The sequence below is a fragment of the Carex rostrata genome, chromosome 29, assembly GCF_964058835.1.
Source record: "Carex rostrata chromosome 29, lpCarRost1.2, whole genome shotgun sequence".
Taxonomy (NCBI): domain Eukaryota; kingdom Viridiplantae; phylum Streptophyta; class Magnoliopsida; order Poales; family Cyperaceae; genus Carex; species Carex rostrata.
This window is the reverse complement of record NC_135946.1, coordinates 4285754-4357842: the sequence shown is the minus strand read 5'-3', so window position 1 is coordinate 4357842 and position 72089 is coordinate 4285754. Positions and strand designations below refer to the sequence as shown.

General features: G+C 33.8%; 1 protein-coding gene across 6 annotated transcripts; it reads right to left on the bottom strand.

Annotated features, from left to right (window-relative positions):
• Positions 1-30401: 30401 nt before the first annotated feature.
• On the bottom strand, positions 30402-68303 carry LOC144546214 (putative wall-associated receptor kinase-like 16). 6 transcript variants are annotated; one of them, XM_078294753.1, is made up of 4 exons: positions 67789-68303; positions 67458-67574; positions 59727-59759; positions 53721-55116 (listed from the first exon to the last, which is right to left on the bottom strand). In XM_078294753.1, the coding sequence occupies exons 1-4, from the start codon at positions 68276-68278 to the stop codon at positions 53939-53941; spliced, it is 1818 nt and encodes a 605-aa protein (XP_078150879.1). In that variant the 5' UTR covers positions 68279-68303; the 3' UTR covers positions 53721-53938. The 6 variants fall into 6 exon arrangements, with proteins under 6 accessions (XP_078150874.1, XP_078150875.1, XP_078150879.1 ...); XM_078294748.1 differs by lacking the exons at positions 53721-55116; positions 59727-59759; positions 67458-67574; positions 67789-68303 and adding exons at positions 30402-31810; positions 33711-33860; positions 60097-61356; XM_078294749.1 differs by lacking the exons at positions 53721-55116; positions 59727-59759; positions 67458-67574; positions 67789-68303 and adding exons at positions 30402-31810; positions 33711-33860; positions 34044-35106.
• Positions 68304-72089: the final 3786 nt, after the last annotated feature.

The following is a 72089-nucleotide window of genomic DNA, read 5'->3' as shown; positions in this document are numbered from 1 at the left end:
AACTGTCTATAAATTTGTTAATTTCAATTAATAATAGGGTTTTTCTTTTCACCAGCTTGTGTTGTTGTGTGTAGAAAATAAGTACAACTGTTTATTTTTAGTTTGTATGTCTTAACTAACAGAATTCCAGATAATTTTTCAATTCTGATATAACTAACACTACTACAAAAAGACTAATCACCAACGACTAATCACACATGGACCGAGGAATTGACATAAAAATAATGTGTAATGTTAAAAGGAGTGCACGTGAAAATAAGCTCCAACATACACACATGGCCAACTAAAATAAAATTTGTGTACGAAAAGTACCAACATTTATGCACGGTTTAAGCAACCGTGTACAATTTTAAACAATTGTACAAAGTTCTACACTACTACAGAAATGAGATCTCCTAACGTCCATTTTCAAATTGTTGAGACTGATCTTTATCTGAAGCCGATAGACTTAAGGTGTTGTCGCAAGTTAATAAATAAGTTGAATTATTGTTCTATCTGTCAGTGGTATTGTACCAATAGAAATTACTCAACATATTATAGCAGTATTGTTATCCTAACCGATAGAATATTCTAATCAGGGGCAGATCCAGGATTATCATCAGGGTAGGGCAAGAATTATGTACACCATTAGTTAATCGAGTTCACCATTAGAATTTTAATAAAGTAAATCTCATGATTAACCATACCCTTTCAATAAGAGAATAAGTATAGAAATAATAAAAGAAAATAAAGAGAAACAAAAAAAAAACAAAAAAAATGAAAAAAAAATGAAAATCAAATCAGAAAAAAAAATTCAGAGGAAATGGAGGTGTCCTTAAGGCACATAAATGAAGATGAATTAGAGAGAGAAGTGGAATTGATTTGTTCCACGGATTGGCTGCAATGAAGAAGAGGAAAGAAAGGGAATTTAATGCGCTGTCGTTCATTTATTCTGACCCCGAGCCCCACCCCTCTTATGCTACTTTCTCATTTAAACTCGGTTCAAATAATTTTTTTATAATAAGTTCTTTGGTTCATGTGTACCATGTGCGTTCAATATTAATTTTTTCCACAATCTCATCGTCTTCTTCCTAGGAAAATAGAGCGAAATTCAAAGAAAATCTAAGAATGGTTTCAAAATCCAGAGTAAATATTAGCTCTTACTAGCTCTCTCACTGCTTAACAGGGTAGGGCAAAGTTCTTTTTCGAGTGCGTATCCTCTGAGATATCTCAACTTTTGCGTGACCGACGTGTCCGGTGCCTATTCGGGGGTGATGTAGGGGGCCCGTATTATGTGTGCTTTGAGATTCGTGTATAACGCAACTAAACGGTTTGGATTTTCCATAAAGTCACGCAAAGTTTGAGATATCTCAGAGGATACAAATTCGTTCTTTTTCAGGGTAGGGCAAGAGTCAAATAACATATACCCGAAGATTCATTTTCCAATTTCAGGGTAGGGTATTTGCCTACCCCTAGGCCAATGTAGATCCGCCCCTTATTAGTTCATACATTAGTACCTATACAAGGCATGCCAATTTGTTCAGTTAATTGGTTGTGCTTTGAACAGTTAGAATGTAGAGAATTAATTTATTGCCACTTCAATAGAGGTCATTAATTTTCACACAGCTCAACTCTAATCAGATTAAACTTCTCTCATCTCTCTCTTCTTCCTCTTTATTTCTCTACTCTCTCTGTTAGGGTAAGTAGACGCTCTATTTCCCCTTGACTATTGCACATCTTTTCTTCTCTCTTCTAGCTTCACTTTGGACTTAGACAATGAAGTTTGAAAACATAAGCAATTTGTCCGACCCAATAGTTCTCATAATCTTAGAGCTGCTCGTGACCAAAAAGGTAATGTGGATGTACGTATTGTCTAAGAGGTCGAGCAACCTGTGGAGCTTTTTAATATTCCTCAATATCAGTGCGAGGGATTCTCAAACATAAGCTTTCATGGAGGGACTATTATACTCTAGAAGATTGAAAATGTTGAACTTTTGGAGTTCAATTTCAAGTGCGGTTTGTGCCTAGTATACACCTCATATCTTCTTTACTATTGCACATGGTGTTCTAATTTGCAATGCTTGACATTATTCTGACAACTTAATTACAATGTAAAAATTTACAAGAATTTTCACACTATCCTCGGTAATTGCGCCAAAAAACTTGATAGGTCAAACCATAGCTAAATATTTATTAAGGGAGGTTTCTGCTCATTACTTGCTCTGCTACAACCATCAGGCCCCCTCTATTGGTCTCCCACTTATTCTTTGGTGGGTCATTCCATTCAACCTCCTGCAAATATAAGGAGTCTGGAGATTCTAAATTTATTTTTGTTATTCTATTTGACAAGTGTGTGAGAGAATTTAAAAAAATATATATAATTCAAAAGAGATTCTCTAAAGAACTTTGCTATTCTGGAGAACTAATTTAATGACGTTGTCATACAAAATGAAGTCATGAATTCAGATTATGCACTTCAATTTTATAGTAAATTTAGATAATCATGGGGTGGTGATAATAATTTTTTCTTAGTCTCATTTACTATTTAATTACCCTGAACTCGACAATACTAATAAGAATGTGTTTAAATTAATTATTATTTAATTGTTTGTTTTCTTTTCTTTTGTTTTGGGAGGGTCTGATCTGAAACACTTTCTTTGAAAAGTTCAAACTGTTCGACATGATTTAAGATTCATTATAACACACGTGTCAAACTTCTTTCATTAAAAATTAAGAATGTCAATCCACTAGGGATAAAGATGACAAGCACTGATGATGATGCAATATGCGCATGCTTCAAGAAAAGGGGCGTAACTTTTGATCCGTCCGTCGGATCGGGCTGAAATTTTGACAGGAACTCCACAGTTCAAAACCGGATCTGAAACCAATCTATAGATTCGTTTCACCCAGTTCCGGGCTCAGATTCGCGATCCGAGCCTTTTTGGACCTTTCTTTATAATTTTAGCGTTTTTAGGGTCTTTTATGTATCTTTTATGAATTTTCTGTTTTTAGGGTTTGTATTTAAACAGACGTGATGTCTCTTGGCAGAAGTTAGTTTTTATGTATCAGTTTTATCAAAGAATTGAGAATCTGTGTGATCTCAGAACCAAATCTATCTTTCCATTATTTGTTCCAATTTCTTGATCGTTCGTGCATCAGTTGGTATCAGAGCCCAGATGGCGGATGCGAATCGTGGTCATGGTAGGGGTCGTGGCCGAGGTCGGAGAGAAGAAGAACCGCGCCACCGAGACCAGCGAGATCTAGAACTTGCAGCGATGGGAAGAAGAATTCGAGAGTTAGAGCGCCAACTCGCAGAGGCACGAGAAGCCTCTACTAACGAAGAAGAAGGAGAGGAGTCAGACACCATTGACTCTTCTGAAGCAGGCGACGAAGATGAGGGTTTTAACCTGTGGGGGAATCCAAATCAGGGGCGAAACCAGAGAATTCGGCCAGGGCCTGATCAGTCCTTTCAGAACCTTGGGGTGAAGATTGACATTCCAGAGTTCGAAGGTATAACTCAGCCGCATCCACGCATAACTCATGAATCCAAATCTTATGTCCGTTGCATCCATGAATCCAAATCTTATGTCCGTTGCAGCCATGCATCCATGAATCCAAATCTTATGTCTGTTGCCCAGCCATGCATCCACGCATAACTCAGAACTTTATAAAGTGGTCAACAGAGAATTTGTAATTGGCTTTAGTACATGAAGGAGCACATGTATAAACAGCAGATGCAGATTAAAATCAGACAAGCAAATTAATTCAATGTTTGCTTAACTTTATTACTTGGAACATATTATGATCAAATCTAGCAATTTTTGTTAAATTTTATTTAAAGGACCTTTCAAAAGAAACAAAAATATACAAATTGCACCATCAGCATGCCTAGTAATTAATTAATTATGGATATTTTACATGCAACACATCTCATTCTCATCTCCAAATCTAGTCATAATGATTACTATTTTTGTTTCATTCTTATCTCCCTAGTTTTGCCATTGGTATTTCTATATCATGCATTGCTGATATACCAAATAAATACGGTCCGTTCAATGACATGTTTCTCAACTCTGCATTCCAAAGCCTTGTCAACCAAGTTAACCTTCATATATTCACACAATATATGATTTCGTTTAGGATAAATATGTTTGTCTATTTTGTCAACAACGAGGAAAATTTGGAAAATGACATTATCGATCGAACAACATCATCTGATGCACGAACGATCAAGAAATTGGAACAAGTAATGGAAAGATAGATTTGGTTCTGAGATCACACAGATTCTCAATTCTTTGATAAAACTGATACATAAAAATTAACTTCTGCCAAGAGACATCACGTCTATTTAAATACAAACCCTAAAAACAGAAAATTCATAAAAGATACATAAAAGACCCTAAAAACGCTAAAATTATAAAGAAAGGTCCAAAAATCCATGAAGGAAGGCTCGGATCGCGAATCTGAGCCCGGAAATGGGTGAAACGAATCTATAGATTGGTTTTAGATCCAATTTTGGGCTGTGGAGTTCCTGTCAAAATTTCAGCCCAATCCGACGGACGGATCAAAAGTTACGCCCCTGTTCGTGAAGCATGCGCATATTGCATCATTCTCCCCTCCTAAGAAAAGATTCGTCCTCGAATCTGCCACTGCACCATCTACTTCCTCCACTTCAGATGTATCATTATCACTGTCAGTAATGTATGGGGACAAATCGGCCACATTAAAGGTCCCCGAGACATTATATTCACCCGGCAAATCAACCTTGTAAGCATTATCATTGATTCTTTCGAGCACTCAAAATGGTCCATCGGCCCGAGTTTGTAGCTTACCATATCTGCCAGTGGGAAAATGTGCCTTCCTCAGATGAATCCAAACCAGATCTCCTTTTATAAACACCACCTTCTTTCGGCGCCTGTCTACCCGTTCTTTGTACTTCTTGTTTGAATTCTCGATCTGAGTTCGAACCTGTGCGTGCACTTGCTTGATGTGTTCTGCATGTTCATCTGCATTGCCACTGAATTGTTTTTCAACAGGCAATGGTGTGAGCTCGATAAGAGTGATTGGATTGAATCCATACACAACCTCAAAGGGGCTTTTTCCTGTAGTTCGGCTCTGCGATCGGTTGTATGCGAATTCGGCTTGTGGTAAAGTGAGATCCCATTGGCGCGGACTGTCACCTACCAAGCTCCTCAATAGGTTTCCCAGACTTCGATTGACCACCTCCGTTTGCCCATCAGTTTGGGGGTGATGAGAAGAGCTAAACTGCAGTTGAGTGCCCAGCTTCCGCCAGAGAGTGCGCCAGAAATGACTTACAAACTTGACATCTCAATCCGAGGTGACGGTTTTGGGCACACCATGTAATCTGACAATTTCCTACAAAAACAAACGTGCTACCTGCGAAGCATCAAAAGTTTTGTTGCAAGCAATAAAATGCGCCATCTTTGAGAACCGACCCACCACCACCATAATAGAATCCTTGTTTCTCTGGGTTCTGGGTAACCCGAAAACAAAGTCGAGATTGACATCTTCCCATGGAGCCACTGGAACAGGTAGAGCTGATATCTCACGATATGTTTTGTGATTTTGTATAAAACATCAAAGCCTTGTTCTATGAAGTCAAGAATGCATGTCGGTAAATTTTTATGATTTTTGAAACTGTTTTGATATGTTAATCAGAGGTGTAAATTTGGACTCAGAAGCACTCTTTTAGAAGTTCGGGCAATTTTTGAGATCCGATATCTCACGATATGTTTTGTGATTTTGTATAAAACATCAGAGCCTTGTTCTATGAAGTCAAGAATGCATGTCGGTAAATTTTTATGATTTTTGAAACTGTTTTGATATGTTAATAATAGGTGCAAATTTGGGCTCAGAAGAACTCTTTTAGAAGTTCGGGCAATTTTTGAGAGCCGATCTCACGATATGTTTCGTGATTTTGTATGAACTTCAAAATCTTGTTCTATGAAGTCAAGAATGCATATCGGTAAATTTTCATGATTTTTTAAAGTGTTTTGATATGTTAATCAAAGGTGCAAACTTGGACTCAGAAGCACTACTTCAGGAGTTTGGGCAATTTTTGAGATCCGATATCTCACCATATGTTTTGTGATTTTGTATAAAGCATCAAAGCCTTGTTCTATGAAGTCAAGAATGTATGTCGGTAAATTTTTATGATTTTTGAAACTGTTTTGATATGTTAATTAGAGGTGCAAATTTGGGCTCAGAAGCACTCTTTTAGAAGTTCGGGCAATTTTTGAGATCCCATATCTCACGATATGTTTTGTGATTTTGTGTAAATCATCAAAGCCTTGTTCTATGAAGTCAAGAATGCATGTCGGTAAATTTTCATGATTTTTGAAACTGTTTTGATATGTTAATAATAGGTGCAAATTTGGGCTCAGAAGAACTCTTTTAGAAGTTCGGGCAATTTTTGAGAGCCGATCTCACGATATGTTTCGTGATTTTGTATGAACTTCAAAATCTTGTTCTATGAAGTCAAGAATGCATATCGGTAAATTTTCATGATTTTTTAAAGTGTTTTGATATGTTAATCAAAGGTGCAAATTTGGACTCAGAAGCACTACTTCAGGAGTTTGGGCAATTTTTGAGATCCGATATCTCACCATATGTTTTGTGATTTTGTATAAAGCATCAAAGCCTTGTTCTATGAAGTCAAGAATGCATGTCGGTAAATTTTTATGATTTTTGAAACTGTTTTGATATGTTAATCAGAGGTGCAAATTTGGGCTCAGAATCACTCTTTAAGAAATTCGGACAATTTTTGAGGTCCGATATCTCACGATATGTTTTGTGATTTTGTATAAAACATCAAAGCCTTGTTCTATGAAGTCAAGAATGCATGTCGGTAAATTTTTATGATTTTTGAAACTGTTTTGATATGTTAATTAGAGGTGCAAATTTGGGCTCAGAAGCACTCTTTTAGAAGTTCGGGCAATTTTTGAGAGACGATCTCACGATCTGTTTCGTGATTTTCTATGAACTTCACAATCTTGTTCTATGAAGTCAAGAATGCATATCGGTAAATTTTCATGATTTTTTAAAGTATTTTGATATGTTAATCAAAGGTGCAAATTTGGGCTCAGAAGCACTACTTCAGGAGTTTGGGTAATTTTTGAGATCCGATATCTCACGATATGTTTTGTGATTTTGTATAAAACATCAAAGCCTTGTTCTATGAATTCAAGAATGCATGTCGGTAAATTTTTATGATTTTTGAAACTGTTTTGATATGTTAATTAGAGGTGCAAATTTGGGCTCAGAAGCACTCTTTTAGAAGTTCGGGCAATTTTTGAGATCCCATATCTCACGATATGTTTTGTGATTTTGTGTAAATCATCAAAGCCTTGTTCTATGAAGTCAAGAATGCATGTCGGTAAATTTTCATGATTTTTGAAACTGTTTTGATATGTTAATAATAGGTGCAAATTTGGGCTCAGAAGAACTCTTTTAGAAGTTCGGGCAATTTTTGAGAGCCGATCTCACGATATGTTTCGTGATTTTGTATGAACTTCAAAATCTTGTTGTATGAAGTCAAGAATGCATATCGGTATATTTTCATGATTTTTTAAAGTGTTTTGATATGTTAATCAAAGGTGCAAACTTGGAATCAGAAGCACTACTTCAGGAGTTTGGGCAATTTTTGAGATCCGATATCTCACCATATGTTTTGTGATTTTGTATAAAGCATCAAAGCCTTGTTCTATGAAGTCAAGAATGTATGTCGGTAAATTTTTATGATTTTTGAAACTGTTTTGATATGTTAATCAGAGGTGCAAATTTGGGCTCAGAAGCACTCTTTTAGAAGTTCGGGCAATTTTTGAGAGCCGATCTCACGATCTGTTTCGTGATTTTCTATGAACTTCACAATCTTGTTCTATGAAGTCAAGAATGCATATCGGTAAATTTTCAAGATTTTTTAAAGTATTTTGATATGTTAATCAAAGGTGCAAATTTGGGCTCAGAAGCACTACTTCAGGAGTTTGGGCAATTTTTGAGATCCGATATCTCACGATATGTTTTGTGATTTTGTACAAAGCATCAAAGCCTTGTTCTATGAAGTCAAGAATGCATGTCGGTATATTTTTATGATTTTTGAAACTGTTTTGATATGTTAATTAGAGGTGCAAATTAGGGCTCAGAAGCACTCTTTTAGAAGTTCGGGAAATTTTTGAGATCCGATATCTCACGATATGTTTTGTGATTTTGTATAAAACATCAGAGCCTTGTTCTATGAAGTCAAGAATGCATGTCGGTAAATTTTTATGATTTTTGAAACTGTTTTGATATGTTAATCATAGGTGCAAATTTGGGCTCAGAAGAACTCTTTTAGAAGTTCGGGCAATTTTTGAGAGCCGATCTCACGAAATGTTTCGTGATTTTGTATGAACTTCAAAATCTTGTTCTATGAAGTCAAGAATGCACATCGGTAAATTTTCATGATTTTTTAAAGTGTTTTGATATGTTAATCAAAGGTGCAAACTTGGACTCAGAAGCACTACTTCAGGAGTTTGGGTAATTTTTGAGATCCGATATCTCACCATATGTTTTGTGATTTTGTATAAAGCATCAAAGCCTTGTTCTATGAAATCAAGAATGTATGTCGGTAAATTTTTATGATTTTTGAAACTGTTTTGATATGTTAATCGGAGGTGCAAATTTGGGCTCAGAAGCACCCTTTTAGAAGTTCGGACAATTTTTGAGGTCCGATATCTCACGATATGTTTTGTGATTTTGTATAAAACATCAAAGCCTTGTTCTATGAAGTCAAGAATGCATGTCGGTAAATTTTTATGATTTTTGAAACTGTTTTGATATGTTAATCAGAGGTGTAAATTTGGACTCAGAAGCACTCTTTTAGAAGTTCGGGCAATTTTTGAGATCCGATATCTCACGATATGTTTTGTGATTTTGTATAAAACATCAGAGCCTTGTTCTATGAAGTCAAGAATGCATGTCGGTAAATTTTTATGATTTTTGAAACTGTTTTGATATGTAAATAATAGGTGCAAATTTGGGCTCAGAAGAACTCTTTTAGAAGTTCGGGCAATTTTTGAGAGCCGATCTCACGATATGTTTCGTGATTTTGTATGAACTTCAAAATCTTGTTCTATGAAGTCAAGAATGCATATCGGTAAATTTTCATGATTTTTTAAAGTGTTTTGATATGTTAATCAAAGGTGCAAATTTGGACTCAGAAGCACTACTTCAGGAGTTTGGGCAATTTTTGAGATCCGATATCTCACGATATGTTTTGTGATTTTGTACAAAGCATCAAAGCCTTGTTCTATGAAGTCAAGAATGCATGTCGGTAAATTTTTATGATTTTTGAAACTGTTTTGATATGTTAACCATAGGTGCAAATTTGGGCTCAGAAGAACTCTTTTAGAAGTTCGGGCAATTTTTGAGAGCCGATCTCACGATCTGTTTCGTGATTTTGTATGAACTTCACAATCTTGTTCTATGAAGTCAAGAATGCATATCGGTAAATTTTCATGATTTTTCAAAGTATTTTGATATGTTAATCGGAGGTGCAAATTTGGGCTCAGAAGCACTACTTCAGGAGTTTGGGCAATTTTTGAGATCCGATATCTCACGATATGTGTTGTGATTTTGTATAAAACATCAAAGCCTTGTTCTATGAATTCAAGAATGCATGTCGGTAAATTTTTATGATTTTTGAAACTGTTTTGATATGTTAATTAGAGGTGCAAATTTGGGCTCAGAAGCACTCTTTTAGAAGTTCGGGCAATTTTTGAAATCCCAAATCTCACGATATGTTTTGTGATTTTGTGTAAATCATCAAAGCCTTGTTCTATGAAGTCAATAATGCATGTCGGTAAATTTTCATGATTTTTGAAACTGTTTTGATATGTTAATAATAGGTGCAAATTTGGGCTCAGAAGAACTCTTTTAGAAGTTCGGGCAATTTTTGAGAGCCGATCTCACGATATGTTTCGTGATTTTGTATGAACTTCAAAATCTTGTTGTATGAAGTCAAGAATGCATATCGGTATATTTTCATGATTTTTTAAAGTGTTTTGATATGTTAATCAAAGGTGCAAACTTGGAATCAGAAGCACTACTTCAGGAGTTTGGGCAATTTTTGAGATCCGATATCTCACCATATGTTTTGTGATTTTGTATAAAGCATCAAAGCCTTGTTCTATGAAGTCAAGAATGTATGTCGGTAAATTTTTATGATTTTTGAAACTGTTTTGATATGTTAATCAGAGGTGCAAATTTGGGCTCAGAAGCACTCTTTTAGAAGTTCGGGCAATTTTTGAGAGCCGATCTCACGATCTGTTTCGTGATTTTCTATGAACTTCACAATCTTGTTCTATGAAGTCAAGAATGCATATCGGTAAATTTTCAAGATTTTTTAAAGTATTTTGATATGTTAATCAAAGGTGCAAATTTGGGCTCAGAAGCACTACTTCAGGAGTTTGGGCAATTTTTGAGATCCGATATCTCACGATATGTTTTGTGATTTTGTACAAAGCATCAAAGCCTTGTTCTATGAAGTCAAGAATGCATGTCGGTATATTTTTATGATTTTTGAAACTGTTTTGATATGTTAATTAGAGGTGCAAATTAGGGCTCAGAAGCACTCTTTTAGAAGTTCGGGAAATTTTTGAGATCCGATATCTCACGATATGTTTTGTGATTTTGTATAAAACATCAGAGCCTTGTTCTATGAAGTCAAGAATGCATGTCGGTAAATTTTTATGATTTTTGAAACTGTTTTGATATGTTAATCATAGGTGCAAATTTGGGCTCAGAAGAACTCTTTTAGAAGTTCGGGCAATTTTTGAGAGCCGATCTCACGAAATGTTTCGTGATTTTGTATGAACTTCAAAATCTTGTTCTATGAAGTCAAGAATGCACATCGGTAAATTTTCATGATTTTTTAAAGTGTTTTGATATGTTAATCAAAGGTGCAAACTTGGACTCAGAAGCACTACTTCAGGAGTTTGGGCAATTTTTGAGATCCGATATCTCACCATATGTTTTGTGATTTTGTATAAAGCATCAAAGCCTTGTTCTATGAAATCAAGAATGTATGTCGGTAAATTTTTATGATTTTTGAAACTGTTTTGATATGTTAATCGGAGGTGCAAATTTGGGCTCAGAAGCACCCTTTTAGAAGTTCGGACAATTTTTGAGGTCCGATATCTCACGATATGTTTTGTGATTTTGTATAAAACATCAAAGCCTTGTTCTATGAAGTCAAGAATGCATGTCGGTAAATTTTTATGATTTTTGAAACTGTTTTGATATGTTAATCAGAGGTGTAAATTTGGACTCAGAAGCACTCTTTTAGAAGTTCGGGCAATTTTTGAGATCCGATATCTCACGATATGTTTTGTGATTTTGTATAAAACATCAGAGCCTTGTTCTATGAAGTCAAGAATGCATGTCGGTAAATTTTTATGATTTTTGAAACTGTTTTGATATGTAAATAATAGGTGCAAATTTGGGCTCAGAAGAACTCTTTTAGAAGTTCGGGCAATTTTTGAGAGCCGATCTCACGATATGTTTCGTGATTTTGTATGAACTTCAAAATCTTGTTCTATGAAGTCAAGAATGCATATCGGTAAATTTTCATGATTTTTTAAAGTGTTTTGATATGTTAATCAAAGGTGCAAATTTGGACTCAGAAGCACTACTTCAGGAGTTTGGGCAATTTTTGAGATCCGATATCTCACGATATGTTTTGTGATTTTGTACAAAGCATCAAAGCCTTGTTCTATGAAGTCAAGAATGCATGTCGGTAAATTTTTATGATTTTTGAAACTGTTTTGATATGTTAACCATAGGTGCAAATTTGGGCTCAGAAGAACTCTTTTAGAAGTTCGGGCAATTTTTGAGAGCCGATCTCACGATCTGTTTCGTGATTTTGTATGAACTTCACAATCTTGTTCTATGAAGTCAAGAATGCATATCGGTAAATTTTCATGATTTTTCAAAGTATTTTGATATGTTAATCGGAGGTGCAAATTTGGGCTCAGAAGCACTACTTCAGGAGTTTGGGCAATTTTTGAGATCCGATATCTCACGATATGTGTTGTGATTTTGTATAAAACATCAAAGCCTTGTTCTATGAATTCAAGAATGCATGTCGGTAAATTTTTATGATTTTTGAAACTGTTTTGATATGTTAATTAGAGGTGCAAATTTGGGCTCAGAAGCACTCTTTTAGAAGTTCGGGCAATTTTTGAAATCCCAAATCTCACGATATGTTTTGTGATTTTGTGTAAATCATCAAAGCCTTGTTCTATGAAGTCAATAATGCATGTCGGTAAATTTTCATGATTTTTGAAATTGTTTTGATATGTTAATAATAGGTGCAAATTTGGGCTCAGAAGAACTCTTTTAGAAGTTCGGGCAATTTTTGAGAGCCGATCTCACGATATGTTTCGTGATTTTGTATGAACTTCAAAATCTTGTTCTATGAAGTCAAGAATGCATATCGGTAAATTTTCATGATTTTTTAAAGTGTTTTGATATGTTAATCAATGGTGCAAACTTGGACTCAGAAGCACTACTTCAGGAGTTTGGGCAATTTTTGAGATCCGATATCTCACCATATGTTTTGTGATTTTGTATAAAGTATCAAAGCCTTGTTCTATGAAGTCAAGAATGCATGTCGGTAAATTTTTATGATTTTTGAAACTGTTTTGATATGTTAATCAGAGGTGCAAATTTGGGCTCAGAAGCACTCTTTAAGAAGTTCGGACAATTTTTGATGTCCGATATCTCACGATATGTTTTGTGATTTTGTATAAAACATTAAAGCCTTGTTCTATGAAGTCAAGAATGCATGTCGGTAAATTTTTATGATTTTTGAAACTGTTTTGATATGTTAATTAGAGGTGCAAATTTGGGCTCAGAAGCACTCTTTTAGAAGTTCGGGCAATTTTTGAGATCCGATATCTCACGATATGTTTTGTGATTTTGTATAAAACATCAAAGCCTTGTTCTATGAAGTCAAGAATGCATGTCGGTAAATTTTTATGATTTTTGAAACTGTTTTGATATGTTAATCATAGGTGCAAATTTGGGCTCAGAAGAACTCTTTTAGAAGTTCGGGCAATTTTTGAGAGACGATCTCACGATCTGTTTCGTGATTTTCTATGAACTTCACAATCTTGTTCTATGAAGTCAAGAATGCATATCGGTAAATTTTCATGATTTTTTAAAGTATTTTGATATGTCAATCAAAGGTGCAAATTTGGGCTCAGAAGCACTACTTCAGGAGTTTGGGCAATTTTTGAGATCCGATATGTCACGATATGTTTTGTGATTTTGTATAAAACATCAAAGCCTTGTTCTATGAATTCAAGAATGCATGTCGGTAAATTTTTATGATTTTTGAAACTGTTTTGATATGTTAATTAGAGGTGCAAATTTGGGCTCAGAAGCACTCTTTTAGAAGTTCGGGCAATTTTTGAGATCCCATATCTCACGATATGTTTTGTGATTTTGTGTAAATCATCAAAGCCTTGTTCTATGAAGTCAAGAATGCATGTCGGTAAATTTTCATGATTTTTGAAACTGTTTTGATATGTTAATAATAGGTGCAAATTTGGGCTCAGAAGAACTCTTTTAGAAGTTCGGGCAATTTTTGAGAGCCGATCTCACGATATGTTTCGTAATTTTGTATGAACTTCAAAATCTTGTTGTATGAAGTCAAGAATGCATATCGGTAAATTTTCATGATTTTTTAAAGTGTTTTGATATGTTAATCAAAGGTGCAAACTTGGACTCAGAAGCACTACTTCAGGAGTTTGGGCAATTTTTGAGATCCGATATCTCACCATATGTTTTGTGATTTTGTATAAAGCATCAAAGCCTTGTTCTATGAAGTCAAGAATGCATGTCGGTAAATTTTTATGATTTTTGAAACTGTTTTGATATGTTAATCAGAGGTGCAAATTTGGGCTCAGAAGCACTCTTTTAGAAGTTCGGACAATTTTTGAGGTCCGATATCTCACGATATGTTTTGTGATTTTGTATAAAACATCAAAGCCTTGTTCTATGAAGTCAAGAATGCATGTCGGTAAATTTTTATGATTTTTGAAACTGTTTTGATATGTTAATCAGAGGTGTAAATTTGGACTCAGAAGCACTCTTTTAGAAGTTCGGGCAATTTTTGAGATCCGATATCTCACGATCTGTTTCGTGATTTTGTATAAAACATCAGAGCCTTGTTCCATGAAGTCAAGAATGCATGTCGGTAAATTTTTATGATTTTTGAAACTGTTTTGATATGTTAATCATAGGTGCAAATTTGGGCTCAGAAGAACTCTTTTAGAAGTTCAGGCAATTTTTGAGAGCCGATCTCACGATCTGTTTCGTGATTTTCTATGAACTTCACAATCTTGTTCTATGAAGTGAAAAATGCATATCGGTAAATTTTCAAGATTTTTTAAAGTATTTTGATATGTTAATCAAAGGTGCAAATTTGGGCTCAGAAGCACTACTTCAGGAGTTTGGGCAATTTTTGAGATCCGATATCTCACGATATGTTTTGTGATTTTGTACAAAGCATCAAAGCCTTGTTCTATGAAGTCAAGAATGCATGTCGGTATATTTTTATGATTTTTGAAACTGTTTTGATATGTTAATTAGAGGTGCAAATTTGGGCTCAGAAGCACTCTTTTAGAAGTTCGGGAAATTTTTGAGGTCCGATATCTCCAGATATGTTTTGTGATTTTGTATAAAACATCAAAGCCTTGTTCTATGAAGTCAAGAATGCAAGGCGGTAAATTTTTATGATTTTTGAAACTGTTTTGATATGTTAATCAGAGGTGTAAATTTGGACTCAGAAGCACTCTTTTAGAAGTTCGGGCAATTTTTGAGATCCGATATCTCACGATATGTTTTGTGATTTTGTACGAACTTCACAATCTTGTTCTATGAATTCAAGAATGCATATCGGTAAATTTTCATAATTTTTTAAAGTGTTTTGATATGTTAATCAAAGGTGCAAATTTGGGCTCAGAAGCACTACTTCAGGAGTTTGGGCAATTTTTGAGATCCGATATCTGACGATATGTTTTTTGATTTTGTATAAAACATCAAAGCCTTGTTCTATGAATTCAAGAATGCATGTCGGTAAATTTTTATGATTTTTCAAACTGTTTTGATATGTTAATTAGAGGTGCAAATTTGGGCTCAGAAGCACTCTTTTAGAAGTTCGGGCAATTTTTGAGATCCCATATCTCACGATATGTTTTGTGATTTTGTGTAAATCATCAAAGCCTTGTTCTATGAAGTCAAGAATGCATGTCGGTAAATTTTCATGATTTTTGAAACTGTTTTGATATGTTAATAATAGGTGCAAATTTGGGCTCAGAAGAACTCTTTTAGAAGTTCGGGCAATTTTTGAGAGCCGATCTCACGATCTGTTTCGTGATTTTGTATGAACTTCAAAATCTTGTTCTATGAAGTCAAGAATGCATATCGGTAAATTTTCATGATTTTTTAAAGTGTTTTGCTATGTTAATCAAAGGTGCAAATTTGGGCTCAGAAGCACTACTTCAGGAGTTTGGGCAATTTTTGAGATCCGATATCTCACGATATGTTTTGTGATTTTGTATAAAACATCAAAGCCATGTTCTATGAATTCAAGAATGCATGTCGGTAAATTTTGATGATTTTTGAAACTGTTTTGATATGTTAATTAGAGGTGCAAATTTGGGCTCAGAAGCACTCTTTTAGAAGTTCGGGAAATTTTTGAGATCCCATATTTCACGATATGTTTTGTGATTTTGTGTAAATCATCAAAGCCTTGTTCTATGAAGTCAAGAATGCATGTCGGTAAATTTTCATGATTTTTGAAACTCTTTTGATATGTTAATAATAGGTGCAAATTTGGGCTCAGAAGAACTCTTTTAGAAGTTCGGGCAATTTTTGAGAGCCGATCTCACGATCTGTTTCGTGATTTTGTATGAACTTCAAAATCTTGTTCTATGAAGTCAAGAATGCATCTCGGTAAATTTTCATGATTTTTTAAAGTGTTTTGATATGTTAATCAAAGATGCAAATTTGGACTCAGAAGCACTACTTCAGGAGTTTGGGCAATTTGTGAGATCCGATATCTCACCATATGTTTTGTGATTTTGTACAAAGCATCAAAGCCTTGTTCTATGAAGTCAAGAATGCATGTCGGTATATTTTTATGATTTTTGAAACTGTTTTGATATGTTAATTAGAGGTGCAAATTTGGGCTCAGAAGCACTCTTTTAGAAGTTCGGGAAATTTTTTAGGTCCGATATCTCACGATATGTTTTGTGATTTTGTATAAAACATCAAAGCCTTGTTCTATGAAGTCAAGAATGCATGTCGGTAAATTTTTATGATTTTTGAAACTGTTTTGATATGTTAATCAGAGGTGTAAATTTGGACTCAGAAGCACTCTTTTAGAAGTTCGGGCAATTTTTGAGATCCGATATCTCACGATATGTTTTGTGATTTTGTATGAACTTCACAATTTTGTTCTATGAATTCAAGAATGCATATCGGTAAATTTTCATAATTTTTTAAAGTGTTTTGATATGTTAATCAAAGGTGCAAATTTGGGCTCAGAAGCACTACTTCAGGAGTTTGGACAATTTTTGAGATCCGATATCTCACGATATGTTTTGTGATTTTGTATAAAACATCAAAGCCTTGTTCTATGAATTCAAGAATGCATGTCGGTAAATTTTTATGATTTTTGAAACTGTTTTGATATGTTAATCAGAGGTGTAAATTTGGACTCAGAAGCACTCTTTTAGAAGTTCGGGCAATTTTTGAGATCCGATATCTCACGATATGTTTTGTGATTTTGTATAAAACATCAGAGCCTTGTTCTATGAAGTCAAGAATGCATGTCGGTAAATTTTTATGATTTTTGAAACTGTTTTGATATGTTAATCATAGGTGCAAATTTGGGCTCAGAAGAACTCTTTTAGAAGTTCAGGCAATTTTTGAGAGCCGATCTCACGATCTGTTTCGTGATTTTCTATGAACTTCACAATCTTGTTCTATGAAGTCAAGAATGCATATCGGTAAATTTTCAAGATTTTTTAAAGTATTTTGATATGTTAATCAAAGGGGCAAATTTGGGCTCAGAAGCACTACTTCAGGAGTTTGGGCAATTTTTGAGATCCGATATCTCACGATATGTTTTGTGATTTTGTACAAAGCATCAAAGCCTTGTTCTATGAAGTCAAGAATGCATGTCGGTATATTTTTATGATTTTTGAAACTGTTTTGATATGTTAATTAGAGGTGCAAATTTGGGCTCAGAAGCACTCTTTTAGAAGTTCGGGAAATTTTTGAGGTCCGATATCTCCAGATATGTTTTGTGATTTTGTATAAAACATCAAAGCCTTGTTCTATGAAGTCAAGAATGCAAGTCGGTAAATTTTTATGATTTTTGAAACTGTTTTGATATGTTAATCAGAGGTGTAAATTTGGACTCAGAAGCACTCTTTTAGAAGTTCGGGCAATTTTTGAGATCCGATATCTCACGATATGTTTTGTGATTTTGTACGAACTTCACAATCTTGTTCTATGAATTCAAGAATGCATATCGGTAAATTTTCATAATTTTTTAAAGTGTTTTGATATGTTAATCAAAGGTGCAAATTTGGGCTCAGAAGCACTACTTCAGGAGTTTGGGCAAATTTTGAGATCCGATATCTGACGATATGTTTTTTGATTTTGTATAAAACATCAAAGCCTTGTTCTATGAATTCAAGAATGCATGTCGGTAAATTTTTATGATTTTTGAAACTGTTTTGATATGTTAATTAGAGGTGCAAATTTGGGCTCAGAAGCACTCTTTTAGAAGTTCGGGCAATTTTTGAGATCCCATATCTCACGATATGTTTTGTGATTTTGTGTAAATCATCAAAGCCTTGTTCTATGAAGTCAAGAATGCATGTCGGTAAATTTTCATGATTTTTGAAACTGTTTTGATATGTTAATAATAGGTGCAAATTTGGGCTCAGAAGAACTCTTTTAGAAGTTCGGGCAATTTTTGAGAGCCGATCTCACGATATGTTTCGTAATTTTGTATGAACTTCAAAATCTTGTTGTATGAAGTCAAGAATGCATATCGGTAAATTTTCATGATTTTTTAAAGTGTTTTGATATGTTAATCAAAGGTGCAAACTTGGACTCAGAAGCACTACTTCAGGAGTTTGGGCAATTTTTGAGATCCGATATCTCACCATATGTTTTGTGATTTTGTATAAAGCATCAAAGCCTTGTTCTATGAAGTCAAGAATGCATGTCGGTAAATTTTTATGATTTTTGAAACTGTTTTGATATGTTAATCAGAGGTGCAAATTTGGGCTCAGAAGCACTCTTTTAGAAGTTCGGACAATTTTTGAGGTCCGATATCTCACGATATGTTTTGTGATTTTGTATAAAACATCAAAGCCTTGTTCTATGAAGTCAAGAATGCATGTCGGTAAATTTTTATGATTTTTGAAACTGTTTTGATATGTTAATCAGAGGTGTAAATTTGGACTCAGAAGAACTCTTTTAGAAGTTCAGGCAATTTTTGAGAGCCGATCTCACGATCTGTTTCGTGATTTTCTATGAACTTCACAATCTTGTTCTATGAAGTGAAAAATGCATATCGGTAAATTTTCAAGATTTTTTAAAGTATTTTGATATGTTAATCAAAGGTGCAAATTTGGGCTCAGAAGCACTACTTCAGGAGTTTGGGCAATTTTTGAGATCCGATATCTCACGATATGTTTTGTGATTTTGTACAAAGCATCAAAGCCTTGTTCTATGAAGTCAAGAATGCATGTCGGTATATTTTTATGATTTTTGAAACTGTTTTGATATGTTAATTAGAGGTGCAAATTTGGGCTCAGAAGCACTCTTTTAGAAGTTCGGGAAATTTTTGAGGTCCGATATCTCCAGATATGTTTTGTGATTTTGTATAAAACATCAAAGCCTTGTTCTATGAAGTCAAGAATGCAAGGCGGTAAATTTTTATGATTTTTGAAACTGTTTTGATATGTTAATCAGAGGTGTAAATTTGGACTCAGAAGCACTCTTTTAGAAGTTCGGGCAATTTTTGAGATCCGATATCTCACGATATGTTTTGTGATTTTGTACGAACTTCACAATCTTGTTCTATGAATTCAAGAATGCATATCGGTAAATTTTCATAATTTTTTAAAGTGTTTTGATATGTTAATCAAAGGTGCAAATTTGGGCTCAGAAGCACTACTTCAGGAGTTTGGGCAATTTTTGAGATCCGATATCTGACGATATGTTTTTTGATTTTGTATAAAACATCAAAGCCTTGTTCTATGAATTCAAGAATGCATGTCGGTAAATTTTTATGATTTTTCAAACTGTTTTGATATGTTAATTAGAGGTGCAAATTTGGGCTCAGAAGCACTCTTTTAGAAGTTCGGGCAATTTTTGAGATCCCATATCTCACGATATGTTTTGTGATTTTGTGTAAATCATCAAAGCCTTGTTCTATGAAGTCAAGAATGCATGTCGGTAAATTTTCATGATTTTTGAAACTGTTTTGATATGTTAATAATAGGTGCAAATTTGGGCTCAGAAGAACTCTTTTAGAAGTTCGGGCAATTTTTGAGAGCCGATCTCAAGATCTGTTTCGTGATTTTGTATGAACTTCAAAATCTTGTTCTATGAAGTCAAGAATGCATATCGGTAAATTTTCATGATTTTTTAAAGTGTTTTGCTATGTTAATCAAAGGTGCAAATTTGGGCTCAGAAGCACTACTTCAGGAGTTTGGGCAATTTTTGAGATCCGATATCTCACGATATGTTTTGTGATTTTGTATAAAACATCAAAGCCATGTTCTATGAATTCAAGAATGCATGTCGGTAAATTTTGATGATTTTTGAAACTGTTTTGATATGTTAATTAGAGGTGCAAATTTGGGCTCAGAAGCACTCTTTTAGAAGTTCGGGAAATTTTTGAGATCCCATATTTCACGATATGTTTTGTGATTTTGTGTAAATCATCAAAGCCTTGTTCTATGAAGTCAAGAATGCATGTCGGTAAATTTTCATGATTTTTGAAACTCTTTTGATATGTTAATAATAGGTGCAAATTTGGGCTCAGAAGAACTCTTTTAGAAGTTCGGGCAATTTTTGAGAGCCGATCTCACGATCTGTTTCGTGATTTTGTATGAACTTCAAAATCTTGTTCTATGAAGTCAAGAATGCATCTCGGTAAATTTTCATGATTTTTTAAAGTGTTTTGATATGTTAATCAAAGATGCAAATTTGGACTCAGAAGCACTACTTCAGGAGTTTGGGCAATTTGTGAGATCCGATATCTCACCATATGTTTTGTGATTTTGTACAAAGCATCAAAGCCTTGTTCTATGAAGTCAAGAATGCATGTCGGTATATTTTTATGATTTTTGAAACTGTTTTGATATGTTAATTAGAGGTGCAAATTTGGGCTCAGAAGCACTCTTTTAGAAGTTCGGGAAATTTTTTAGGTCCGATATCTCACGATATGTTTTGTGATTTTGTATAAAACATCAAAGCCTTGTTCTATGAAGTCAAGAATGCATGTCGGTAAATTTTTATGATTTTTGAAACTGTTTTGATATGTTAATCAGAGGTGTAAATTTGGACTCAGAAGCACTCTTTTAGAAGTTCGGGCAATTTTTGAGATCCGATATCTCACGATATGTTTTGTGATTTTGTATGAACTTCACAATTTTGTTCTATGAATTCAAGAATGCATATCGGTAAATTTTCATAATTTTTTAAAGTGTTTTGATATGTTAATCAAAGGTGCAAATTTGGGCTCAGAAGCACTACTTCAGGAGTTTGGACAATTTTTGAGATCCGATATCTCACGATATGTTTTGTGATTTTGTATAAAACATCAAAGCCTTGTTCTATGAATTCAAGAATGCATGTCGGTAAATTTTTATGATTTTTGAAACTGTTTTGATATGTTAATCAGAGGTGTAAATTTGGACTCAGAAGCACTCTTTTAGAAGTTCGGGCAATTTTTGAGATCCGATATCTCACGATATGTTTTGTGATTTTGTATAAAACATCAGAGCCTTGTTCTATGAAGTCAAGAATGCATGTCGGTAAATTTTTATGATTTTTGAAACTGTTTTGATATGTTAATCATAGGTGCAAATTTGGGCTCAGAAGAACTCTTTTAGAAGTTCAGGCAATTTTTGAGAGCCGATCTCACGATCTGTTTCGTGATTTTCTATGAACTTCACAATCTTGTTCTATGAAGTCAAGAATGCATATCGGTAAATTTTCAAGATTTTTTAAAGTATTTTGATATGTTAATCAAAGGGGCAAATTTGGGCTCAGAAGCACTACTTCAGGAGTTTGGGCAATTTTTGAGATCCGATATCTCACGATATGTTTTGTGATTTTGTACAAAGCATCAAAGCCTTGTTCTATGAAGTCAAGAATGCATGTCGGTATATTTTTATGATTTTTGAAACTGTTTTGATATGTTAATTAGAGGTGCAAATTTGGGCTCAGAAGCACTCTTTTAGAAGTTCGGGAAATTTTTGAGGTCCAATATCTCCAGATATGTTTTGTGATTTTGTATAAAACATCAAAGCCTTGTTCTATGAAGTCAAGAATGCAAGTCGGTAAATTTTTATGATTTTTGAAACTGTTTTGATATGTTAATCAGAGGTGTAAATTTGGACTCAGAAGCACTCTTTTAGAAGTTCGGGCAATTTTTGAGATCCGATATCTCACGATATGTTTTGTGATTTTGTACGAACTTCACAATCTTGTTCTATGAATTCAAGAATGCATATCGGTAAATTTTCATAATTTTTTAAAGTGTTTTGATATGTTAATCAAAGGTGCAAATTTGGGCTCAGAAGCACTACTTCAGGAGTTTGGGCAAATTTTGAGATCCGATATCTGACGATATGTTTTTTGATTTTGTATAAAACATCAAAGCCTTGTTCTATGAATTCAAGAATGCATGTCGGTAAATTTTTATGATTTTTCAAACTGTTTTGATATGTTAATTAGAGGTGCAAATTTGGGCTCAGAAGCACTCTTTTAGAAGTTCGGGCAATTTTTGAGATCCCATATCTCACGATATGTTTTGTGATTTTGTGTAAATCATCAAAGCCTTGTTCTATGAAGTCAAGAATGCATGTCGGTAAATTTTCATGATTTTTGAAACTGTTTTGATATGTTAATAATAGGTGCAAATTTGGGCTCAGAAGAACTCTTTTAGAAGTTCGGGCAATTTTTGAGAGCCGATCTCACGATCTGTTTCGTGATTTTGTATGAACTTCAAAATCTTGTTCTATGAAGTCAAGAATGCATATCGGTAAATTTTCATGATTTTTTAAAGTGTTTTGCTATGTTAATCAAAGGTGCAAATTTGGGCTCAGAAGCACTACTTCAGGAGTTTGGGCAATTTTTGAGATCCGATATCTCACGATATGTTTTGTGATTTTGTATAAAACATCAAAGCCTTGTTCTATGAATTCAAGAATGCATGTCGGTAAATTTTGATGATTTTTGAAACTGTTTTGATATGTTAATTAGAGGTGCAAATTTGGGCTCAGAAGCACTCTTTTAGAAGTTCGGGCAATTTTTGAGATCCCATATCTCACGATATGTTTTGTGATTTTGTGTAAATCATCAAAGCCTTGTTCTATGAAGTCAAGAATGCATGTCGGTAAATTTTCATGATTTTTGAAACTGTTTTGATATGTTAATAATAGGTGCAAATTTGGGCTCAGAAGAACTCTTTTAGAAGTTCGGGCAATTTTTGAGAGCCGATCTCACGATCTGTTTCGTGATTTTGTATGAACTTCAAAATCTTGTTCTATGAAGTCAAGAATGCATCTCGGTAAATTTTCATGATTTTTTAAAGTGTTTTGATATGTTAATCAAAGGTGCAAATTTGGACTCAGAAGCACTACTTCAGGAGTTTGGGCAATTTTTGAGATCCGATATCTCACCATATGTTTTGTGATTTTGTACAAAGCATCAAAGCCTTGTTCTATGAAGTCAAGAATGCATGTCGGTATATTTTTATGATTTTTGAAACTGTTTTGATATGTTAATTAGAGGTGCAAATTTGGGCTCAGAAGCACTCTTTTAGAAGTTCGGGAAATTTTTTAGGTCCGATATCTCACGATATGTTTTGTGATTTTGTATAAAACATCAAAGCCTTGTTCTATGAAGTCAAGAATGCATGTCGGTAAATTTTTATGATTTTTGAAACTGTTTTGATATGTTAATCAGAGGTGTAAATTTGGACTCAGAAGCACTCTTTTAGAAGTTCGGGCAATTTTTGAGATCCGATATCTCACGATATGTTTTGTGATTTTGTATGAACTTCACAATTTTGTTCTATGAATTCAAGAATGCATATCGGTAAATTTTCATAATTTTTTAAAGTGTTTTGATATGTTAATCAAAGGTGCAAATTTGGGCTCAGAAGCACTACTTCAGGAGTTTGGACAATTTTTGAGATCCGATATCTCACGATATGTTTTGTGATTTTGTATAAAACATCAAAGCCTTGTTCTATGAATTCAAGAATGCATGTCGGTAAATTTTTATGATTTTTGAAACTGTTTTGATATGTTAATCAGAGGTGCAAATTTGGGCTCAGAAGCACTCTTTTAGAAGTTCGGGCAATTTTTGAGATCCCATATCTCACGATATGTTTTGTGATTTTGTGTAAATCATCAAAGCCTTGTTCTATGAAGTCAAGAATGCATGTCGGTAAATTTTCATGATTTTTGAAACTGTTTTGATATGTTAATAATAGGTGCAAATTTGGGCTCAGAAGAACTCTTTTAGAAGTTCGGGCAATTTTTGAGAGCCGATCTCACGATATGTTTCGTGATTTTGTATGAACTTCAAAATCTTGTTCTATGAATTCAACAATGCATATCGGTAAATTTTCATGATTTTTAAAAATATTTTGATATGTTAATCAAAGGTGCAAATTTGGGCTCAGAAGCACTACTTCAGGAGTTTGGGCAATTTTTGAGATCCGATATCTCACCATATGTTTTGTGATTTTGTACAAAGCATCAAAGCCTTGTTCTATGAATTCAAGAATGCATGTCGGTAAATTTTTCTGATTTTTGAAACTGTTTTGATATGTTAATCAGAGGTGCAAATTTGGGCTCAGAAGCACTCTTTTAGAAGTTCGGGAAATTTCTGAGATCCGATCTCACGATCTGTTTCGTGATTTTGTATGAACTTCACAATTTTGTTTTATGAAGTCAAGAATGCATATCGGTAAATTTTCATGATTTTTTAAAGTGTTTTGATATGTTAATCAAAGGTGCAAATTTCGGCTCAGAAGCACTCTTTTAGAATTTCGGGCAATTTTTGAGATCCGATATTTCACGATATGTTTTGTGATTTTGTGTAAATCATCAAAGGCTTGTTCTATGAAGTCAAGAATCCATGTCGGTAAATTTTCATGATTTCTGAAACTGTTTTGATATGTTAATCATAGGTGCAAATTTTGGCTCAGAAGCACTCTTTTAGAAGTTCGGGCAATATTTGAGATCCAATATCTCACGATATGTTTTGTGATTTTGTATAAATCACCAAAGCCTTGTTCTATGAAGTCAAGAATGCATATCGGTAAATTTTCATGATTTTTTAAAGTGTTTTGATATGTTAATCAAAGGTGCAAATTTGGGCTCAGAAGCACTACTTCAGGAGTTTGGGTAATTTTTGAGATCCCATATCTCACGATATGTTTTGTGATTTTGTGTAAATCAACAAAGCATTGTTCTATGAAGTCAAGAATGCATGTCGGTAAATTTTCATGATTTTTGAAACTGTTTTGATATGTTAATCATAGGTGCAAATTTGGGCTGAGAAGAACTCTTTTAGAAGGTCGGCCAATTTTTGAGAGCCGATTTCACGATCTGTTTCGTGATTTTGTATGAACTTCACAATCTTGTTCTATGAAGTCAAGAATGCATATCGGTAAATTTTCATGATTTTTGAAAGTGTTTTGATATTTTAATCAAAGGTGCAAATTTCGACTCAGAAGCACTACTTCAGGAGTTTGGGCAATTTTTGAGATCCGATATCTCACGATATGTTTTGTGATTTTGTATAAAACATCAAAGCCTTGTTCTATGAAGTCAAGAATGCATGTCGGTAAATTTTTATGATTTTTGAAACTGTTTTGATATGTTAAGCAGAGGTGCAAATTTGGGCTCAGAAGCACTCTTTTAGAAGTTCGGGCAATTTTTGAGATCCGATATCCCACGATATGTTTTGTGATTTTGTATAAAACATCAAAGCCTTGTTCTATGAAGTCAAGAATGCATGTTGGTAAATTTTTATTATTTTTGAAACTGTTTTGATATGTTAATCATAGATGCAAATTTGGGCTCAGAAGAACTCTTTTAGATGTTCGGGCAATTTTTGAGAGCCGATCTCACGATATGTTTCGTGATTTTGTATGAACTTCACAATCTTGTTCTATGAAGTCAAGAATGCATATCGGTAAATTTTCATGATTTTTTAAAGTGTTTTGATATGTTAATCAAAGGTACAAATTTGGACTCAGAAGCACTACTTCAGGAGTTTGGGCAATTTTTGAGATGCGATATCTCACGATATGTTTTGTGATTTTGTATAAAACATCAAAGCCTTGTTCTATGAAGTCAAGAATGCATGTCGGTAAATTTTTAGAATTTTTGAAACTGTTTTGATATGTTAATCAGAGGTGCAAATTTGGGCTCAGAAGCACTCTTTTAGAAGTTCGGGCAATTTTTGAGATCCGACATCTCACGATATGTTTTGTGATTTTGTATAAAACATCAAAGTCTTGTTCTATGAAGTCAAGAATGCATATTGGTAAATTTTTATAATTTGTGAAACTGTTTTGATATGTTAATCATAGGTTCAAATTTGGGCTCAGAAGAACTCTTTTAGAAGTTCGGGCAATTTTTGAGAGCCGATCTCACGATCTGTTTCGTGATTTTGTATGAACTTCACAAGCCCAGTTCTATGAAGTCAAGAATGCATATCGGTAAATTTTCATGATTTTTTAAAGTGTTTTGATATGTTAATCAAAGGCGCAAATTTGGGCTCAGAAGCACTACTTCAGGAGTTTGGGCAATTTTTGAGATCCGATATCGCACGATATGTTTTGTGATTTTGTATAAAACATCAAAGTCTTGTTCTATGAAGTCAAAAATGCATGTCGGTAAATTTTTATGATTTTTGAAACTGTGTTGATATGTTAATCAGAGGTGCAAATTTTGGCTCAGAAGCACTCTTTTAGAAGTTCGGGTAATTTTTGAGATCCCATATCTCACGATATGTTTTGTGATTTTGTGTAAATCATCAAAGCCTTTTTCTATGAAGTCAAGAATGCATGTCGGTAAATTTTCATGATTTTTTAAACTGTTTTGATATGTTAATCATAGGTGCAAATTTGGGCTCAGAAGAACTCTTTTAGAAGTTCGGGCAATTTTTGAGAGCCGATCTCACGATCTGTTTCGTGATTTTGTATGAACTTCACAAGCCCTGTTCTATGAAGTCAAGAATGCATATCGGTAAATTTTCATGATTTTTTAAAGTGTTTTGATATGTTAATCAAAGGTGCAAATTTGGGCTCAGAAGCACTACTTCAGGAGTTTGGGCTATTTTTGAGATCCGATATGTCACGATATGTTTTGTGATTTTGTATAAAACATCAAAACCTTGTTCTATGAAGTCAAGAATGCATGTCGGTAAATTTTTATGATTTTTGAAACTGTTTTGATATGTTAATCAGAAGTGCAAATTTGGGCTCAGAAGCTCTCTTTTAGAAGTTCGGGCAATTTTTGAAATCCCATATCTCACGATATGTTTTGTGATTTTGTGTAAATCATCAAAGCCTTGTTCTATGAAGTCAAGAATGCATGTCGGTAAATTTTCATGATTTTTGAAACTGTTTTGATATGTTAATCATAGGTGCAAATTTGGGCTCAGAAGCACTCTTTTAGAAGTTCGGGCAATTTTTGAGATCCGATATCTCACGATATGTTTTGTGATTTTGTATAAAACATCAAAGCCTTGTTCTATGAAGTCAAGAATGCATGTTGGTAAATTTTCATAAATTTTGAAACTGTTTTGATATGTTAATCATAGGTGCAAATTTCGGCTCAGAAGCACTCTTTTAGAAGTTTGGGCAATTTTTGAGAGCCGATATCTCACGATCTGTTTCGTGATTTTGTATGAACTTCACAATCTTGTTCTCTGAAGTCAAGAATGCATATCGGTAAATTTTCATGATTTTTTAAAGTGTTTTGATATGTTAATCAAAGGTGCAAATTTGGACTCAGAAGCACTACTTCAGGAGTTTGGGCAATTTTTGAGATCCGATATCTCACGATATGTTTTGTGATTTTGTATAAAACATCAAAGCTTTGTTCTGTGAAGTCAAGAATGCATGTCGGTAAATTTTTAGAATTTTTGAAGGTGTTTTGATATGCTAATCAGAGGTGCAAATTTGGCTCCAAAGCATTCCTTCAGCAATTCGGGCAATATTTGAGAGCCGATATCTCACGATCTGTTTTGTGATTTTGTATGAACTTCACAATCTTGTTCTATGAAGTGAAGAATGCATATCGGTAAATTTTCATGATTTTTGAAATTGTTTTGATATGTTAATTAAAGGTGCAAATTTGGGGTCCGAAGCACTCCTTCAGCAGTTCGGGCAATTTTTGTGAGCCGATATCTCACGATCTGTTTTGTAATTTTGTATAAAACATCACAGTCTTGTTCTATGAAGTTAAGAATGCATGTCATTAAATTTTCATTATTTTTGAACGTGTTTTGGTATGTTAATCAGAGGTGCAAATTTGGGCTCGGAAGCAGTCATTCAGAAGTTCGGGTAATTTTTGAGAGCCGATATCTCACGATCTGTTTTGTGATTTCGTATGAACTTCACAATCTTGTTCTATGAAGTCAAGAATGCTTTGTTCTGTTGTGATGCACTGGGTTGTTACCAATTGCAATTGTTGACTGATTATCACAATAGAGTATTGTTGCACCTTTCTGCTCGCAATCTAACTCTTCCAATAAGCGCCTTAACCATACACCTTGGCATGCTGGTGATGTTACTGCATTGTACTCAGTTAGATGACCTGGATATATTTTATTAGTTATAAAAGTGAAGCATTTGGGCTGTTCAAAAGATTCAAAGCCATGGCAGAGACACAAACAGGAGCTAGGCTGAAAGCTCTAAGATCAGATCGTGGTGGTGAGTTTCAATCAAAAGAATTCAAGCAGTTTTGTGAGAAAGAAGGGGTGCTACAGCAGCTGACCACTCCATACACACCTTAGCAAAACGGTGTAGCTGAACGCAAGAACCGCACGGTAGTAGAACTAGCAAGAAGTATATATGCTGAAATCTAAAGGTATGCCCATAATGCCTTCTAACCAACTTAATTTCTGCAGATTTTCTAGAATCAATTTCTGAATTAATTTCAACAGTTTCTAGTTGCAAATGTTGTACCATTCATTTTGGGTCTCAAACTGGTTTTGAACTGATCTAATTTTATGGTGCTTATCCATGTAATTAATGATTATTACCGACTAAGGTCTTCTTTAAATTATGTCCATACTGCAAAAAAAGAAAACGCCTCTAGTGTTGTACCATGTGAGCTTGGTACGATACAGTTGCTCCTCATACTGTCTATGGGTTTGAAATTAGAAAAAAAAAAAAAGTTGCTTCCGTAAGAAAATCTCAGGTCAACCACCAAGCTGCTTTTTTTTTTAATTCTTCATCCAAACTTGACACTCCCCTCTCTCTCTATAATTTGTCTGAAGCAACTAACGATACCAACAGACACACGAAGGGTAGACACGGTATTTCACGGGATCTCTCTATGTCACCATGTACACGACATTGTCCATATAGCATTCAAGAAGTTGAATGCAGAGGTGGCCCCTGCTAGTTTTGATATATAGATTTTGATTAGTCAGATTGTTATATATCGATTTTGATTTGCCCAAGTTTCTAGTTGACCCTCATTTTTTTTTTCTCTATATTGTATCCGTTGAATTTTATTTCACAGTAAATGACATAGATTGGCTTTGAGGTTTATGGAAAACCAAAAGATAACATGTCTCATTTACATCTAATATCCATAGCACATGGCTATTTGTTTGCTAAGCACACAACATATGGTGGCATAGAATTTTATTTGACAGTAAATGACATAGATTGCTTTGGAATTTAATTGTTTGTGAGCACAAAATATATGGTGGTAATTACGATTTGATTCTGACAAGGTACAATACGATTTATGGTGTTGCCATTTCTGGTCCTAGAAAGCAAACCCTTCTACTCTGTTTCCACCCCCTTCAATAATTCACTTTTAAAAAATAACACTAGCTTGCTCAAGGATAAGTCTGTGCAAGGGTCACAAGCAAGTTAATTCTATGGATCATGATAAAATACAACGTAGAATTAATCCATATTAGGATAAATTTTATTTCCCCTAATATACCTTTGAATGCAACTACGATTGTACATGTAGAAGGAAGCTGACGGAACTATATAAACTGAACCAAGAAGAAATTCATAAATTAATAACTCATAAGAAGAATACCAAGAGAAAACATTTTGAACAACATAATACAATCTATAGTACTTAGAAATTATTGCCAAAATAAAATATACAACCAACAAAAATATGCCGTGCACACTCCACACAGGTGTATGCATCACAATTAGAGAAATGAACCATTTGTCATTGAAAACTGATCAATTGAAAAAGTAAAATGTGAACTTTAAATTTAAAAGAAGTTTTAATAGAAAAGAAAATAAATTGGATAAATTTGTGAGTTTTTAGAATTTAGAGGGATAAATACAATATTATAAATTCTAGAAGGGGGGATATGTAATTTTGAATTTTTTTGAGGGGCATATATGAAATCTCCCCTTGAATTTAGTTGACAGTCAATGACATAGATTGGCTTAGGGGTTTATGGAAAACCAAAAGAACATCTCATTTATATCCAATGACCATAACACAACGAAATTTGGTTGTTTGTTGAGCACACAAACATATGGTGGTAATTACCATCCGATAATGGGACAGTGCAATATGTGGTGTTGCCATTTCTGCTTCAAGATAGGAAACCCTTCTACTCCCTTGTCTCCTTCCCTTTCAATAATTCAACTAAAAGAAATAACAGCACTAGTCCACGCCAAGGGCCTTAAATTTGATATTCTTTTGTTCAAAGATAATTCTGTGTAGAGGTCACAATCAAGCACATTACATCATAATATCATATTAGCTTTAAAAATAGTCTATATTTGGATTTATTTTATTTCCAATTACATATCTTGGAACCAATTACAATTATACATTAGAAGAAAGCTGAAAGGATTATACAAACTGAAGCAAGAAGAAAACCATACATTAACACTAGGAAAAATATTAAGGGAAAGCATTTTGAATAACATAATACTATACAGGAAACCACAATGACTACATAAATATAAAAGTGATAGAAATGACAAATTATTGAGTAAATAAAATATACAACAGACATAAATAGGGCAAGAGATATGTATATGTCATTGTGAGGACAACACTTGGTAAAAAAATGAATGGTAATTAACGACCCATGGCAATGCTCTCCTCCGCCTCCTTATCTATAACGAAATAATTGCTCGTATCCTCAATCTCTATGTCATGTTGGGATTGTTCACTGAGCAGAGTCTCCATTTCTTCGGGATTGTACTCTTGTCTCCAAGGATGCTGCTTAAGCTTGCCTATCCGAAGAAGCTCTTCCGCTACTTCTTTCATCACAGGTCGCTCTTCTCGCTTCATACTTAAACATTTCTTAGCAAGTTCAGCAACTGCCCTGATTAAATCCATGTCATATTCATGTTTAATCTCATCATCTAGAAGCTCTTGCATTTTGTTCTCTCCCAAAGCAGAGAGGAAGCGTGACGAAAGATTCCTCTCTTCTTCTGGGGCACCAAAATCAACTACGGGCTTGCTGGTTAGAAGCTCCACAAGAACTACACCGAAGCTATATACATCACTTTTGTCTGTCAGTTGGCAAGATTGCATGTATTCTGGATCAAGGTACCCGCACGTTCCTTGGACAAGTGTGACGAATTGTGCTTCATCTGTCGGAGCTAGTATTGAGGCTCCAAAATCGGTCACCTTTGCCGTGTAATTTTGGTCCAAGAGAATATTTGCAGATTTCACATCTCCATGGAAAATAGGAGGAGATGCTGAAGTGTGCAAGTAGGCAAGTGCTTCAGCTGATTCATATGCAATCCTTATACGAGTAATGAGAGAAATGCGTGATCCTTGCTTTTTGTAATGGATATAATGATACAAAGTACCATTTGCGATGAACTCGTATACGAGCATAGGAACCTCGAGTTCTAGACAACAACCTAGTATTTTTACAATGTTCTTGTGGTTAATTTGTGAGAGAATAAGCATTTCTTTTCCAAATTCATTCTTTTTGCTCTCATCGACTATCTTACACTTTTTAATGGCAACTATTTGATCTCTTAGAGTTCCTCTGTAGACAGTGCCATGGCCCCCATGGCCAAGAATATTTGAACTGTCAAAATTGTTTGTTGCCTGGTCTAGTTGTTGCTTTGTGAAGATTGTAAAACTGTACCCTTGATTTGATTTAATACTTTCGAACAGAATCCATCCGCCATGTTGTTGAAAGTACTTCTCTTTTACTTTTGAAAGGTTTCTCCTCTCCAGGAGCACATATATGACAATCCCAAGAAGTAATACAGCAACCATACTAGCAGCAATTCCTGCAATATATTGGGCAAAAATGCTTTAACTTTCCGTATGAATATTTAAAAAAATATTGCTCCTAGTTACTAATTGTATATTTATATTAACTTCATTCTGATCAATGTCATACCTAGTGGTATATATGTTTTATCTTTTAGTTTTTAATTAAAGGCGACATGTTATGGAACCTCTGTATGTAATCTTTTGGATATGCCCCTAGACCTGGATCTCCCTCTCTCGTGTGTGCCTTCTCGCTCTCGTATGTAAGCTTTAACTTCTTAATATTGACAGTAAACATATGCATACTTATAAGAAGTCTGAATAAATGCCAACTCAATTGACCTTTACAACAATGAAAGAGAGAGAAACAACGATGTGATTATCCAATATTGGAATCTAAAGCACATACTGCTGCTCAATTATTCTTACCAAAATGATTGACTAGCAATTATATCAAGGTGAATTGAAGTTGGATATGTGCGTGTCAGCACATGCTTCTGCATGCAAGCCGCGGCCAAGGCAAAATATACAATTAGTATGCATATGTTTACTGTCAATATTAAGAAGTTAAAGCTTCACATATCTAATTAAGAATTTTATCCCTTAAAAAAGCTTTTATTGTATATTTTAGGTTATTTGAGAAAATAAAGTATTTTGCTGACGACAAATTTAATTGCTGTGTTCATTTTATAGGCTATTTACACAATTGTAAACAACCTCCAACTGATTTCATTAAAAACACCCTTTACTCAAGCATAAATTGGACAATAAAATTCAAGTCCTCAGTACTACTAAGGGTGTCAATGAATACGGTATATGGGTTGGTTGGAGAAATTTTTATTTCCGTATTCGTCTAAAATTAGCCTTATTTGTACTCTAATCTTATAAATAGATATATAATTGAACTCAGGATTATAACAATAATTATTGATCCTATTATTTAAAAATGGATAAATTATTAATTAAAATTAATATAATATATTGTACAATCTTTCTCTTAATAATAATAAATATTATAAAATTATAACTAAGAATAAAAAATATCATGTAAAATATATCTATCATTTAACAATAGGATAACATGATATACAAAATAGTTGCTACATGTATCCTTACCCAATAAGCAAATAAAATAAAATAAAATCTTAGCCGTTAATTTAATGAAATAGTCATTATAATACAATATGATAGAGAGGTATAAGAATTTCATTGGCACCCTACTAAAGGATACCAATTAGAAAGAGAGCTGAAAAAGTTAAAAGAAAATCTTTTTGCCAGTAAAGAATTCTTTAAAAATAAATGAAAGTACATAATGGATTAGGTAAATTAACGTGCTATGTTTCGACCAAACCCGATAGGTTTTGGGGCTGGTCAATGATTTACTTCCGGAACTTCTAATATTTGAACCTATATATGGTGGCTAATATATCTTTTGTCAATAAAAATATGTCTTGCCGTTTTCCTTTTTCTACGATCTTTTTTTTTTTTTTTAAGAAATGTAGTGCATTTACACTAAATTATGTTTTTTTTTTTTTATCCACGATATAATATGTTTGTTCTATTTTTTTCTTTCTCCATCGAACATGTTACATATATATATTTTTGATATACTTTTATTTAGATTACGCTGGTTAATTATATGAGTAAATTGTCTTTGTATTAGACTTTTATATGTGTTTGATATACTTTTATTGCGGGTTAACCAGATTCGGTATGGATAGATACGGTGTAGTTTCGACAAGTTCAGCTGATTTTATTGTTGTCAGATTTTGCTGTTCTAGGCAACACTTCGTTTCACCGAGCTTTATTATTCATTTTTTCCTAAAAAGTAAATCCTTGCTCTCCATTTCTACATTTGCAACAAGTAACAACATTCAAAACCATTAATACTATTATCCTGAAAAATTAACAACGTACCTACAAGAAGCGCGACATTGAGATCGCAATCTCTCGGATTGTTATGATTACTACGCCAACCTGAAGGACAAGAGCAACGATATCCTCCTTCAAAATTGTGACACTTTCCTGGCTTGGAGCATGCATTTTGGTATTCACATTCGTCGATATCTGCATGAATATAACACAATATCCATAAGCCTACATATTACTACAACAATATTTTTTGAATTCTTTTTATTTTCTCCTTCTATATAAGCTGGGCAGTTGATCATTGCAGCCACTGCAAATGATTAAAACAATATATATATAAAAATAAAAGAGAGCAAGAGAAGGAGAGAGAGAGAGAGAGACCTTGGCAGCCACCATGAAGGTAAGGATTGCCTTCATAACCATCGGAGCAGTTGCAGAGATAACCATGACCACTAATAGTCAAGCAAATGCTGTGATCGCTTCTGCATGCAAAGGTGGATTTGTTTTTCTGTGCCATGTCGCATGTCGTATTTCCTATGGCCCAGTTGACCACCATTCGCAGTGTTGGAAAGTAAGAGAGCGGACCTTGTTTCGAACTTGAACTCAGCCAGTCAGTAGTGATGTAAGTTGTGTCGAACTTGAACTGAGCCGCTTCCACCACCATACCATAGCTGCAACGACTGAAATGATACACATCTGAGTTGTTGTATCTTTCATCAAAGTGTGAATAGATGGAGTTTGTTTCTTTGGGGATAGCTGTCTGGCAACAGCCAATTCCAGAGATACAGGATCCATACTTATTCAAGGTATCTAGGCTATCACACGAAGAAAGGCACCCCACTGAGTAATTATAACCCAAGTCAAGGAGGAGATAGGCAAGTGTATTACACCCAATGACTGTAAATTTGTTCTTCTCGGTGTTGAACCAAAATGGCGATGTCGCATCAAAGAGAAATCCCCCAGTATTAACATCCTCTTTCTTTGTTGTGGTGTTATAGCACTGGGAAGATAGAAAGCTGCTTACACGTGCCTCGCCCAAGGACGGGCTTATATTCATAATCTGAAAATAACCAAGGTAAGGTGTAGGTGTACCATTATTGTAAGTTGCGTCGCAAGGGACATTGAATTCATCAGACAGGGAGCAATTGTTTCCAATTCCGAAAGGGTAAGGGATGGGAATTCCACCGCAGCTCTCTGGGCACCCAGGCAAAGTGAGGGTATTCTTCGCAGATTCAGTGGTTTTGAAGTGGAGAAGGAGAAGAAGTTGAGTAATTAGTATCATCACCACCCCAGTGGATAGGGTACCTCCTACTTGGAACTTGTTTCTTTTTGTGTTCTTCATCATATTCATAGATAGCCTTAATTACTTTTAATAAAATAGATGAACTGTTACTGCAGCTCGAGGCTCTTTATGTAGTAATATTCTTGTGAATTATTTTTAATTTTATACTGACATTTTCAAAACGATGACCTCTTCCAAATGTCGCGCTTAATTATAGAGTGAAAAAGCACTATCAAATTAAAGGCACAAAGCCAGCCAGCCATACATTCCTATACAACAATTTTGAATGAATCAATGGCTGCTTTTGTTCCTTTTTATAAATCCAAATTACTTTTAATGCCACTATTTTGTAATAATAATCGCAAAATAATCAGCCCCACCTTTTATCAATGTCCTATAGCTTATCTAGCTAGCAAGCATCTTAACCGTACCTAACGTTCTAGCATGCATCTTAACCATACCTATCGTTCTAGCACTCATCTTAACCGTGCCTAACGTTCTAGCACGCATCCTAAGTGTACCTAACGTTCTAGCACGCATCCTAAGTGTACCTAACGTTCTTTGCTCTCTCCTAACTTTTTTTTATTTTCCATCCTGTAATTTTGAGTTCTTTTGAGTTCGAATATGCTCACGTTGTCCATAATTATGTGCCGTGTTAGCAGATGTTATGTCCTTTTGAGTTCGAATATGCGCATGTTGTCCATAATATGTGTCCACAAACACAATATAGATATTATTAACACGGTACAGATTGACACCATGCGTTTAGCCGTGTCGAAATAGAGTCGTGCTGTGTTTTTTTTAAATCCTTCCGAAAATGTGTAAAATAATTAAAAAATGGAAAAATAGAAAATGTCCAAAAAAGAATAGGAGATAAAATCAAATTAATATTTTCCGCACTACTACAAAAACGCTAATCATACACGGTATATCATATACGGATAGGAGAAACTTGCATTAAATTTGTGTGTAAAGCAAGAAGGTGTTCATCCGAAAATAATTAAGCTCCAACATTGATACACAGTTAACTAAAATAGAACCATGTATAGTTGTGCAACATTCTTACATGGTTTTTTATTAAGCAACCGTGTTTGACTGGAAAAAATTGTATACAGTTGTGGTTAATTTAACCGTGTATAAATGAGCCCCAACAATTTAACCGTGTATGAAATATATCTAAGGAGACCTTTCGTATTATACTTCTACATAATTTAATTTGATAAAAATTTAAATATTAAAATCAAATACGGTTAAAACAAATAACCTGTGTATGATCACAAGTTCTACACAGTTTTCTAAACTAGCCGTGTACAAATGTCGATAGGTATGCTTGGTTTTTCATCCCTGTTTGTTTAGCCAAGAAATGTCTCTTTGACTTCCCTATAATCATGCACTTCCTTTAACTAACTAACCGTTTATGATTTTGTATGATCGTACACGGTTTAGTATTAAGAAACCATGTACAAATATTGGTTACTTTAGTACACGGTTGGGTTTTAAATGATTGTGTGGGTATGTATGAGCTTTTTTCGGGCAAACACCTCTTTCCATTAGACAATGTTAATATGTAAATTTTTGTCAACCATGTATGAGTTTTTTTTATTCATTGCAAAATTATAATTTAAGTGAATTGGATTATGTTTATTTGACTTTGGGTTAATTGTTTTTCAAGAAAATTGAATAGATATGATTAAGTTTTGAGTGAGTCGGATGGCTAATTGCAATTAGATTTTCCTCTGTGCTAAAATTTAGTTTGAGCGAGGTGTAGTTTGTATTTATCCTTGAAAGTAATCCTTACTCTCCATTTATATACTTGTAACAAGTAACAACATTCAAAACCTTATAAAAATATTTATTCTGAAAGGCACCCCCCTGAAGGATCAAAGACACAAAACCAAGCATCTACTTTGCCTCTGTGCTAAAAAACTCACAAAAAAAAACCTAAAACCCAAAGGCTGAAGCTTTCTTTATCTCCTCTCTAACTATTGCAAATTCCAGCAAAACACCTCCTCTGAGGTATGTAGCATCTGCCAAGTATAGATTTTGATAGGGAAAGCTTGAATGTAGCATTAATTGCTTTCTTTAATTTCATTTATTGTGATAGGAAAAACAGATGAACCTTCTCTCCCTTAGGGATGATTGAGATTGTACTGACCTTAGGTATTGCAAAAGATTCAATTTCCTTAGGAAGGTTATGTGTTTTTAAACCATTCCAAATCGATCATCTCATCAAAATGACGCGCTTAATTATAAAGTGAATTTTTTTTTTTTTATCAAAGCCAGCGAGCCATACATTCATATATCACTATTTTTAATGTCACGTGTTTGGAAAAAAAATAAAATAATCAGCCACACTTTTCATCAATGTTCACATTTTTTTTTTAATATCATAATTTTCATTATCAAACTATACTACAGCCCTCTCTAATTAACAACTAATTTTTGCTATTATCCGTATTTAGTGGAACTATGGAGCCTTTCAAATTTCTTACAGTAGATAATCTTTGTTAAAATTTCCCTTTCGAATTCAATATCAAAGAAGACATAATCTTTGAAAGATTTTGTTTCTCAATTGTCACTATAACAGCATTAATCTTAAGAAGGAAATAAATTGGACCAAGTCAACCTCCACCTTTATTTTATCACCTTGGGGTCAAAAAATTTCTGAAAAAATATTACTACAAAAAACACATTTACCATCGGTTGGTATAAGACACGAAGTGGCGTAGCCAGGATTTAAGTTAGGGGTAGGCAGAAATCAAGTTCATATTCCTTTTTTCTAAATAGATTCGGGTCCAAATCACCTCCATAAATTCCTTCCCATCTTCGCTCACAAATCATGACTCTACCTATCGAATTAGTTGTAATTTCCTTAATATACCACTTGTATTGTTATTAAAAATACTGGATATGAACTATCACTAGCCTAATGTATATAAGAAAATTAGTAATAAGAACTTGAAGTTTAGAATAACACAAATAAAAAAAAATATATATGAATGAACCATATCAATTGATTATAATCAAAATCAATAGGGATATACAAAATAATAATGATAATTTCTATCATGTTAATTATGTCAATTGGGTATCAATAATAATTAGGACTTAATCAATATGTGGGGTTTCTGCTCCGCCAAAATCGCCTTTTCTCCTCCCTCCACGTGCTACTTTTCTCCTCCGCAAAAATTGCCTCAGCTTCGCCTGTCTCTCTCTCTTTGCGTAGTCCGAGATTCTTTTTTTTCACAATCCAAAAGGAGAGGTTCGGACTCTAGTGGGTTTGGACTTAGAACTAGCAGGTTGGGACTTGAGATTTAGTCTGGTCGAGGGTGAAGGAATTAGTGTCCTAGAGCAAACATGAGGTTGCTTTTGATATTGATCATAGCATGGTTGACTTGTTCAATTTATTGCCTTGAGTTTGGTTGCGTGATAGTTCACAAGGTTGCAGACCTAAATTGTGAAATGCTATCATATGTAACAAACTCTAAATTATCCCTGATTTAGTAATTAGCAAGGATCTCTAATTACACGTGAGATCATTGTGAGGATTAAATTAGGATGATAGAATTTCACAGATCATAGTGACCAGGTTGTCAATTTAATCCCACGGATGCATGTAAGTATTTATATGGAATTGGATTGACCATACATGAACATTATCTAGATTCTGTGTTTATGTCATTAATGGTTCAGGTGGTATTGGTCTTATGTCTGAGATATTCGGTATTTCTTGCATGAGTAATGCACAGCAGTGGTTGGTGTCTAACGCTCTGTGTAACAAGGAGCTATAATGACATCTTTTCTATGTGTATGACCTGTGTAGAGAAGTTTGCTTATGTCAAGAAGATGAATACCCCTTATGCACTCATGGTGCATAAGTGATGATATCTAGTTGGGCCCCTTAAAATGTTTAATTCCATTGCCATAATGATGAGATTCTATAGGGTCACACCATATGAAAGATTGAAAAAAAATATATTAATAAAGCATATGTGATATGTATATAATATGTGCTATGTTAATTATAAGAAGTTATAATATATTTATACAAATTATATGTTATTAATATATGAACAATTTTATGACATGAAGATGTTATAAAATAATCCTAGTAATATTTAAAGTATGTATGACATATTTTAAATGACTTTTTACACATGAGAGATGCATATAAATTAATATAGAATATTAATTTATATGTTGGCCTTTTAATGTATGGGATTGTGGACTTAATTAACTATTAATATGATTAGTATTTTTAAGCCCAAATATATGATGGAGAGAATTAATTAGTGATGGCATGATTTAAGAAATATTTAAATATGCCATTAAATATAATCAATCTTATTATAGAGGAAAGAAATTTCTAGACAGACTTTTTAGGTAACGTTGAACTGGAATTTGAAATGGCAAATACTAATCATTCTAGACGTATGACCTATGTAATCTGTAACTGAGTGATTTGTGGGTCCTACTGGAAATCATAGAGATTTTTCTAATTAAAATGAGAAAAATCTTGGATACGGAGAAAAACAGGACATGATAACATAGCATGTCATTGAAAGCTCATTGAGTGCTCCATTGCTCTTTTGCTTCTCCGACATCATAAATCCGTGTATATATCATTATTTTTTGTCGACTTGTTTATATCCATGGTTCGAAAAATCGGCTGATTCCGAGTCAACTCGGAATTGTACAGGACCAGACTGAGTTTTCCCAGAGTCTAGTGCCTATGCAAGTTTCTAAGCAAAAATCGAATGAACAGTGCTTGACTCGGCCTATTTAACGATTTTTCGACTGAGTCAAGCCGAATTAAACCGAGTCAAGCCAAGTTACACTGAGTTTACTCCGAGTTGAGCCGATTCAAAGCAAAAATTTCCGATTCTCACTAACCTGGACTGTGCTGTGCCATTCGAGTTTCATAGGGGGGAGTCTCAATCACAGAAATTTCATTCGGGGGTCTCGAATCTCAATCGGCGCAGGTGTAGGAGAAGGAATCTCAATCAGTGCAGTCCCATTCGATTTGAGTGAAAGGTGGAGGAGAAGAAATGAGAAAGGGGAAGAAATGAGTGCGCAGGAAGGAGAAGAGATGAGTCGGCCCAGGAGTTTGGATTTGAGGAAAATTACAATCCGACCCTTCTTAATTTTACTATTTTTCAACTTTACATTTTTTTTTTTTAGTGAAAGGCCCTTAGGCATGTATTAATTTATCACAAAAAAACCCAAATTTTGGGAGGTTACATCTGAGCTATTACTGAAAGAATTGAGTAAAAAAACAGTGAGAAAGAAATATAGTACCGACCCCATGCATCAATTTGATTTAATTCATTTACAAAAAAGGATGGTTAAATCAAAGACAATTAGTAATGCGCTGCTAGTGTTCTTGCATGTGACACTACAATAATGTCTTTATTTTTTGGCTCTGTACAATAATATCTCCATTCGTATTTTAATATAGAGGACGATGAGATGATCCAGCCAGCTCAGCATAGCTTTTGGCAATAAAAGTGTGTTCTATTTGTAATGTTTGTAATAAATTATATAATTAGTAGATTATTTGAGTGTAATATTGTCTTAATTAACATAGTTTTTTTACAAATTATTTTTATCAATTTTTTCCTACTTTTTGGCTACAAAACGAGGCTTTTGCCAAAAAAAATCCGAGTTATCGATCCGATTCTTCCGATTCATCCAATTCTGATTCCACGGTCAAAAATCCGATTCTGATTCCGAGTTTCAGAACCATGTTGATATCATTTTGGAGGCCGTTATGACACTTGCCTGATGCGAAAGTATACATACGTGTAAGTTTCCTGAAGTGGATATAGAACCCTTGTTAATAACACATTACCATTTAACACATACGATAGAATGCTAGGATTAAGAAATGGAACACTTGAATTCAGGATTTCAGGCATGTTCAGCAGGAAAAAATATAATAAAAAATTTGGTTTCAAGATTGGCAATTATCAATAATTTACTTTATTCAAAGATCGACATGCATCCGCGGTTTTTTGTTGATTGTCATAAATTATTAACCGAACAGTCTGGTGGCTAACACTTAGTCAAATTTAAAGCTAGAGAAAGATCATACAATAATTCAGTAAACGTACCAATCAAGCTCTTAATGAAGAGAAAGCAGACCCAAACGGACAGGAAACATTCTGATAGGTAACAAATGTGACTTTTCTTTCTGTGGATTTTATGTTCACAAAATACTTAGTCAATTTTAAGTTTCCGATCCACAGCAAATCCGATAAATGATCCATTGCAAACCAAGGCGACCCTCCACTCCAACTCAGAAATAATTTTTCTTTTGTTTTTCTTTCTCATTCTATGAATATAATTTGCTATGCAACTGTATATTAATTTGCTTACACGCGAGTAATATTAATCAAAATTTCAATGTAAGAGAACTTTATTTTAGAAATCGTTGTTTTTCAGAAAATTATGAACCGTCAAAAACAACGATTTTCAACAATTCTAAAAAAAATGTGAGCATGAAGTAAAACACGCCTTTTATAAGTCATTTATGTGATTTTAAAATTAAAATAGTCAATCCGAATCATTCAATATGATCTCCATATTAAAATGTGTTTGGAGACCAAAGTTTACATTTTTTGAAAATTGTTTGCTATTTATTTATAATTTTTGGAAATTGTTGTTTTTCAATGATCCAAAATTATATAGTAATTTTGTACACATCTTATTAAATACTAAAAAAATTCCAAAAAAATTTAAAATTTTGTCTCCAAGCACATTTTAATATGGAGATCATGTGGAACGGTTTAGGTCAACTGTTTAGATTTTGAAACTGCAAAATTAACTTATAAACATATGGTGTTAAGATCTGTCACCATAAAATGATGTATTTGGACCCCTCCAATATATATGGGGCCGGAGGGATTCAAATTTCCTTTAACATTATTGTAAAATATTAGGATTTGTTGAAGATTTCGAACCATTTTAACAGTGAAGTTAAAATAAAATAATAGTTTATAATATTTTGACAAATATATAACTTGCATGTGTTGATAGTTTAAGTTTGTCTTTCATCGTCCCATTAATTGTATGGATGCTGAAATCAGACACTTAAGAAAAAAAGTTGTGCTGGTTTGAAGTGTTTTTTGTCTTCCATCACTTTCTCAATGAAGATACTGTCTCTATTGCCTTACCTCTCATGCACCCTTGCCTCATCTGTTTAGAAGAGGTGTCTTATAGAGAAATATGACTAAAGGAAAGTGGTGCTTTAGAAAATATAGAACTATATTAGAAAAGATAGATAGAAATGCATTCTAACAAGAAGATACAGATCGATGACGTGGAAAATTTTGTGTTTCTTTCATTACACACAGATCATACAATAAATGTCACACTCCGAGACAATCCGCCACGTATTTACATGTAAGGCGTGTGCACATCACATACATTATTAATAATATCAATAAACGCCAACAATAATTTCACAATATAAAAGGCTTACAACAATTATCACTATAGATATATGGTTGGAAAAATGCCAACAAACTTGTTCTAAGTGTATCAAATTACTAGAAAATAAACGTACAAAATTCAAAATGAACGTAAGTGACATTCCATCACAATATGGATCCTTCCGCTCACTCTTACTCATGATCTTTGCTTAGGCGCTCCTTCTTCATGACCTCCGCTCATTGACCTCTTGATCCACGTTCCTTCTATTCGTGCTCATTTTCAGGCTCATTATTTTCTAGAACGCACGTAAAAGTGGAACGGGTGAGAGATCGAACAATCCCTCAGTACGAGATTTAGTTCCAGTCCCGGAGTTTGTCAAATTCACTTATTAATACAAACATATATAATATTAAAATTAGAGTAGAACTAGGGTGTTCTTAAGCTCACCAAAGTGTTTGGTGAGCTTAACTCCAAAACTAATCAAATCAGTTTTAAATGATGAATCCGAACCGTTGAAATCCGCCTACCTTACGAGTGATGTGTCTACATGTAGAAATTTAAAACATTCGAAATAATTTAATATAAAGTCAAGCAGTCAAAAAACGTTCAAAAAAAGAATGCACTAAAATTAATTTATTAACCTTCTAATTTTGACCAATTAACTTTATACTAAATTAATTTTTGTGAATTATTTTTAATTTTATACTGACCTTTCCAATATGATCATGACCTCTTCGATTTGACGCTCTTAATAATAGAATGAAAAAGCAATATCAAAGGCTCAAAACCAGCCAGCCATACATTCCTATACAACAATTTTGAAAGAGTCAATGTTTATTTTTTGTTCCATTTTATAATTCCAATCCACTTTTAATGTTAGGTCCACGAACACAATATAGATATTAGTACGGTACAGATTCACACCCTGCGTTTAGCCGTGTCGAAATAGAGTCGTGTTGTGTTTTTGTTTTTTTAAATCCTTCCGAAACTGTGTAAAATAATTATAAAAATTAAATATGGAAAATGTCCAAAAAAGAATAGAAGACAAAATCAAATTAATATGTTTCGCACTACTACAAAAACGCTAATCATACACGGTACATCATATACGGATAGGAGAAACTTCCACTAAATTTGTGTGTAAATCAAGGAGTTCATCCGAAAATATGTTCCAACATTCATACACAGTTAACTAAAATAGAACAATGTATAATTGTGCTCGAACATTCTTACACGGTTCTTTATTAAGCAACCGTGTATGATTGGAAAAAATTGTATACAATTGTGGCTAATTTAACCGTGTATAAATGAGCTCCAACAAATTAACCGTGTATGAAATATATCTAAGAAGACCTTCCGTATTCTACTTCTGCATAATTTAATTTCATAAAATTTAAAGATTAAAATCAGGTTAAAACAAATAAACCGTGTACGATCACAAGTTCTACACGGTTTTCTAAACAAACCATGTACAAATGTTGATAAGTATGCTGGGTTTTTCGTCCCTGTTTGTCTAACCAGGAAATATCTCTTCGACTTCCCTACAATCATACACTGCCCTTAACTAACTAACCGTGTACGATTTTGTATGATCATACACGGTTTAGTATTAACAAACCACGTATAAATATTGGTGACTTTAGTACAGGTTGAGTTTTAAATGATTGTGTGGTTATGTATGAGCTTTTTTCGCGCAAAACCCTATGGGTTCATTTGCAAAAAAAATAAAAAAATGCGTAATTTTTCCTCAACCATGTATGATTTTTTTTTTCATTGCAAAATTGTCATTTAAGTGAATCGGATTCTGTTTATTTCGAGTGAGTCGGATGTTTAATTGTAATTAGATTTCGAGTGTCTCTGCTAAAAACCTCTCAAAAAAACCTAAAACCCAAAGGCTGAAGCTTTTTTTTCCTCTCTTCCTATAGATTTTGACGCGCTTAATTAATTATAGAGTGAAAAAGCAATATCAAGGCCGGCCGGCCATACATTCATATAGCACTATTTTTAATGTCACTAGTTTGCAAGAAAAATAATCAGCCACACTTTTCATCAATGTTCACAATTTTTTTTTTTAATATCATAATTTTCATTATCAAACTCTACTGCAGCCCTCTCTAATTAACAACCATTTTTTGCTATTATCCGTATTTAGTGGAACTATGGAGCCTTTGAAATTTCTTACAGTAGACAATAAGGTAGTTAAAATTTCCCTTTCGAATTCAAAATGAAAGAAGAAATAATCTTAGACCAAGTCAACCTCTCCCTTTATTTTCTAATCTTGGGGTCAAAAAATTTCTGAAAAAGATTCACTACTACAATAAACGCATTTACCAACGCCCATTTACCATCAGTTGGCCTAAGACATGAAGTGGCATAGTCAGGATTGGAATCAGGAGTAGGGAGAAATTGGGTTCATATTCTTTTTTTCTAAATGGGTTTGGGTTCAAATCACCTCCATAACTTCCCTCCTTCGATATGCCACTTCATGTCTTAGGAGAAATGTAGTACGAGGAGGGAGGAGAAAAATTGTACATCTTCATCACCTAAGTCTATCCATATATCGAGGCCAGTAGGACTCCCCCTTTCTTTGGTTGTACGGTTTATATACACATCCACAAGAATAAAAAGAACGAAACTAGGTCCTTGTGCAGAAAAATGTATATTCCTTGGATATGGAACAAAACAAAAGGGATATAGATGCCACCACCCCATTACAAACCGAACATATATAACAATGGATGTTGATTGTTTAGAAGATGAGCCATATTTCCAAAATAATGAGTTTCCTTCTCAAGGGGAGAGTAATATTGAGCAGAAAATCTTATTTCTTGAGCCACAAATTTCTGAGCCGAAAATTTCTATTTCTAGTGCAACGTTGTAATTACTTTGGAACTTTTCATCGACTATTCACAAGTTATATTGAAATAACGCATTTCAGCTAATCTGATACTTATTTAGTCTCGAATATGATGATAATGCAGAAGTTTCAAGGGTCTAATTACTTATCATATGTTATCTTGTAAATTTTCAAAATAAATTTTTTAATTGGCTTATACTAGTATAATTGTATTTTTACAAACTATTTCGAACTTTATGTTTATATTAAACGAAAATTGAGGTTTCCCATACAAACTCTACTACAAAAATGGAATCATCTAATGCTCAATTTCTTACAGTTTGAAGCAATTTTTTGGTCAAAACCGAAAGTACAAAAATGGAATCTTCACTTAGAACCGATACAAGAAGGTTATCTTCTTCTATCGGGTCCTTCTTTTCTCGGTTTTTTTTACTATAGAACTGATATAATAAGTTTGTCAACTTTTTCTATCGGTCCTACACTTGGAATCGATAGAAGAAGACCATTTTGAATTCTAGCTTAAACCAAAATTTCTACAATTTTCACTAAGTTCCTGCTCCTCACATAAACCGTTCCCACTTCCTCGTCTAGATCATCTTTTCCCTCGACTCCTACAGCTGCGTCCTTCCCAATACCGACAACCAGACCCTTCTCGCCTCCTATCTTCTTTCGCCTCCAATTCTCAAAAACTCTAGCCGTTTCTCTCAAACTCTAGATGCTTCTCTTAGATCTGATTCTCTCAAGCGCTAGCCGGTTCTCCCTGATTTCGGTCTTTCAACAACTTGGTAAAGGTAGATCGATTTGAGCTCTGTTTTTTTTAACTTACAAGGATTATTTGTCTCATATGTTTTTTTTTATTTTGAAATAGTGTCATTTTCTTCTCGTTGGCATAATGAAGATAGTTTTTTTTCTTGTTGAAATCAGTTTTATAACTTACAAGGACTATTTGTCTAATCAGTTTTTTCTTTTGAAATAGTGTGACATTGCTACTCGTTGTCATAATGAATGTACTTTTTTTTGTTGAAATTAGTTTTATAACTTACTGTTATTAATTAGAAACTTCAACTGCAGTTTTGAAGCCCCAAATGATTTTTTTTTTGCAATTCTTAATGCGTCAGCTTCCCATCGAAGGCGACTTATGCCCGTGATAAATCGATATCATCTCTTCATGAGCTTCCCAAATTAGTAAAGAAGGTTGAAAACAGAGTTTCCTACAAAAACTTATGGCCGGTTAAAGTTTTGTTAAAGTTATTACTCTCTTTGTGAGGGTGCGCTGAGCAACCACTACTACAGAAATGGAGATTGCACACGGACATAAATGGAGGAGCTACACGGATTTCCTGCCGTGTACGCTGTGAGGGTGTATAAATCCTTAAATAAATATACACGGATATTTACCCATGTGCGATTATAAGATAGCTACACGGATTATTACATAAACAACCGTGTACGATTGATTGCCAGTGTCGCTCTCCATATAACCGAGCTACACGGACTTTTAGTTAAATATCCGTGTAGCTCTCTTATATTATTATTTTATATCTCTTCGTACACAGACTTTAGTTAAATATCTGTATAACTATCGGTATAGAATTATTGTTTTTCCAATTTTTTCTTTTTCTTGTGCCAAGATGAGAATTCGGCACCAAGAATCAATTTTTTTTTCTTCTCTTGTGCCGAGATGAGAATTGGGCAAAATCAATTTTTTTTTTCTTGGGCCAAGATGAGAATTCGGCACCAAGAATCAATTTTTTTTTCTTCTCTTGTGCCGAGATGAGAATTGGGCACCAAAAAAAATCAATTTTTTTTCTCTTTTTTCTTGTGCCAAGATGAGAATTTGTCACCAAAAGAAAATCATTTTTTTGATTGCCGAGATATATTCATTTTTTTCCACTCCTGCTATTCCTATTCAAAAGTACCACTGACAGGAAGGTATGAACACTCAAAGCCAGCGGGCGAGACCAACTTCGCTATCTCTTTCTCCGAAGCAAGAAAATCCACACCGCAGATGAAAGATGAAGTTGAAGCTACTTTGACCTTGGTTCGGCAATAAGTCAAAAAACCTGAAGAACTATTACAAATTATATATTTATTTTTAACTAAAAAACACTTTGTGCCAATATGAGAATTCGGCACAAAAAAAAGAGAAGTATATATACATGACTAACCTTACCAAGAAAATCTTAGCGAGATAGAGATGAGAAAACCTTATCAAGATAGAGAGGAGAGATACAAATTAACTTTAAATTAAGATCTCAGATCTGGCCTCTTTGTGCGCAGAAATCAAACCAACAGAGAGAGAGAGTATTAATTGATCAAAACGACGCTAAAAGGAGAAGGCATTTTATATAACCAAAATCCTAAAATAACTTTTCTATACGACTCTTTATTAAACGTCCATGTAGCTCTCTCAAAGCTTTCTACACTGTTATTTAAACCAAATAAAACCGTGTACAATTTCTATCTTTATACAGGACTCTTTATTAAACGTTCGTGTAGCTCTTATAAGCTTTCTACACTGTTATTTAAATAAATATCCGTGTACAATTCCTACCTTTCTTCACGGTTCTTTAATTAAATATCCGTGTAGCTCTCTCAAGGCTTTCTACACAGTTATTTAAACAATAAACAATGTAAATTTCCTAATAAACGTCCGTGTAGCTCTCTCATGGCTTTCTACACTTATTCTTTAATAAATATCCGTGTAGAGATCACACAGATATTTTGGGCTTCCAAAAAATTACAATTTCTACACGGTTTTTATATAAAATTGCCAAATCCGTGTACAATGTGCAGTGTACATATACTTCTCTAGCGGTTCTTTATTTGGAACCGCTAGAGGATGTTCCTCCTCTGCTAGCAGTTTGAAAGTATTTGTTCTCTCGTGTTGACAAATAGCGGTAGGAAAACCGTTATTAGAGGCCTTCTTTTACCTTTAGTGGAGCTCTTATCTCTAGTAACTAATAACTTGATCATTCAATATTTGTGAAAAAAGAAAAAAATGATTAACCAACTTGAAATATATATACCCCATGCAAGTTAGGTCAGGAAAAATTTATACTAATTGCCACGCTATGAATCAAGAGGTAGAAATATTTTTGAACCATCTGCTGTGTATCTGTTCAAATGTGGAATAAATCTCATTATCCACCAAAAATGTGAAATAAATCTCATTATCCTCAGGTAATCCGGGAAATATCATAATGTGTGATCTATTGACGATCGCAACACTGCAACCGCATATTTTAGATTCTATACTAGTCTAAGCCGAATAATTTGTGGGCCCTACTGGAATTCGAAGAGATTTTCTATTTAAAATGAGAAAAATCTTGGATAAGGAGCAAAACAGGACACGATATCATAGCATGTCATTGAAAGCTCAATGAATGCTCCCTTGCTCTTTGCTTCTCCGACATCATAAATCCGTGTATCTATCATTATTTCTTATCGACTTGTTGATATCATTTAGGAGGTTATGACATCATAAAAAAATGATATATAGATATATCTATTTTAGATCAGAAGATCAGAATCGAAAAATAGAGAATTCTGAGATCCCCATGAGGAATAATATTATCAGAAACAAAAAAAACACCGTGTAATATATGGGCGAAATTGCAAGGAACTTGCTTGATGAGAAAGTATACATACGTACAAGCATCCTGTAGTGGATATGAACCCTAGTTAATGATACATTACACATACCATACTTGGATTATAGGAAGTGATCTAAGGAAAAAAAAAATGAAACGCTCAAGGAGTGTAGTGACAATTATTTGGAAATGGCACAATTTAATTTCGGACTTCAGGCATATATATATCAAATTACACAATTTTATGGTGACACATCTTGACACCATATTTTTATAAGTTATTTTTATATATATCCAAACCGTTCAACATGATTTCCATATTAAAATATGCTTGGAGACCAAATTTTATATTTTTTGGAATTTTTTTAGTATTTATTAAGATGTGTACAAAATTGTTGTTTCAAACAATTTTGGACCATTGAAAAACACCAATTTAAAAAATTCGAAATAAATAGTAATAAATTTCCAAAAAATGTAAAATTTGGTCTCCAAGCACATTTTAATATGGACATTACGTTGAACGGTTTGGATCGTCTGTTTGAATTTTGAAATTGCAAAATGACTTATAAAAATATGGTGTCAAGATGTGTCACCATAAAATGGTGTAATTGGATCCCTCCTCATATATATATTGCTGTTGATATACTTGTTTCCAGACACCATTCCTGTGATAAATCAGTTCCACACTAGAAAATTTAATAAAAAAAAATTGGAATCAAGGTTGACAATTATAAATAATTTACTTTCTTTCAAAGATCCACATGCATCCGAGATTTTTTCTTGATAGTCTTAAATTATTAACCATTCCTGTGAGAAATCAGTTCCGCACTAAAAAATGTAATAAAAAAAATTTGGAAGCAAGATTGACAATTATATGTCCTTCAAGAAAAAAGATTGACAATTATAAATAATTTACTTCCTTTCAAGATCCACATGCATCCGAGATTTTTTCTTGATAGTCTTAAATTATTAACCAAATTAACAGTCTGATGATTAACACTTATAGTCTATATGAAATCACCTTCTCAAGTCAACATAAATTTAAAGCTAGAGAAAGACCTTACAATAATTCAGCAAACGGACAATTAAGCTCATAATGACGAAAGGGAAAGTAGACCCCAACAGACAGTAGACAGTAGACTTCAACAAGGATCTTCTATGGCTTCAAACAACGATGCGAATCAATTTTAACGTTTTGAATTTGTCGCTTGAAATCAATCTTACTAATACTGGAGTTATGATCTCCAATTCCTAACTTGGTTCCTAACGTGGTGAGCATAGTTTTTGAAATTTAATATTTGACTCCTTATGATGGTATTGACTAAACAAACACTTTTGAAATAAATTTACTCCAATAAAGTATTTACAATTGAAAACATATAAATGAAAAAGTTATAATAATTTTTTTTTTTGCTAAATGCATTAGTAATGCACTGCCTTAAGGAAGGCAAAAGTTATAATAATTTGATTCTTAAAGTTATAATAATTTTCTTCTTAAATATAGTTTGTAATTATGAATGATCACAGGGGCTAGCAAACAAATTACAAGTACAATACTGCCTGCTGAGCTTCGTGAGATCTCAGCTGTGCATATTGTTATGAGGTGGTGATATGTAAGAAGATATTGTTAGCTTCAATTGATAGGCCGAACGAAATAAATCACAATAAATCCCAAAACCCACTAACTCATATATATGCTCAATCACTCGTGGGTCCCATTTGTGAGCAGGAGGCCACATGACTTTCCTTTTGTTGTTGTGGAGGATCTTCTATGGATTTCACCCATGTACATTTAGTGAGTAACTCGCTTTTGCCACGAAAGATATCTATTGATAAGGTTTGAAGAAAGAGTGAGTCTATGGTACTATGCATATTACGATTTATTACTGTGTTACGGTTCTATATTCGAGTTTTCAAATTCTAACGGTCGATCCAAACCGTTCATCTTGTTCTCCATATTAATATGTGTTTCGAGACCAAATTTTACATTTTTTGAAATTTTTTTACTATTTTTTTAGATCAAGTGATTTTTTAAATATCTAAAAAAATAGTAAAAATTTTTCAAAAAATGTAAAATTTGGTCTCCAAACACATATTAATATGAAGAACAAGATGAACAGTTCGGATCGACCGTTAGAATTTGAAAACTTGAATATAGAGCCGTAGCACGGTAACAACCTGTGATATGCATAGTACCATAGACTCACTCTTGAAGAAATCATAACATTAGGGATTTTGAATTTTTAATCAATAATTTAGCTGCATTTTTAGCATCAAACCATTGTCACAGAAGTAATCTCTATCTTCTTCTTCTTCTTCTTCTTCTTTTCTCATTCCATATCTTTAATTCACACATACCATAAGGTACATTTGGATGTGAGCCAGAATAGTGAAATTTGATAATAGTGAATGAGAATAGAGAAAAAATATAGTGATTTTCATATTAGGGTGAAATTGGTGCTATTCGGATTAGTAAAAATGTTGTTTGGCTTGTACATTTGAAATAGTGAATAGATGTGACCAATAAAAAATAGTGCTAACAATGTGATAATTAAGAAGAAAGATAAGCAAGTGGGATCTCAAATGAATTGTTACGACGTGGAGATAACAGAAGTGATGTCAATTTTATTATTTCTACAGTGTGTTGGTGGAAATCCATGAAAAAAATATTTTTCCCTTTCTCTTCACACTTTCCAAAAAGTAGTTATTCTAACATTTACAAGGAATATAGAATAGCACCTATTATAGCTATTCCAAATAGTAAAATAAATATTTGGATGTAAATTGTTATTCCGAATAGCCAGTGGCGGAACTACATGGTAAGAAAAGGGGGCTAAGCTCCCCTATCCTTTGAAAATTTTGCATTTTTTACCTTAAAAGTTTTAAATTTTACAAAAAATATCACTATTAGCCCCCTTCATAAAATAAAATTACATGACGCTTATTCATCTAGCCCCCTCTATCTCAATTTTCTAGTCCTGCCCTACGAATAGCCCTTATTCTAGAATAGCTCATATTCTTGATGTATCCAAACATACCATAAAACCCCTCAATTAAGCTAGTATGACTTGTAGCTTTCAGGTTTTGGGAAATACAAACCTACAAACGACATCGTCCATATAGCATTCAAGAAGTTGAATGCAGATCTAGGTGGCCCCTGCTAATGGTACCAATTTATCACCCAAGCATGTGATATTATTTTTCAGCTCCTGGTGGGTACAGAGGTATATAGACTGTACAATTGCGGTTGAGGCTATGTAATCAGTCCTCTCTGATGGTGCCTTATCAGGTTTTTGGTAAACTTTGCTCTCTTCAAGCTAAGGTGCTAGAAAATGGATTTTAGGGCCCATCTAATCTGTTCTAATAGAACCTAATTTTAATCATGTTTAATAGCTTCAGTTGTTACTTTTATTTGTACAGAGGATAAAAATGGATCTAGTTTAGAAGTCAAAACAACAGGGATTGACTTGTCCTACTATATGTCAGATGGTTACATATAGATTTTGATTTGTGTAAGTTTCTAGTTATGACAGTCATTTTTTTTCTTCTCTATATTGTACCCTTTGAATTTTATTTCACAGTAAATGACATAGATTGGCTTTGAGGTTTATGGAAAGCCAAAAGATAACACGTTCATTTACATCTAATAACCAAAGCATTTGGTAATTTGTTTGTTAAGCATACACCATACGGTGGTTAGAATATTGTTTGACAGTAAATGTCATATATTGGTTTTGAATTTGATTGTTTGTTGAGCACATAATATATGGTGGCAATTACTATCTGAAAAAGGCTGCCAGTTCTGACAAGGTACAGTACGATTTTAGGTGTTGCCATTTCTGGAACAAACCTCTTCTATTCCTTTGTTTCCATTCCTTTCAATAATTCACTTAATAAAATAATACTAAATAAAATAATACTAGCTGCTAGTCCAAGCCAAAAGCTTGAGATCTGATAAATTTTTGCTGTAGGATAATTCTGTGCAAGGGTGACAAGTAAGTTAATTCTACGGATCATAATAAAACACAAAATTAATCCATATTAAGATAAATTTTATTTCCAATAACATATCAAGGGATATTGGGATGCAACTACAATTACACATGTTGAAGGAAGCTGAAGGAAGTTAGAAACTAAAAATAAAATGTACAACTAGCATAAAAATGATGTGCACACAAGCGTATGCATAAATGCCACTATGTATGCATCACAATTAGAGAAATGAATAATTTGTCCTTAGAAACCGATCAATTGAAAGAGTAAAATATGTTCTTTAAATTTAAAATAAGTTTTAATAGAAAAAACAATAAATTAGATAAATTTGTGAGTTTTTAGAATTTAGAGGGGTAAATACAATATTATGAACTCTAGAAGGGGGAATATGTAGTTCCAATTTTGTTTTAGGGACATACATGAAATCTCCCCTTGAATTTAGTGGACAGTCAATGACGTAGATTGGCTTAGAGGTTCATAGAAAACCAAAATAACACGTCTCATTTACATCTCATGACAATAACACATCACGGAATTTGGTTGTTTGTTGAGCACAAAAACATATGGTGGTAATTACCATCTGATAAAGGTACAGTATAATCTGTGAGATTGCCATTTCTGCTCCAAGAAAGCAAACCCCTCTACTCCCTTGTCTCCTTCCCTTTCAATAATTCACCTAAAAAAATAAGACTACTAGTCCACGCCAAGAGCCTGAAATTTGATATTCTCTAGTTCAAGGATAATTCTGTGAAGAGGTCACAAGCAAGCACATTAATTACATCACAATATCATATTAGCATAAAAAATAGTCTACATTTTAATTTATTTTATTTACAATAACATATCTTGGAACCAATTACGATTATACATTAGAAGGAATCTGACGGAATTGTACAAAATGAAGCAAGAAGAAAATTATAAATTACGACAAAGAAGAATACCAAGGGAAAGTGTTTTGAACAAAATAATACTATACAGGAAATCAAGATGACTACATAAATAGAAAGGTGATAGTAATGACAATTTATTGAGGAAATAAAATATATAACCAACATAAGTAGGACAAGAGATATCTATGCGTCATTGTGAGAACAACACTTGAAAAAATAAATAGTAATTAACGACCAATAGAAATGCTCTCGTCCGCTTCCTTATCTATAATGAAATAATTGCTTGTATCCTCAATCTCAATTTCATGTTGGGATCGTTCACTGAGCAGAGTCTCCGTTTCTTCGGGATTGTAATCTTGTCTCCAAGGATGCTGCTTAAGCTTTCTTATTCGAAGAAGTTCTTCGCCTACTTCTTTCATCGTAGGTCGTTGTCCCCCCTTCATACTTAGACATTGCTTAGCCAGCTCAGCAACTGCCTTGATTAATTCCATATCATCTTCATGTTTAATTTCATCATCTAGAAGCTCTTGTATTTTGTTCTCTTCCATAGCAGAGAGGAAGCGAGACGAAAGACTCATCTCATCTTCTGGTGCATCAAAATCAACTACGGGCTTGCTGGTTAGAAGCTCCAGAAGAACTACACCGAAGCTGTACACATCACTCTTGTCTGTCAGTTTGCAAGATTGCATGTATTCTGGATCAAGGTAGCCAAATGTTCCTTGCACAAGAGTGACACATTGTGCTTCATCTGTCGGAACAAGTATTGAGGCTCCAAAATCTGACACCTTTGCCATGTAATTTTGGTCCAAGAGAATATTTGCAGACTTCACATCTCCATGGAAAATCGGAGGAGATGCTGAACTGTGCAAGTAGGCAAGTGCTTCTGCTGATTCATGTGCAATCCGTAGACGGGTTGGGAGAGAAATGCGTGATCCTTGCTTTTTACCGTGTATATAGTGAGACAGGGTACCATTTGGGATAAACTCGTATACTAGCATAGGAACCTCGACCTCTAGACAACAGCCTAGGATTTTAACAATGTTCTTGTGGTTAATTTGAGAGAGAATTAGCATCTCTTTACCGAATTCTTTCTTCTTGCTCTCATCGACTATCTTACACTTTTTAATGGCAACTGTTTGATCTCTTAGAGTTCCTTTGTAGACAGTGCCATGGCCTCCATAGCCAAGTATATTTGCACTGGAAAAATTGTTTGTTGCCTGTTCTACCTGTTGCTTTGTGAAGATAGTAAAACCAAACCCTTGATTTAATTTAATCTTCTCCAACAGAATCCACCCCCCATGTTGTTGAAAGTATATCTCTTTTACTTTTGAAAGGTTTCTTCTCTCCCGGAGCACATATATGGCAACCCCAAGAAATAATAAAGCAGCAATACCGGCAGCAGTTCCTACATTATTTTGTGCAAACTTGCTTTAATCTTCTGTAGTAATATTTATAATAATTGCTCCTAGTTAATACTTGTATATGTATATAACTTCATTTCTGGTCAATGTCATACCTAGTGGTATATATGTTTTATCTTTTAGCTTTCAATTAAAGTGGACATGTTATGGAACTTCTGTTTTTAAACATTTGGATATGCTCCTAGACTTTGATTAATCTCCCTCTCCCTCGCTCTTTTTATCTTTTTTGAATTTTTCCTTGGCCGTGGGTTGCAGGAGCATGTGCAGATGCGCACAGATCCAACATCAAACCACCTTGATGTACTTGCTAATCAATCATTTTTTGAGAGAACAATTGAGCAACACTAGTACTATGTTGTTTAGATTCAAATATTGCGTTGTTTCTATTTTTTAACAAAAAGTTGTTGGTATGATCTCTGGTACTGTTGTCATTTTCTTACAAGTTTCTAAGGTACATTATTAGCTCTCTCAGATTTTAAATTTAAAATGAATTATATATTGAGTGGAATATCACATCGTGGTTGACTGGTTTCTCTCTCTCCTTCATTGTTGTAAAGGTCAATTGTGTTGCATTTATTCAACATATTTAAGTAGCAAATGTCGACTGTCAATCGAAAGAAGTTAAAGTTTCACATACCTGGCCGATGTTAATTATAATATTAAATAGTGGAAGTTTAATGACTGCTGGTTTTTTCCTGGGCAGGGACTTGATCAAATGTTTTATTAACACGATGGAGAATCACTAGACTTTACTTCAAATATTTTTTTGTTGATATGCGGTATAATAAAAAGTTATATTTTAGGATGTTGACAAATTTTCCTCACGTTTGAGATATAGTTCTGTTTTGAAAATTGAAATCAACAAAATATGAAAATCAGCGAAAATATGAAAACAACAAAATTTGACCGATATAACATTAAAGAATTAACGGAAGTACTAAATCAACGAAAATATGACATTATTACCCTGAACACCCACACTGTTAAGTTATCATATCCACCTTAATAAAATATAAAATAGATTCTAGTAGTGTATAGTATTTTTACATCGACGGTGCTATAAATTAACTCGCTCATAACAATATACTCGTTATTATTACATAATAATATCAAAATTAATATTGTTGAATAATTTTTAATTAGATCTTTTTGTAATAATAGAAGTTTAAGTTTGGCAAGTAAATTTTCGCAATTATCATTGAAAATTACAACATTATGTAACAATAATTCTAACAGCTCACATATATAACAGCTAGGGTAGAGAGCGGTAGTTTTATTTTTTTTTAAAAAAGAGGCTAAAAAGCCCATTCCATTGAAGGAATAGAGAGCGGTAGTTATCAATCAAGTTGTATAATCAATCTAGTTATAATAGCCCGAATTACATAATTGAGAAAATGTTTTGTCCCTCAAGCTTTCAACGGCTCCCTTTTTTTCTTCTGATCATTAGCATCCATTATCCCAACAACCTATGACAAATTTTGCGAATCTAAAATTACGAACATCTTATACTTTGGAGTTATATTGGTGTCGCTATTTTTTTTTTCTGGAGATATATTACGCACAAAAACTTGATATGCTAGGTTTAAAGGCTTGCACACATAGGTTTAAAGGCTCACTATGCTATGTATAAATATTGCACTTTGATAAGTTACCAGCAAGGTTTAAAGGCTTAACACAAGTACTTTAAAGAGTTGTAGACAGATATTTAAAGTGCCTACAAAATTTTTAGTGTAAACAAAATTGATAAGTAATATACTTACATGTAAGGTTTAAATGTTTGACATGCATACTTTAAATGGTAGTAGCGAAAGGTTTAAAGGTTCGAGAAACCAAATTTAAAGTGCCTATGGGATTGTACTGTAAAAAGTAATTGATAAGTTACATGTAAGGTTTAAAGGCTTGATACTAAAAAGAGTTGTAGGCAGAGATTTAACAGCTTGAGAAATAAATTTTAAAGTGCCTACGGACTTTTATTGTCAAAAAAATGTTGATAAGTTACATGTAAGGTTTCAAGACTTGGCATGAGTCCTTTAAAGAAATGTAGACATATGTTTAAAGGCCTGAGAAACAAAATGTAATCCTTTGCCTATGGGCTTTGACTGTAATTTGTTTTTGATAAGTTACATGGAAGGTTTAAGGGGGTGTTCGGCATGAGCTCCTTAAGGGTGAAGGATTAAAAATTTAATCCTTGCTAAGGAACACTTGTTCGTTTGATAGTAAGATTAAGAACAAAGACTTAATATGAATAAAATATTAATTATAGTGTGTAAAGACTTAAATACCCTTACATATTTAACAAATAGCCGAAAAATATGATTCAAAAAGTTTCTTTCATTCCTTTTACTGTCACCTTACAAGCTGCGAAAAAAATATATTCAACGGTAGAAGCATGTGAACCAAATAAAAAAAATTTTCTAATGAAAATTATTTCTTTATGTGCATGTACATCAGGCATACTTTCAATTTTATATTGAGATCTTTCTAATAAGGAATAATTCATACGTACAAAATTACCAATTCATACAAAATTTCAATTCTAACTAACTGGTACCAGAACCGTAACAACATTGGTACTGACTGGTACCAGTGCCAGAACAGTAACAGCAAGCACCCAACCGGTACCAAATTTAAATTAAATTACAGCCAGCACCCAACCGGTACCAACTAATACAACGCACTGGACATGGATTTATGGATTTGAGACATTCAATTTAGACTTCCAATTGATTTACGGTAAGGAGAGAAGACTACAGTGCAAAAAAGAAAGGAACTTCCAATTGATTTATTGAACTTCGAATTTGGACTTTCATTTGATTTACTGTCCTTAAATTCTTGATCCAAAGTATAAAAAAAAAAAAAAAACGAAAACCAGTAAAAGAAATGAAGAAACGAATGAGATGGAGCTGTCAGAAAACAACAGACGAAGGGCAGAGAAAATCAGAAACGAAAATCAGAAAACAAGTGAATTGTAAACAACTATTTTGTAATCCAAAATCTACTAATTAAGAACAACAAATGAAAATCATCAAAAAAATATGAAGAAATAAGAGAGAAAAGGAACGGAGGAAAAACTTATCAAGATGGATATCGAATGAAAGAGGAATTTGACGGCAAGCCTCCTGTGGTGTTAGATTCGTGAATTTATCTCTTAATAACTACTTATCTAGATCGGGGAGAGAAGAAAATGTTTTAGTTCTCACCTCGGGCTCCGTGTAGGCAACAGGAAAGAAGAACAAGAGAAATAATAAAAAAAGAGCAACTCCTTAAGGAGCGGGGTTTAAACGTAAAAAGAGTCCACCAAAATTGCTTTAAGGAGACCCTAAGGAGGCATTTTTCTTAAGGAGAGGGGGGAGCGAGATTAAGCTGCAACTCTAAGGAGGTCCCTTTAATCTGAGCAAAGGAGACTCCGTTCGGCAAGATTAAGACGGATTAAGACGTTAAGGAGCGTTAAGGAAGGCTGCCGAACAGGTACTAAAGGATTAACATGGCTGTATACAAAGATTTAAAGGCTTGAGAAACAAAATTTAAAGTTCCTACAGGTTTTTACTGTCAAAAAATAAAACGATGACACAAATATAACTCAAAAGTATTTCATCATTGATCTAATTTGAAAGAGAAATTTGAGTTGAAGATTTTGTAGTTTTAGATTTTGACAAAATTTATCGTAGATCGTTGGAAAACTAGACGATAATGATTGGAGGAAAAAAAAAAGAGTGGGTGAAGAAATATTTTTTTGTTCGTTTGCAGACAAATTGTGAGATAAAATATTTCTAAGTTGAACTAGTTAGATTTTATGTTTAAAACTAGGCCTGCTAGTAGTACTTTTAAAGATTGTAGATATAGCTTTAAAGGATTGGGCATAATGCTAAACAGTGATAGTTTCGGAATGTTTCAAGGATTGAGTTTGGGGGGGGGGTTGTCCCTATAAGGATATAAAGTTGTTCTTATTTGTACCCTTATTCATATCCATTTTATTGAATACGATAAATATATATGATAAATGGGTATAAGTATTTTATTGACAGTACTCAAATAAAAAAATGCTTAAAATTAAATGGATGTACATTATGGATCGAATTAACATGCCATGATTTGACCAGATCCGACAGGTTGTGGGTCAGAAGAGGTAGTACTCAACCATTGATTTCTGGAACTTCTAACATTTATTGTTGAGAATTGAGAAAACGACAATTGCTTATTCGATAATATTTGGAACTGTGGGGCCTCGCTGGGGAATGAGAAAAATGTACAAGTGGCGTTGGTTTTGTTCTATTGGTTTTATTTAAAATACATTAATGAAAAAAATAAATCTACCTGTTTGAGTCCGTGGATTCTTAGCAAATTGTCCCATTTGCATTCAACAAAACAATTGAGGTAGGGGTTAATCGGATTTGGGTGAGTAATTTTTTAAGAAAATTGTATAGGTACGATTAAATTTTTGTGGCATTGAGCTAAGTAGACGATATTTAGTTTGAGGGAGTACTTGTATTTTGTATTTATCTTGAAAAGTCTTCTCTCTATTTCTATACTTGTAGCAACATTCAAAAATTCATGGAAGTTACAAGTTATGTATCTTGAGAAGGTAATAACAAACCTGTAACTAGTGCCACGTTGAGATCACATTCTCCTGGACCAGGATTGTTATGATTGCTATGCCAACCGAAAGGACAAGAACAGCGATATCCTCCTTCAAAATTGTGACATTTTCCTGGCTTGGAGCATGCATTTGGGTTGACACATTCGTTGATGTCTGCAAGAATTAGTATATGCCACATTATCAGATATGCCTACATAATACTGTACCATATTTATGAATACTCTCTGTTTTGTTAATCTGATAGGCAACTGTTGTGGGTGCCACCGCAGGGATTATAAAAAAGTAAAATTAAAAATAAAAGAGATCAAAAGAAATATAAATAAAAATAAAAGAGAGCAAGAGCAGGAGAGAGTGAGAGAGAGAAGACCTTGGCAGCCTCCATCAAGGTAAGGATTGCCTTCATAACCATCGGAGCAGTTGCAGAGATAACCATGATCATTTATTGTCAAGCAAATACTATGATTGCTTCTGCATGCATAGGAGGATTTCTTAGTTTGTGCAATCTCGCATGTTGTGCCTTCTATGGCCCAGTTGACTAACACCGGCAGTTTTTGAGACAAAAACAGAGGCAGTTGACCAACAGCGGCAGTTTTGGTGAGCGCAAGAGCACTCAGCTCGTCATTGGTGATGTAAGTGGTTTGGAAGACGAACGCAGCCTCCTCGAGCACCGTAGCATAGCTGCAACGACTAAAATTATGCACCTCTGAGTTGTTGGTCCTGTCATCAAACCAGACCCCAATGTCGGATGTTTCTTTGGGGATTGCTGTCTGGCAACAGCCAATTCCAGAGCAGGATCCATACTTTTTCAGGATTTCTAGGCTATCACACGAAGAAAGGCACCCTACTAAGGAATTACTACTCAAGTGAAGGCCAAGATAAGCAAGTGTATTACATCCAATGACTGTAAATTTGTTCTTCTCCGTGTTCAGCCAGAGTGACACACCAAAGTCCAATCCCACAGTATTGTAATCATCTTTCTTTGTTGTGGTGTTATAGCACCGGGATGCTACAAGACTGCCTACACGTGCCTGGCCCAAGGACAGGCTTATATTCAGAATGGGAAAAAAAACAGGGTAAGGTGTAGGTGTACCGTTATTGCTAATTTCTGGTCTGACAAGGTAAGGTGTAGGTGTACCTTTCTTGTCAGTTGTGTGGCAAGTGACATTCAATACAGCATTCAGGGAACAATTTAGGCCAATGCCGAAAGGGTAAGGGATGGCAATATCACCACAGCTTTTCTGGCAACCAGGCAGAGCCATGATGCTTGCAGATTCAGTGCTTTTGATGTCGAGGAGAAGTTGGATTAGTAGTATCAGTGTCACCGCAGTACTGTATAAGGTTGGTACTACTTGCAGTGAGTTTATTTTTGTTTCCTTCATCATATTCATAAATAATCTACTAATTCTCTAGATTCTACAAATAAAATATATGCACTGTTACTGCAGTTCGAGGCACTTTATAAATATCAGGATTTGGCAACCAGCCAACCATACATTCATGTACATCACTATTTGGAAAGAGTCAATGTTTACTTGTAATAATAATCGCAAATCAATCAGCCACACATTTATGACTATTTTGTTTCAGTCACACACATATTGAGTGGAACTGTGCAGCCCTTGAAAGTTCTTATATTCTAGACAATAGGGTTGTTAAAATTCCTTTTCGAATTCAAAATGAAAGAAGAAAATATCTTACAAAGATTTTTCAAATTCAAAATCGAAAGAATAATCATCAATTATCAATAATTTACTTTCATTCAAACATCCACATGCATCTGAGATTTTTTCTTCGTTGTCTTCATCATTAACCAAAAGTCAGATGGGCAACAATGACAGTAAGAAACATTCTTAAAATAAATTTAGTTCAATATAATTAATATTTACAATTGAATATGTATAAATTTAAACAATTAAAATAATTCTCTATTTGTAAGTACGTAATTCAGAAATATCACAGTGGCTAGAAACCAAAAATTGCTACATCAAGTTTTTAACCGGCCATTTTTATTAAAACCCTAAAAAAAAGATTTTTATAGATCTGTCCCCAACATCGGTTTTTTTTTCAAAATTGCCCCAACCGCCCGGGGCACAGGCGGTCCACTATTCTACCTGAGCTGGGTAGTCGTCTATTTTTTTTTTCTAGAGAGATATAATATTTTCATTTAAATAATTTTAGTTTTTTTGTTTATGGTGTATACCAGAAAATAAGAAATTTGATATATTTATGAGTGATGTTGTAACTTTCTATAACTTTGATTTGATTTGTCAGTTAGATATCACAAATTTAAAGATAACACTAATTAAGGACTTGACCTTGATTCTTAATAATTTATTTTATTAAAAAATATACATACTTGATACAAATTTCAATTTATTTCGATTTTTCTACAATTAATTATAAATTTTTAAAGTTCAGCTTTTGAAAAAACTTTAAATAGTCATAACTTTAGCTAGAAAAGTCGAATTTGTGCGTATAACCACTTTTTGGAAAGGGAAAATGAGACTTAACTATCGCCTAAAGGCCACATGACTTTTCTTTAGAATAATATTCCAAGGAACAATCTCAGCATCAGATTCTGAGCTAAGAATCTCATATTGTCATCACAGACCAAAATGCACACCACGTGGTATTAACCCTTGGCTGAGAATCTGGTTGTCACAAAGGTTGAAAGACTCGTCTTGTCTGCAATTGAACCTATAAAATTCAAATTTAGTTCTACGGAAAAAAAAAAACATATTTTTCTTCTTTAGAAATATAGATGGAACCGTACTGTTAGAGGTTATATCTAAGAATGCAGAATACTGGTACACCCAGTACCAACTATAAGAAACGCACAATAAGCCCAATATACCATATACCAAAGATAACTGAGAAATTAGAAACAAATGCAACATTGCATACCACTAAAAACACCAATAATAGAGGAAAGATGTTACTGTAATATAGATTGGGTGAACAAAGTGTCCAAGAGAAAGCAAACACAAAAAAATTGGTTTGGTCGAGCCTACTCCACCGGGAGGCATAAGACCAATAAACTTCATTATTAAACAAGATATTACAAGGGATACAAAAATGTTCCAATTGTTAGTACAAACAATTATTCTATCTCACGATCTCTCTTCCTCTTCCTTTCTCTTATTTAATAATGCTACATCTACATCTACGCCTTGGGATTCTGAAATTTTCCAAGGTAAGGTGTAGATGTAGCATTATTAAATATTTGGCAAGTGACATTGAAATCTTTAGATAAGAAGCAATTTTGGCCAATGCCGAAAGGGTAAGGGATGGGAACTCCACCACAGCTCTCTTGGCACCCGGGAAGAGCTATGGTGTTCACAGATTCAATGGTTTTGAAGTGGGGGAGGAGAAGAATTGGATTAGTATCGTTGGCGCGCACCATAGTAGAGTACAAGGTACCAACTACTAGCAAGGAGTTTCTTTTATTTTCCTTCACCACATTCATTATTTTTATTAATGAGTGGTTAATCTATCTGGTTTCTCTGTGGAACATTGCACCATTACTTCAGTTAGAGGCTCTTTATAAAACATATGAGCACTTGATACTGGATTAGTTAATGTAGCGTTTATTGTACATACTATTATATATATGTATATATAAATTGTTATCATCTCATTATAAAAATTGTTATTGTGTGTGTTTTTTTTTTATAAATTGAGTCAGAACCTGAATAGTAGCTGAGATGCAGTTGTAATATTCTTTGTGAAAATTTGATGTTGCCTGCGTGCTCTTCTAAACAAAAATAAATTAAATTAAATGCATAGTTTTTTTATGTGAACAAAGATGTCCGTTTCTCCATCATATGTGACGATTGTTGTGCTTCGATTCATGTTGAGTGTGCGCTTTGGTGTACAAGGCAAGATTTTATGCAAATTGTGAGAAGTGACTGATCTGATTTGGTGAGGTTCTAGGTGTAAAAGAAAAATATTTTCATGTAATCAGTCCCCTTTGATCAATGGTTCCTTGAAGGTTTATCGAAAAGCAAAATATGACTTGTCTAATTGCATGTAATAATCATAGAACCTAATGTAATTTGGTTGTTTGTTGAGCACACAACATATGGTGGTAATTAGTATCTGATAAAGGCTGTCCATTTTTACAAGGTGCAGTACAATTTAGTGATTTACGGTGTTCCCATTTCTGCTCCTAGAATGCAAATCGTTCTATTCTTTTGTATCCATCCCTTTCAATAATATACCTAAAATTAACACTACTGCTCCACTAAGACCTTGAAATTTGATATTTTCCTGTTCAAGAGTATTACACCCAATTACTGTAAATTTGTTCTTCTCGGTGTTCAGCCAGAATGACTCACCAAAGTTAAATCCCAAAGTATTGTAATCCTCTTTCTTTGTTGTGGTGTTATTACACTGGGAAGCTACAAGGCTTCCGATTCATGCCTGACCGAAGGACAGGCTTATATTCAGAATTGGAAAAAAAAAAACACGGTAAGGTGTAGGTGCACCATTATTGTGTTTGTAAGTTGCTGAACTGGCAAGTGACATTGAATCCAACATTCAGGGAGCAATATAGGCCAATTCCGAAATGATAAGGGATGGGAATTCCACCGCAGCTCTCTTGGCAACCGGGCAGAGCGATGATCGTAATGACGAAATTAAGGCACATTCTTAAAATAAATTTTGTTCAATATAATTATTATTTACAAGTAGTGATGTATATATGTATTTTAGAAATAGTTCACTATTTTCAATGATGAACTTTTAAATAGTTCACTATTTGGTGACACCGGATTACACCTAACATTTTCAAAGTCCAAACAGTCGATCCAAACTGTTCATCATGATGGATATATTAAAATATGCATGCAGGTCAAATTTTATATTTTTTTAATTTTTTAATATTTATTAAAAGGGAAAATTGGTTATTTGTCACTTCAAAACCTTTAAATTATAAAAATATCATCCCGAAATTTGAAATTGTAAAAATGTCACTCCAAACTTCATTAATTTGTAATTTTGTATCTCCAAATAATTAATGACTAAAATGCACTCCCTTCTTCTTCTCCTGCCTCCTCTTCATTAAGATGAATATGCTGATTATATCTTGGAGGACGGATAAAGGAGAAAATTGTTAGATAGCAGGTGAACTATTGATAAGTGTCTCTCTAAACAACATCAAACTCTGAGATATATGAGAACTAAAACCATGAAATCCAGAAAAATAATTAATTAAATTCCTTTAGCCACTCTGAATAGTGCTTCTCCAGTAACGTTCTCTGAATTTTTTCCTAGCTACTAGAGAAGCTCGAACTATAGGATAAATTTAAAAATGGTTATATTTAGCAGATTAATTATTCATAAGTCGTCCACTGGATCATCACTTTCCTGTAAAATTATAAGTCGGGTATTCACAATTTCAAAAAATTACCTGAGTTCTCCAAACCTCTAATACCAATCCAGAAGCAACTGAAACATACCAAAAAAAAAAATGCAATCAAAGAATGCAGGAGCTCATCCCTAATCGAAGAATTTATATCTGATAAAATTCCAGATGAATTTACGTACGAAGAGAGTATAATTCATCCAAGTATTTAAGAGTAGAAAGAGAATCCATTCAACGTGATTTACTATGTTGAATTTGAATTGCTGTCGACAACAGAAGTGATTTTGGATCTATACTTATTCATTTACTGCTCGAGCCTCCGAAGAATTAGAGACGACAGTCGACAAAGATGGGGAAGTTACTGAACCGAGATACTTCAATTCGTAGAATGAGATCAAAGACGGCTTAATGAAGAGGAGGCAAATAACCAGCATATTCAACTTAATGAAGAGGAGGCATGAGAAGAAGAAGAGGAGAAGAAGAAGGGAGAGAATTTTAGTCATTAATTATTTGGAATGACAAAATTACAAATTAATAAAGTTTGGAGTGACATTTTTACAATTTCAAATTTCGGGATGACATTTTTACAATTTGAAGGTTTTGGAGTGGCAAATAACCAATTTTCTCTTATTAAAATGGTTACAAAATTCAATGGTCTGAAAACAACAATTTGTAAAATACTTAATGAATAGAAAAAAAAATTAAAATTTTGATCTGCAAGTAAATTTTAATATATTCATCATGTTAAACGGTTTGGATCGACTGTTTGAACTTTTAAATAGTTCACTATCTACAATTGGAAACAGATGAATTTAAATAATTATTACAATTCTCTTTTTAAAAGTTCGTAATTAAAAAATATCACAGGGGCCAGCAACAAAAAATTACTACATAAAGTTTGTAAGATGTTGTTTATACTACAATATAAAGTTCGTAATTAAATTTAATTTATCGCCTGAAGGCCACATGACTTTTCTTTAGAAAATATTCCGAGGAACAATCTCACACATTTAAAAGACTCTAATCTGCAGTTGAATCTATAGAATCAACTCTCTCTCGTGATATTTTTTTTTTAATTCAAATTTAATTCTACGGAAATAGAAAAAAAATCTTTCAAAAAAATAGATGGAACCGCACCAATGATACAATTACACCAGATGCATGTTTCTAGGACCATAGATTTATGGAAGTTGATAACAGTACCCACACTACACTACCCGCCCTGTACCCACAGAGGGGACCACCGAAAATTAAATGTGAAAAACATAACTTTTTTATGGGGATAAAAAAAAATCCACAATTAGAATTTTTTTTTTAAAGTATTAATATATATGCACGGAAGTATTTATACCTATGTATGAAACTATTTATAGTTATGAGGTGAACAATTATTTATTGTGCGGGTACTGTAATGTGAAGATAATAGTACCCGCATTATTGTATACACACTGTACCCGCGGGGGGATCACTGAAAATTAAATGCAGAAAAATAACTTCCTACAAGGATTGCAAAATCTCCACAATTTTAATTTTTTTTCCATATTATTAATATCTACGTAATATTTTCTTTCAAATGAGATCCATTATGACGTACTTTCAAACTCGTTGTCGCGCAAGTATTTATAACTCGCTGTAGAAGTATTTATACCTATACTTGCAAGTATTTTTTACATATAACATTGAAAGTATTAATATCTAAGTATTGAAAGTATTTTTACTTATACATTGAAGTATTTATATGTACGAGGTCAACTATTTTTGTTAGAGGAAAGCTAATGCGGAGATTATTGGAGAACTCCAAAAAAGATAATTATAACAAGTCATGTATCAAAGTAGTAATATTTTTTTAAATGTTAATATCTTATCTACTAATTATTTATAAATACGAAGGTATACATATCTAAGTATTATTTACATATGACACTAGAAGTACTTTATAACTACGAAGGTATACATATCTAAGTATTTTTTATATATGACACTGAAAGTATTAATATTTAAGCACTAAAAGTATTTATATCTATGCATTAAAGTATTTATTTCTATGAAGACAACTATTTTTATTAGAGAAAGGTTGACGCGAGAATGAGTGCAGGAATTGTAAAAGTGAAACTATATAATTAGTGGGAACCATAGAGAAATGATGTTGCTGAAATTTTAGAATAATAATTAGTAGGAATCATAATATATTATTTCTCTAAGTGCAATACTGTAACACGATTACTATAGCGTGGGTACTGTGTGGGTACTGTAGCATGGGTACTAAAATGATTATTCTAGATTTATCCTGTGTTTACAAGTATTTTGAGAAGGTAATAACAAACCTGTAACTAGTGCCACGTTGAGATCACATTCTCCCGGACCAGGATTGTTATGAATACTACGCCAACCGAAAGGACAAGAGCAGCGATATCCTCCTTCATAATTGTGACACTTTCCTGGCTTGGAGCATGCATTTTGGTTGACACATTCGTTGGTGTCTGCAAGAATTAGTATATGCCACATTATCAGATATGCCTACCTAATACTGTACCATATTTATGAATACTCTCTGTTTTGTTAATATGATGGGCAACCGTTGTGGGTGCCACCGCAGGGATTATAAAAAAGTAAAAATTAAAATAAAAGAGATCAAAAGAAAAATAAATACAAATAAAAGAGAGCAAGAGCAGGAGAGAGTGAGAGAGAGAAGACCTTGGCAGCCTCTGTCAAGGTAAGGATTGCCTTCATAACCATCGGAGCAGTTGCAGAGATAACCATGATCTTTTATTGTCAAGCAAATACTATGATCGCTTGTGCATGCATAGGAGGATTTGTTAGTTTGTGCGATGTCGCATGTTGTGCCTCCTATGACCCAGTTGACCAACACCGGCAGTGATTGAGACTCATACAAAATCAGTTGACCAACACCGGCAGTTTTGTGGAGCACAAGAGCACTCAGCGAGTCATTGGTGATGTAAGTGGTTTGGAAGATGAATGCAGCCTCCTCGACCACCGTAGCATAGCTGCAACGACTAAAGTTATGCACCTCTGACTTGTTGGTCCTGTCATCAAACCCGACCTCAATGTCATCGGTGATGTAAGTGGGGATTGCTGTCTGGCAACAGCCAATTGCAGAGCAGGATCCATACTTCTTCAGGATTTCAAGGCTATAACACGAAGAAAGGCACCCTACTAATGTCATGGCAGTGATTGAGACTGATACCGAACCAGTTGACGAACACCATTAGTTTTGGGGAGCACAAGAGCACTCAGCTCTTCATTGGTGATGTATGTCGTTTGGAAGATGAACGCAGTCTCCTCGACCACCGTAGCATAGCTGCAACGACTAAAGTTATGCACCTCTGAGTTGTTGCTCCTCTCATCAAACCAGACCTCAATGTCAGATGTTTCTGTGGGGATTGCTGTCTGGCAACAGCCAATTCCAGAGCAGGATCCATACTTATTCAGGATTTCGAGGCTATCACAAGAAGAGAGGCACCCTACTGATGAATTAGTACTCGAGTCAAGGCCAAGATAAGCAAATGTATTACACCCAATGACTGTAAATTTGTTCTTCTCTGTGTTCAGCCAGAAGGACTCACCAAAGTTAAATCCCAAAGTATTGTAATCCTCTTTCTTTGTTGTGGTGTTATAGCACTGGGAAGCTACAAGGCTGCCAACACGTGCCTGACTCAAGGACAGGCTTATATTCAGAATCGGTAAAAAAACAGGGTAAAGTGTAGGTACACCATTATTGTATTTATAAGTTGCTGAACTGGCAAGGTAAGGTGTACGTGTACCATTGTTGTCAGTTGTGTGGCAAGTGACATTGAATACAGCATTCAGGGAACAATTTAGGCCAATGCCGAAAGGGTAAGGGATGGCAATATCACCACAGCTTTTCTGGCAACCAGGCAGAGCCATGATACTTGCAGATTCAGTGCTTTTGATGTGGAGGAGAAGTTGGATTAGTATCAGTGTCACCGCAGTACTGTATAAGGTTGGTACTACTTGCAGTGAGTTTCTTTTTGTTTCCTTCATCATATTCATAAATAATCTACTAATTCTCTAGATTCTACAAATCAAAAATATATGCACTGTTACTGCAGTTCGAGGCACTTTATAAATATCAGGATTTGGCAACCGGCAAACCATACATTCATATACATCACTATTTGGAAAGAGTCAATGTTTACTTGTAATAATAATCGCAAATCAATCAGCCACACATTTATGACTATTTTGTTTCAGTCACACACGTATTGAGTGGAACTGTGGAGCCTTTGAAAGTTCTTATATTCTAGACAATAGGGTTGTTAAAATTCCTTTCCGAATTCAAAATGAAAAAAGAAAATATCTTACAAAGATTTTTCAAATTCAAAATCGAAAGAAAAGTCATCAATTATCAATAATTTACTTTCATTCAAACATCCACATGCATCTGAGATTTTTTCTTCGTTGTCTTCATCATTAACCAAAAGTCAGATGGGCAACAATGACAGTAAGAAACATTCTTAAAATAAATTTAGTTCAATATAATTAATATTTACAATTGAATATGTATAAATTTAAACAATTAAAACAATTCTCTATTTGTAAGTACGTAATTCAGAAATATCACAGTGGCTAGAAACCAAAAATTGCTACATCAAGTTTTTAACCGGCCATTTTTATTAAAACCCTAAAAAAAAGATTTTTATAGATCTGTCCCCAACATCGGTTTTTTTTTCAAAACTGCCCCAACCGCCCGGGGCACAGGCGGTCCACTATTCTACCTGAGCTGGGTAGTCCTCTATTTTTTTTTTTCTAGAGAGATATAATATTTTCATTTAAATAATTTTAGTTTTTTTGTTTATGGTGTATACCAAAAAATAAGAAATTTGATATATTTATGAGTGATGTTGTAACTTTTTATAATTTTGATTTGATTTGTCAGTTAGATATCACAAGTTTAAAGATAACACTAACTAAGAACTTGATCTTGATTCTAAATAATTTATTTTATTAAAAAATATACATAATTGATACAAATTTCAATTTATTTCGATTTTTCTACAATTAGTTATGAATTTTTAAAGTTCAGCTTTTGAAAAAATTTTAAACAGTCATAACTTTGGCTAGAAAAATCAAAATTGCGCGTATAACCACTTTTTGGAAAGGGAAAACGATACTTAACTATCGCCTAAAGGCCACATGACTTTTCTTTAGAATAATATTCCAAGGAACAATCTCAGCATTAGATTCTGAGCTAAGAATCTGATATTGTCATCACAGACCAAAATGCACACCACGTGGTATTAACCCTTGGCTGAGAATCTGGTTGTCACAAAAGTTGAAAGACTCGTCTAGTCTGCAGTTGAATCTATAAAAATCAAATTTAGTTCTACGGAAAAAAAAAACATATTTTTCTTCTTTTGAAATATAGATGGAACCGTACTGTTAGAGGTTATATCTAAGAATGCAGAATACTGGTACACCCAGTACCAACTATACGAAACGCACATTAAGCCCAATATACCATATACCAAAGATAACTGAGAAATTAGAAACAAATGCAACATTGCATACCACTAAAAACACCAATAATAGAGGAAAGATATTACTATAATATAGATTGGGTGCACAAAGTGTCCAAGAGAAAGCAAACACAAAAAAATTGGTTTGGTCGAGCCTACTCCACCGGGAGGCATAAGACCAATAAACTTCAGTATTAAACAAGATATTACAAGGGATACAAAAATGTTCCAATTGTTAGTACAAACAATTATTCTATCTCACGATCTCTCTTCCTCTTCCTTTCTCTTATTTAATAATGCTACATCTACATCTACGCCTTCGGATTCTGAAATTTTCCAAGGTAAGGTGTAGATCTAGCATTATTAAATATTTGGCAAGTGACATTGAAATCTTTAGATAAGAAGCAATTTTGGCCAATGCCGAAAGGGTAAGGGATGGGAACTCCACCACAGCTCTCTTGGCACCCAGGAAGAGCTATGGTGTTCACAGATTCAATGGTTTTGAAGTGGGGGAGGAGAAGAATTGGATTAGTATCGTTGGCGCGCACCATAGTAGAGTACAAGGTACCAACTACTAGCAACGAGTTTCTTTTATTTTCCTTCACCACATTCATTGTCTTAATTAATGAGTGGTTAATCTATCTGGTTTCTCTGTGGAACATTGCACCATTACTTCAGTTAGAGGCTCTTTATAAAACATATGAGCACTTGATACTGGATTAGTTAATGTAGCGTTTATTGTACATACTATTATATATATGTATATATAAATTGTTATCATCTCGTTATAAAAATTGTTATTGTTTTTTTTTTTTTTTATAAATTGAGTCAAAACCTGAATAGTAGCTGAGATGCAGTTGTAATCTTTGTAAAAATTTGATGTTGCCTGCGTGCTCTTCTAAACAAAAATAAATTAAATTAAATGTAGTTTTTTTATGTGAACAAAGATGTCTGTTTCTCCATCATATGTGACAATTGTTGTGCTTCGATTCATGTTGAGTGTGTGCTTTGGTGTACAAGGCAAGATTTTATGCAAATTGTGAGAAGAGACTGATCTGATTAGGTGAGGTTCTAGGTGTAAAAGCAAAATATTTTCATGTAATCACTCCCCTCTGATCGATGGTTCCTTGAAGGTTTATCAAAAAGCAAAATATGACTTGTCTAATTGCATGTAATAATAATAGCACCTAACGTAATTTGGTTGTTTGTGGAGCACACAACATATGGTGGTAATTAGTATCTGATAAAGGTTGTCCATTCTCACAAGGTGCAGTACAATTTAATGATTTACGGGGTTCCCATTTCTGCTCCTAGAATGCAAATCGTTCTATTCTTTTGTATCCATCCCTTTCTATAATATACCTAAAATTAACACTACTGCTCCACTAAGACCTTGAAATTTGATATTTTCATTTAAATAATTTTAGTTTTTTTGTTTGTGGTGTATACCAAAAAATAAGAAATTTGATATATTTATGAGTGATGTTGTAACTTTTT

Bases quoted from the DNA above. Each gene is read 5' to 3' on its own strand.
- LOC144546214 (XM_078294747.1), bottom strand. From the start codon at position 61,117: ATGAATATGATGAAGGAAACAAAAATAAACTCACTGCAAGTAGTACCA. The intron at 59,883-60,096 runs GTCTTCTCTCTC...TAATTCTTGCAG, and splicing joins CCTTGATGGAGGCTGCCAAG to ACATCAACGAATGTGTCAAC. The intron at 55,117-59,726 runs GTTTGTTATTAC...AAAATAATGTAG, and splicing joins CAACGTGGCACTAGTTACAG to GAACTGCTGCCGGTATTGCT.